The 60,948-nt window shown below is 39.2% G+C and overlaps 1 protein-coding gene across 1 annotated transcript; it reads right to left on the minus strand.

Annotated features, from left to right (window-relative positions):
* LOC108633278 (interferon-induced very large GTPase 1-like) lies at nucleotides 1,601-57,929 on the minus strand. Its single transcript, XM_018059479.1, has 3 exons — nucleotides 57,830-57,929; nucleotides 43,512-43,581; nucleotides 1,601-9,155 (listed from the first exon to the last, which is right to left on the minus strand). The coding sequence occupies exon 3, from the start codon at nucleotides 8,743-8,745 to the stop codon at nucleotides 1,870-1,872; it is 6,876 nt and encodes a 2,291-aa protein (XP_017914968.1). The 5' UTR covers nucleotides 8,746-9,155; nucleotides 43,512-43,581; nucleotides 57,830-57,929; the 3' UTR covers nucleotides 1,601-1,869.

The raw sequence follows: 60,948 nt of genomic DNA on the forward strand, positions 1-60,948 counted from the left end.
GCATGGGCAAGTGCTAAAGTGCCAGGAAGAAGAGAAAATGGTTAAATTAGAAAAAGTTATTTAAGACTGAGCGACTGAACTGAACTGAACTGATGACATAAATACTAAGTACTTTCATCTTCAAGACATCAATAATCCTTTACAGAAACTACTCACTTCTGCATATAAGATGGGTTCCAATAGCTGGATAAGAAGCCAGAAACCCATGATATTTCTCACTACCAACTTCCTTTCAAAGGTGATTTGGTCATTCAATAACTTTACAATGAGCTAAAGACACTAATATACACCACTAACTGTAACTTGACTTTTTTTTTCTTCCACTGCTATTATACTATTTTTTAGGCTGCATTAAAAAGCAGTAAAATATATTAAATATTACATAATTCATATCTTTAAAAAAGAGTTTATATTGCTTTTTTTCTATTGAAGTATATTTGATTTACAATGTTGTGCCAATCCCTGCTGTACAGCAAAGTAAAGCAGTTTTACACATATAGACATTCTTTGTAAAATATTCTTTTCCATTATGGTTTATCCCAGGAGAGTGTATACAGTTCCCTGTGCTATACAGGAGGACCTTGCTGTTCATCCATTCTAAAAGCAATAGTTTGCATATATCAACCTCAAATTCTTAGTCCATTCCTCTCCTTCTGCCCTCTTCCCCCTTGGCAACCACTAGTATAAACTCTGTCTATGAGTCTGTTTCTGTTTGGTAGATAGGTTTGTTTGTGCCATATTTTAGACTGCACATGTATGTTATATCATATTTGTCTTTCTCTTTCTGACTTACTTCACCTAGTATGGTAATCTATAGTTGTATCCAATGTTGCTACAAATGGCATTACTTTATTCTTTGAAATGAAAGTTTAAGTACAAAAAGAATTAACATAATGTGTTGAGTTTTGTGAATTAAGACCTTGTCAATTATATTACAGCACCTTGTAAAATGTCTATATTCTTGGAAAGGTACCTGCATTAAAGGGAACAACAACAAAAAAGACATGTCCCAAGCAAAGTCTTGAGGCTAAGTGTAAATTGCAGACAATGAAAAATAATGGATGGTCAATTAGATAAGACTAAAAAAAGTAACATACAAACAAACAAACCAAAAAAACATGCGCAGGCAAGTGCCAAAGTGCCCAGGAAGAAGAGAAAATGGTTAAATTAGATAAAGTTATTTAAGTTCTATTTTTCATATTTGTTTAATGCCATTTCCCGAATTGATGCAGAATCTATCCTGGCCAAGTTTCTTTCTTTCTTTCTTTTTTATTATTCCTATAATAGAATAGCTCTAAATGGCATTACATTTGAGAATTGGAAATCTTGAATTTCCTATGAATGTTTTTGCATTCAAGCATTAGTAACTCTTCCTCACAATTTCATAGAGTGAAAAAAATGCACTTAGAAATGAAAAGAATTTGTAACTTTCAGTCAATAACTGTATATTGATACAAATATTTGTATAGTTATTCTGAAGATTTTGTAGCCATCTGCAATGGACTTAATTTCCCTCTATGAAAATTACTTTCTTGAAGCTTTATATAATATTATGTATTTAAAAATAAAAACATTCAGAATAATAATATAAAATATGCAATTGGTATATTAAATGCACTTTATTCAATTTTATCATGTACTCATATATATCAGCTGTTTTTTAAAGAAGAAGGAATTGAGAAAAAGAAAAATAAGGTTCTCACTCAAGAAATCTTCAGCTCTTGCTATGATTGATTTAGTTTTAGATGTTTCATTTGGAAAAAATTGATATAAGGAAAGTTTTCATTCTGAGTGGATGGTATTTTAAGCTTGTTCTGGTAATGTGCCTTCTTTGTTTAGATACTGGAACCCTTATCTGGTCATTGAGGATTAATGTTTCTTCAAGTCATCAAGCACCTCCTGCTTTGTGATTTTCTTCCAGGCTTCAGGAATTTCACCTTTATTGATAAATCTTTTGTGATATTTTTCTTCTAGCTTTGATCTGAAGTGACAGACAAACCATTTCCAGTATGGCTGGGTGGATGTGTCTGGGGTGATGCTCCATGTGGCATATTCCCCCCCTGCTTCTCGATAGGTCTTATATGGGATTCTTCTGTCATCATTCAAAATGAAAAAATCATCACTTGCTACTGAACTAGTACAGAAATCAATGGAAAAATGGTCTGTTTGATGCCAGAACGTTCCACTGAGAGCCTCTGGACGGTGGAAGGGAACACTGTGGTCTCCATCATGGGTAGGGATTGTATTTGTACAAATTGCTTTACAGAAGGGACACTGTTTCCAGCAGCCACAGAGATGTTCAGAGAGCATTTTCTGGATTTCAGGAACCATTTCTTCTACAAGTTTAGACAAACAATTCTGTTCTACCTTCTTCATTTCAGGATCCAAAGCTTCACTCATGGCCTCTTTAATAAACTTGATATCTTTTATCTCCTGATGTTCAATGCTTATCAAGTCTTTTCGTGGAAAGACCAAGGTACTCCCCAGGTGATGACAGAACAAATCTAACCACCCAGACGCTGTGCTGCTTTTATCTTTAGCTCTTGCTGTAGATGCATGTATAGCTGAGAGGATGGCATTCTTGATGTCATCTAAACTCATTTGTAGAAAAGTCTTTATTTTTTCACTTCCTGTGTCAGAAAAATATCTTTTAACATGGTTTTCAATGTAATTCTCAAAAAATGACTTTGGATTATGAAGGTATTGCCAGTAGTTATCAATATTTTCCTCTTCTGCCAGAGAGATGAGAATGTGTTTCTCCAGGTTAGCTCTGTTCTCATTGAATGCCCGGCAGGTGGTTCGAATGTCCCCAGCAATTTTGAGGACCATGTTTTTCCTTATGGTGCTGGAGACAGCAGGTGTGAGTTTCTTCCACAGAAAATCAACAAATGTTTTAATTGAAGTTGCTCCTTGACAAGAGATCTTAAAGCTCATGAGGAAATCATCTTTCTTGCTTTGCAGATAGTTAACAGGATCATTTGCCCTCTTGAATGCCTTATGCATCTCCTTAAACTTCACTGATGCTCTTTGGAATAAACACAATGATAAGTCTATTTCATAATTTTTTGTAAATGTGTATCTTTCCTGAGTGGATGCAGACTTCACCCCTTCATGTATTATTTTCAAGATTTCATAGAAGTAAGTTGAATTGTAATCATGCTTTTTCTGACATATTTTGTTAACAGTTTCATTAACTTTTGAAATGATGCAGTCAGTAGTCATATCTATGGAGTATATATCCAGGGGCTCTATTGTCATGGTAGAGAAACTCCAAGGTTTCCTGTTCATCTTAATATGTTTGTCATAGTTGATTTCAAACATTTCTCCAGAATAGTTCTCCAGTATGCTTGCCATGTCTTTTTCCTTCTTGAAATAATAAAAAAGGATGCTTTCAGAATCTGCTTCAATTTCCGGCTCTACTGCTGGGGGGAGACTTGAGGACACATCATAGACCCATTTTTTCCAAAGTGTATTGAATTTCTCATGGAGCTCTTCTTCACTCAATTCGGTGCCATTTAGCGATAAAGCCAACTTCCGGCTTTTATCCAATAATTCCTTTTCATAACTTGACTTTTTGTTATCCAGGTTTTCTTGATTTTTTTTTAAATGAATAAGTTCTTTGGCTTTTCTTTGGACATCTAAAATTAGTGCCTCTTTAAGGATTATGAGTTTATTTTCAAAATTTCCTTTCCACTGAACCAGCACTTCACTATCTGGGTCTTCATTAAAATATTTTTCAAGTTTTTGCTTGATGGCTTCATAGATCTCTGCAACTGGAGCCTCCAGAGTATATGTTTCAAGTGTCTGGATTTTTCCATTCTGAATCTGGTTGATCAGCTGGTCCTGTAATCTCTGCACATGACTCCTCAGCTCCCATGTCCAGGAGTTATACATGGTTTCCAGTTTGCTCATGGCCATGACTTCTTGAGTGTTCCTGAAGCTGAAGATAAAGTTCTCATTCAGTAGGGCTCTCCACAAATCTTGAACTCGGAATTTTACATCTGATATCTTCATGATGCTTCCCCTAGATTCCTGTTGGGCAGTCCCAAGAATTCTGCTTTTCAGTTCCTGAACATTGTGACTGTAGCGAGGATTGGGAGGGGCCATTGGGGGATTGCCATCCCAGAGGTGAGCAAAGTAGTAGACGTGGGTATTGACGTCAAACTTAATGACATCACTAAAGCAGGTTACATCAGAGCACTGCTCTTCTTCAGCTGCTATTGCTGCCATTTTATCCAATTTCTCCTCAAACCGCCTTCTTCCTTCCATATTTTGGTCTTTAGCTGTAACTTCCCCCACATTCTGATGGACAAAGAGGCAACTGGGAGAGATTTTTACTTGTTTCATTCTCAGAAAAGCTTGGACAACTATTTGTAGAATATCTTGCATTTCTGATGGATTTTCGCCAAAAATATTGATCAAAGTCAAGCTTCCAAGTCCGATGACAAAGGTTGCCAACTCATTGTCATGATTCTGGGACTTGTGGCTGAGTTCTGGGGCTCGAAGTCCTTCTGTGTCCACCACAAGCACAAAGTCAATGCCAAGTTCAGCTCTGAATGTCTCCTCCACTTTCAGAAGCTGCATGTAGGCCCCCCGGGTACACCTCCCAGTACTGACAGTGAACTGCAGCCCAAAAAGGGCATTCAGCAGGGTGGACTTCCCTGAACTCTGCAGGCCAAGGACAGAGAGAACAAAGAGCCGCTTGTTTCCAAGTTTCTCGGAAAGCTTGTCAAAAACAGCTGCCACCCACCTCAGGGGCACATATGAAACATCCCCATCCATCAGCTCAATGGGAACACCAGATATCATCAGATCTGCAGCAATGATGGGAAGGGAGAGAAATAGGGTATCTTTCATGGGTGAAGCTTCTTCCAGAGCTTCATAGATCTGGCCAGCTTCTCTGAGAATGTGCTCAATTCCCAAGGTACAGTCATCAATCTTTCTGGAAATAGCTTCTATCTCTTTTTGCCAGTTTTTCAGAGAGCTACTCTTTGTGGCCTCTTGCTTTTTTTTTTGAACCAATGCCTTTTTCTTCTCATTTAGATTTTCCAAGTGTCCTACAGTCAGGTTGTCCAAAGCGACATTCAGCCATTGGAGGAAGTAGAGTTTGGTGTGAGTTTCTGAATGATTGTGGAGAATTTCAAGGACAGAACGCATTAAAGCATTGAGAGGAAAGGCTTTTCTGAACTGTTTCCGTCTTATCATTTGTTTTTCTGTCTCAGTATCACTTTTGTGTTGTTCAATGCTGCGATTCCCCTTCTCTCTGAGATGATAGAGTTCTTTGTCCTTTTTACACCAAAGTTGCCACAGTTTTCCCTGAAGAGGTAGTAAGTTTTCCTTGACCTGAGGTATTTTCATTTCTCTCAATAGGGTCATTAGAGCCTCCGCCTTTTCTTTGGCTTCCTTGCAATCTCTCTGGTCTTCATCAATAAGCATTCCTTGCTTGCGAGCAACTTGGGCACAGTTCTCCAAGCTGAGTGCAGTGTTAGAGAGCTCCAGCAAATGTCTGATTGCAGTTGTTAGCTCCTCTATTAATTCTGCCTCATTTCTGTTCCTGATCCCAATTCTCACTCTTTGGCCAGAATTATCGACTGTGACTTTTCCTTTATCATCAAGCAAAAGGATTAAAGGTTTTGATGACTGACACATGTCATGGACTATTTTTCGGTTTCCTTTATTTTCATCAGAAATTGACATCAGGATCACAATTATGGAAGAAACTTCCTTCAAAAAGGTGAGTTGCTTCTCATATTCCTTTGCATCTCCGTGAAGATTGGTAAAGGTCAAGCAGTTGTCAAATCTGTCCTGCTCTTCCCCCCCAGGACAGAACCAGGTGACTTCCACCACTCCTCCCATCAAGAGACAGTCTCTGCTGCTGCCTTTGCAATGTCGGTGAAAAAAGACATCATGTTTGCGTTCACTGAGAAGACAGTTCATGATCTGCGATTTGGAAGCAGAGAAGCCAGTTCCAACTCTAATAAAGGACACAATGGGGGCAGAAACATGACACATCTGGTAATTCTTGTAATTGTCCTTCTTCTCATTTATTGATTTCCCTACTTGTTGCCAGCTCCTTCGAATTTGTCTGAGAGACCAGAGAGAGAATTCAATTCGAGCATTGCAAGGATTAGGTATGAGAAGGGGGAGGGCAAACTGACAAATAGAAAGTTTGTCCAAAATATATTGTCTGGCAAAATCATCTGCACAGTGAAGAATTGCCATCTGAATATCCATAGGGTGAACAGAGGGTCTGACATTAGTGGCTGCTGAAGGCTTAGTAGGATGAGCACTTTCTTCAGGTAGATCTTCATATGGATCAAAAGCCTCCTTTTCTTGATTTGAGGTGCTTGAATAGACTTGGTTCTCTGTGTATTCTTCATGTTTGATGATCAGGTATCTCAGCCCATAATCCAGCATCAATAGCTTCTGTAGGAAGTAGAAGGGAAGTTCTCTTTCAGAGCAGGGCTGGGTGTTGTACACAGAAGTCTTGTGGATCAGTTGTAAGTTAGCTCTGCTCATTTTTCTTGGGTAGTAATGTTCTAGGCCTAGACGCTGGAGTAAGTCTTGGAAGGCTCCATTTTCTATGACTTCCTCCTTTTTCTTTTCATTATCCTGTGGTTTATGGTGCTCTTTCTTTTCATGGAAGACACTCTGCAATTCTTTTATCACCTCCTCCACTTTCAATGAAGAGACAGTAGCCTCAAAATTCCCATCAATGAGCAGTCTCAAGTCTTTTTCTAGGTTTTCCCAATCATGATCTCCAGCTTTGGTGAGGACATATACAACTTCTTTAGTCAAAGATTGTCCCATGTGATCTTTGATTAATACCAAACGCTGTGTTTTCTCCTCCTGAGAAACAGCTTTGATGTCCACTGTTGCTGTCAGACCTGTGAGCACCAGGAATGCCTGAGCCCTGTAGTTACAAATATTTTTGAGCTCTTGGTATTTATTTTGCGCAGTTTGCATTTTGTCCAATAGGAAGTGTAACTCATCATGCCCCAGGAGATGCTGAAATATATTGTCAACCACATGATATCCTGCACCAGATGCTATCAAAAGTAGCAAGACGTGTGTGTCTGGCTTCCCTGTTTCTTGGAGGTATTTCAAGAAGCAGGCAAGATACAAGCTGACCTTATAAGTCAGCTTTCTTTGAGCTTCCTCCACCAACTCTGTGGATTCAGAGTTGGCCTTTACTTCCCTAAGGTCATTCTGTGCTTTTTTAAATATTTCAATTAATTCAGAAAATTGGGTGATAAGGACATTGTCTTCCTTTGGTTCTGACTGAAATATCCACTGCATAATGGATTGAGCCTGAGGAAAGTTTCTTACTGTATAAATGTGAGGATCCAAGAGACTACTCAACTGAGATTTAATAAATTTAGTTTCATAAATGGACATGTTTTTGCAACAGTTGACAGTGTTTATCAGAAAATTCTGCAGACCCAAGTCTTTGAGGCATATATTAGTCCAAATGGTATAGCTTTCAGTTTTTTGACTCAATCTTTGCATGAAGTTTATCAGGCTTTTAAGCTGTTCTTCAGGATCAAAAACATCCCAGGATTTCACATCCTCTAGGAAAATCCTAGCCTCCTTCTCAATATGCAAGAATTCTTCTCCCTCCTGGATCTGGGCAGTGAGTCCAGTTAGAACAGTATAGTTGTCTTTCAGGCAGTTAGCTACTTTAAGAGGATCCTTAAAATCATCTCTGTGGCCATAGAGGACAATGTCCCAAACAGGTACCAGCTGAAGTCCACGGTCAATGACATACCAGGTTTGATTATTGGCAACTAGACCATCTTTCCAGTCAAAAAAGCCATTTGCTTCTGGTAGGCCACCTGTCTGGGCCACAGATAATTTGACTTCGGTGTGGAGATTTTGGAAGGTCGTTCTCTGAGAGGCTTTTTTTGAATGAGAGTCTGATATATCCCAACCTGTAGCTATGTTCACGCCAAAGCCACTGTGACTGCCCCTTATGTAAATATCCAGGGCCTCTGCTGCTTGCTGTTTCACTTCTGCCAGCTGCTCTTTTTGGAAACCCTCTGAAATGGCTTTCCACCAGTAGATTCCCCCGAGGTGCAGAGGGCCCTGATCAGCATGAGACCCAAACCTCTGGAAGAAGGCTTCAGTCCTATGCCTCAGCAAGAGTAGCTTGTCTGGGTCTTCTGACTGACCCAAAAGGTCTTCAATGTATTTTAAATCCTGGAGAGCAGCCCTGGAAAGTTGGAGCTGGTCAATGGGAAAGATGCAGGAGGCCAGTGGGATATAGATGAACTTGGTTGAGCAGAAATAAGAGTGTGTAGAATGTGATTGTTGTATTTTTTTGGATTCTGAATGCATGCTCTGATCCATACCAGCTTCCAGGCTAATTCCCCAACCTCCACCCTTTGCTAAGGCTGTTACACTGAAGCCCAGCTTCTCTACAGTCTGAGTGAACATGGATTCTTCTTGAGAAGATGTAAATTCCTTCATTTCCCTCCGTATACACTGATTAGGGCCACGGAGTACAAACTCCTTGGGGACATAGAGTAGCTCCTCTTTCTTCTCTAGGAGACACCTTTGGTCCCTGGTTTTGTAAATTCCCTGTAGGGCTAGTCCTCCAGATGCATGTCTCACCAGTTCTCTATCTGGGAGACTTTTCCTGTGAGAAAGTGCCCCCTCCATGACCTTGAGTTGTCTCTGCATATCTTCCGTGACTTCTCCTAGGGGATTTTCAGGAGATGGCCAGAACTCTTTGGGGATCTCCATTGTTTGCCTCAGCTCTGCTTCCTTTTTCCTCACTGCCTCTTCCTGATGTTGCCTTTGTCTGATAGCACTTCTCTTTGTTCCTGCAGTGCCTGTTCTGCCTCCTTCTGCCTTTTCTTTAATGATTCCACTCAAGACTCCTATAACTCTGAAAGAGTATTTGAGTGTGGCAGGTTAAGCTATTTCTCCAGGGCCCTTTTCTCCCAGGAATGTTGCACCTGGCATTTCAGTTTCTGGAGGTTTTTTTTCTAAGTGTTGTAAGGCATGAGCAGAAGTCTCACCCAGGTGTTCCTGCAGCTTTGACAATTAGTACTCAACTGCCAGTGCTACTTCTCTGAGCATCTCTTGGAGATCTTGCCTATTTTTGCCTCTGAGCAGGGGTTCATTGGGCATAGACTCTGCTGTGACCATGGCTGTAGGAAGAAAAGACACTCAGTTAGCCTGTGGCATGTTAATAGGCAGAATTCTGTGATTAATTTGCAGAAATCTGTTGCTTTTGTATACACTAATAATGAACTATCAGAAAAAAATTCAGGGAACAATCCCATTTAAGATCAGACTAAAAAGAGTGAAATACCATGGAATAAACTTAACCAAGAAGGTGCAAGACCTATATTCTCAAAAGTGTAAACACTGAAGAGAATTTGAAAGTGATGAAAAAGAATGGAAAGATATCCTGTGTTCCTTGATTAGAGGGATTAATGTTGTTAAAAATGGCCATATTATCCAAAGCAATCTATAGATTTAATGCAACGACTATCAAAACACCCAGGACACTTTCACAAATGTAAGACAAAATGATTCTAAAAAAATTTTTTGGAACCACTAAAGACTCAATTGCCAAAACTGACCGGAGGAAAAAAATAGCTGTATGTATCACATTCCCTATTCAGACTATACTCTGAAGCTACATTAATCAAAAGAGCATGATATTGGCATAAAAGCAAACACATAGATCAGTGGAAAAGAGTAGAGAGGCCAGAAGTAAATCTGCACACTTTTGGTCAATAATCTATGACTAAAGAGGTGAGAAAACAATGGGAAAAAAGATAACTCCAATAAGTGGTGATGGGAAAATTGGATAACTACATTAAAGGAATATTAGGAAAAAATAGGCAAAGAATAAATAGATGTTTCTCCAAAGAAGACATACAGATGACCAACAGGCACATGAAAAGTCACTCAACATTGTTAATTTTTCAGTTCAGTTCAGTTCAGTTGCTCAGTCGTGTCCAACTCTATGCGACCCCATGAATCGCAGCACGCCAGGCCTCCCCGTCCATCACCAGTTCCCAGAGTTCACACAAACTCATGTCCATCGAGTCGATGATGCCATCCAACCATCTCATCCTCTGTCATCTTTCTCCTCCTGCCCCCAATCCCTCCCAGCATCGGGGTCTTTTCCAATGAGTCAACTCTTTGCATGAGGCGGCCAAAGTATTAGAGTTTCAGCTTTAGCATCAGTTCTTCCAATGAACACCCAGGACTGATCTGCATTAGGATGGACTGGTTGGATCGCCTTGCAGCCCAAGGGACATTCAAGCGTCTTCTCCAACACCACAGTTCAATAGTTAATTGTTAGGGAAATGCAAATCAAAACCATAATGAGGTATCACCTCAATCCAATCATAATGGCCATCATCATATATTCTACAAATAATAAATGCTAGAGAGGGTGTAGAAAAAAGGGAACCCTTGTGTACTGTTGCTGAGAATTTAAGTTGGTTTAACCAAGGAGATCCAACCAGTCCATTCTGAAGGAGATCAGCCCTGGGATTTCTTAGGAAGGAATGATGATAAAGCTTAAACTCCAGTACTTTGGCCATCTCGTGTGAAGAGTTGACTCATTGGAAAAGACTCTGATGCTGGGAGGGATTGGGGGCAGGAGGAGAAGGGGACGGCCGAGGATGAGATGGCTGGATGGCATCACTGACTCAACGGATGTGAGTCTGAGTGAACTCCAGGAGTTGGTGATGGACAGGGAGGCATGGTGTGCTGCGATTCATGGGGTTGCAAAGAGCTGGACACAACTGAGTGACTGAACTGAACTGAACTGAACCACTACGGAAAGGATTGTAGAGTTTCCTCAAAAATGAAAAATAGGATCACAATATTACCCAGCAATTCCACTCCTGTGCATATATGCAAAGGAAGTGAAGACAGGATATTGAAAAGATATATGCACCTTCATATTTACTGCATCATTATTCACAGTAGATAAGATATGGAAACACCCTAAGTGTCAGCCCATGGCTTAATGGATAAAGGATATGTGAAACACCATGCACACGTGTGGACACAGACACACACACACTGGTATAGTATACAGTCACGAGAAAAAGGGGAGTCCTGCCATTTGTGTGTGACAACATAGCTGGACCTTGAGTGCATTATGCTAAGTGAGATAAGTCAGACCAAGAAAGAGAAATTCTGTATAATATCACTTACATGTGGAATCTAAAAAAGCCAAACTTGTAAAACCAGAGCAGTATGGTGGTTACCAGGGTTGGAAGGTGTAGGAATTAGGGAGATACTGTTTAAAGGTACAAATGTGCCATCAGCAGATGAATAAGTCCTAGACATCTAGGCTTCCCTGGTGGCTCAGACAGTATAGAGTCCACCTGCAATGCAGGAGACATGGATTTGATCCCTAGGGATGGGAAGATCCCCTGAAAGAGGGCATGGCAACCCACTCCAGTATTTTTTCCTGGAGAATCCTCATGGATACAGGAGCCTGGAGGGCTACAGTTCTTGGGGTCACAAAGAGTTGGACACACTGAGCGACTAAGCATAGCACATAGCACATATAGTGATTACAAACAATACATGGTATTATAAACCTCAAAGTTGCCAATGGGCTTAATCTTAATTGTCCTCACCGCAATAAAAAAAATGGTACTGTGATGTGATAGAGGTGTTAGCTAACTCTGTCTTGGTCATATGGCAATATAAAAATGTATCATATCAGCACCTTGTATACCTTAGACTTATGCAAGGTTATATGTTAGTTTATCTCAGTAAATAAAATGCACTTCTTAGCTGATTTATACTTGTCACCCACTTCTCACTCTTCCTCTGACACTAGTTAATATCATTATATTATATATATATATATTTTATATTTATAAACTATATATGTATAACCAAATTCTCTTTATCTACTGATGCCATCTTAATGTGTGTATGTAGACCCAAATACTCTTATATTCAGTGTTTTCTCAATGTTATGTTTTTAATCCCACTATCTTTGAGACATATTATATGAGATGAGATTTCACGTTTCAACTTCACACATAATTCAGGTTTCCTCTCTTCTTGTATTTCCTGTCCTACTGAATGTCACTATTATAATCCTATGCATCCTTCCTCCTAATGTGAATGTAGTTTCATGTCCTTTCAAATTATCCATTTCAATTTCTCCCAAATCTCAATTCTTTTTAATCCCCTACCAGCTCTCCCTCAGATTTTCCCTTCATTTTGTCTTTATTGAATCATATAATTGTCATCTCATCTTACAGTCATTTTGATTTTGTGCTTTCCATCTTCACCAGTGTCACTAACATTTGAATCTAAATTTAATGGCAGACTCAGTAATTCAAAAAACAGCTTTTCTGGGCTTCTCTGGTGGACAGTGGTTAGGAATCTGCCTAGCAATACAGGGAACACTGGTTAGATCCCTGGTCCGGGAAGATCCCACATGCCACGGAGCAACTAAGACCGTGCACCACAACATCTGCGCCTGTGCTCAGAGCCCACAAGCCACAGCTACTGAGCCCATGTGCTGCAGCTACTAAAACCCGTGTGCCCTAGGGCTGTGCTCCACCATAAAAGAAGCCGCCACAATGAGAAGCCCTGCGTGCATATGCAAAGGAAGTGAAGACAGGACATGGATGAGATGTATGCAGTGTGCATATGCACACGGCAACTAGAGTAGCCCCCACTTACTGCAGCTAGAGAAAGCCTGCGCACAGCAGTAAGGACCCAGTGTACCCAAAACATAAATTAACTAAAAAAGAGAACAACTTTTCCAACTGATTTGTCCAAAATATCTAGATAAAATTTAAGACAAATTTTTTGCAGTCTCAAGGAATTTAATAGATAGTGAAATAATATCTGATGGAAGAGGTAAACAAATTTGAAGCAAGTGAAACTCTTCCATTACAAATTAAAGGCAACACTTAGGATACCATGGCATACACCTCGGAAGACAAAAGAAATTCACAATCAGACATATCATAGTGAACCTGCAGAAAATACATTAGGAAAAGCAAAGCATTTCGGGAAAAGCAGATTTTTAAAAATTAATGTATTTTAATTGGAGAATAATTACTTTACAATATTGTGATGGTTTGCCATACATCAACATGAATCAGCCACAAGTATATAGGTGTCCCCGACAATTCTGAACCCCTCTTCCCACCTTCCTCCCCACCCTATCCTGGGTTGTCCCAGAGCACCTAGTCTGGATGCTCTGCTTCATGCATCAAACTTGCACTGGTCATCTATTTTACATTTGGGAAGGAGATCAACCCTGGGATTCCTTGGAAGGAATGATGCTGAAGCTGAAACTCCAGTACTTTGGCCACCTCACGAGAAGAGTTGACTCATTGGAAAAAACTCTGATGCTGGGAGGGGTTAGGGGCAGGAGGAGAAGGGGATGACCGAGGATGAGGTGGCTGGATGGCATCATGGACTCGATGGACGTGAGTCTGAGTGAACTCCAGGAGATGGTGATGAACAGGGAGGCCTGGCGTGCTGCGATTCATGGGGTCGCAAAGAGTCAGACACGACTGAGCGACTGAACTGAGCTGAATTGAATGTACATGTTTCAGTGGTATTCTCTCAAACCATCCCACCCTCAACTTCTCCTACTGAGTTCAAAAGTCTGCTTTTCACAGCTATGTCTCCTTTGCTGGCCTGCATGTAGGATTGTCGGTACTGTCTTTCTAAATTCCATATATATGTGTTATTATACAGTATTTGTCTTTCTCTTTCTGACTTATTTCATTCGGTATAATAGGCTCCAGGCTCATCCACCTCATTAGAACTGACCCAAAGGCATTCTTTTTAATAGTTGAGTAGTATTTCATTGTGTATATGCACTACAACCTCCTTATCCATTCATCTGTCAATGGATGTCTAGGTTGCTTCCCTGTCCCAGCTATTGTAAATAGTGCTGCACTGAACACTGGGGTACATGTGTCTCTCTTAATTCTGGTTTCCTTGGAGTGTATGCCCAGCACTGGGATTACTGGGTGGTATGGCAGTTCTATACCCACTCCAGTGTTCTTGCCTGGAGAATCCCAGGGACAGGGGAGCCTGGTGGGCTGCCGTCCATGGGGTCACACAGAGTTGGACACGACTGAAGCGACTTAGCAGCAGCAGCAGCATGGCAGTTCTATTCCCAGTTTTTAAAGGAATCTCCATACTGTTCTCCATAGTGGCTGTACCAGTTTGCATTCCTACCAACAGTGTAAGAGCATTCTCTTTTCTTCACAACCTCTCCAGCATTTATTGGTTTTAGATTTTGATGATGGCCATTCTGACCAATGTGAGATGATACCTCATTGTGGTTTTGACTTGCGCTTATCTAATAATGGTGATGTTGAGCATATTTTCATGTGTTTATTAGCCATATGCATGTCTTCTTTGGAGAAATGTCTTTTTACATCTTTTGCCCACGTTTTGATTGGATTGTTCATTTTTCTGGTATTGAGCTACATGAGCTGCTTATATATTTTGGAGATTAAGTCTTTGTCAGTTTTTTCATTTGCTATTACTTTCTCCCATTCTGAGGACTGTCTTAGAAAAGCAGAGTTTATCTTCAAATAATTCTTGGAGAGAATGATGACCTCAACAGTGCTGAGGGAAGCCAGAAGGAAGTAGGATGGAGGGTTAAACCTACTGAAAGAAAATAGCAGATAAAATAGGATTCTATACAGAGTTAAAAATATCCTTAAAGAATTATGGTGGCAGAAAAACATGGAAAACAGCACAGTAACAGAATTTGTTACCTAGAAATGCACATTGAAGGAACTACTAAGGCATGTTTTTTCAGGTGAAGGAAAATATCACCAATCAATAGTCAGAGATGCAGGAAAAGATGGTGAGCAACAAAGGAATAAATATATGGAAAAATCTAAGTAAATGCACAAAACAGTAGGGTTTAAAATACATGATGGCAATTGCATTTAGGCGGGAGTGTGTAGCCAAATGGATTTAAAGGACCCTCAGTTCTTTGAGGTATTTGAGAGGAAGGTCAAAGATTCTGTTGGTTTTGTAGAATATATTTTGCAATTTCTAGTACAATCTCAAATATAAGAGTCAAGAATATATCATTGTCAAACTAACACAGGAAAATATAATAAGAAACATTTGATTATACAACTTATCAAACTTTGTGGGCTACTGCGCTTAGAGGGAAATTTACATTGAATGCCTACATAACAAAAGAATAATTATATGGAAACAATAATCTAAGTTTCCATCTGAGGAAATGAAGAGAAAATTAAATCCAAAACTGGAGCCAATTATACAGAGTGAAGTAAGCCAGAAAGAAAAACACCAGTACAGTATACTAACACATAGATATGGAATTTAGAAAGATGGCAGTGATGACCCTGTATGCAAGACAGCAAAAAAGACACAGAAGTGTATAATGGACTTTTGGACTCAGAGGGAGAGGGTGGGATGATTTGGGAGAATGGCATTGAAACATGTATACTATCATGTAAGAATCGAATCGCCAGTCTATGTCCGATGCAGGATACAGCATGCTTGGGGCTGGTGCACGGTGATGACCCAGAGAGATGTTATGGGGAGGGAGGTGGGAGGGGGGTTCATGCTTGGGAATGCATGTACACCCGTGGTGGATTCATGTCAATGTATGGCAAAACCAATACAGTATTGTAAAGTAAAATAAAGTAAAAAAATGTAAAAATAAAAATTAAAAAAAAATAAGCAAGAGAAAAGAAATAAGAACTAAAAAAAAAAAAAACAAAAAATTGAAAACAGGGAATCAATAGAAAAAAAAATCAGTAAAAGTATAACATGACTCTTTGCAAATACCAACAAAACTAATAACTCAGACTGTGGAAAGAGGGAAGATACAAATTACTAATATCTTAAATAAAATAGGGGTTATGGATATGAATTCTATTAATATATGATATTGAAAAATGAATATAGATATATTCTATAGAATAAAAGAGTACTATGAGAAACTGCTCTCACAGTTGATAGCCTAGATAAAATGTATCAATTCATTGGAGACAATAAACTATTAAGCTTACATGAGAGGAAATAAATAATCTGAATATGCCTATGTCTGTTAAAAAAATTGAATCAATATTTAACAGCCATCCAAAACAGAAAGCACCAGTCCCAGTGGGATTCACTAGTGAATTCTACCAAACATTTAAGGAAGAAACTGTACCAAATATCTACAGTCTCTTTCAGAGGACAGAAGCAGAAGGAATACTTCCTAATTTAGTTCATGAGGTCAGCGTTACCTTAATACCAAAACCAGTTAAGGACATTATAAGAAAGAAAACTGAAAACCTACATCTCTTATGAAAAAAAATTAACCAATTAAATCTAATAATGTAAAAAGAAGTTATATACCACAACCATGTGGGATTTACCTCAGGTAAGCAAAAGTAGATTCAACGTTCAAAATCAATTCATGTAATATACTACAATGAACTAAGAAGAAAAACCACATGGAGAGAACCCATTTGACAAAGTCCAATACTTACTCATTATTAAAAGTTCCAGCAAGCTAAGAATAGAGGGGGACTTACTGAACTTGATAAAAACATTAACAAAAGCCCTACTATTAACATTACACTTAATGGTAAGAACCTAGAAGCTTTCCTCTTAAAGAAAAATAGATTAAAGATATCCCCTTTCATCACTCCTATCACACATTCTATTGGAAGAGTTAGTTAATAAAATAAGGGAATAAAATATACTGCTTGGGAAGAAATAAATAAAACATGTCTTTATTTGTAGATGACACTATATAAAAAATGCTGAAGAATCAACAAAAAAGTCTCCTGGAACTGAGATGTGAATACAACAGAGTTGTAGAATATAAGGGTTAGAATACATAAAGTACTGGGTTTTTTTAATATGCTAGCAATAAGCAATTGGAATTTGAGATTAAAAACACAATACCATTTAAACTAGCACCCTCGCAAAATAAATACTTAGATATAAACTTAATAAAATATGTGCAAGATTTAAATAAGGAAAACTACAAAACTGATGAAAGAAATCAAGGAATATATACATATATAAATGGAGAGATGTTTATGTTTAATATTGTTAAGGCATCAGTTCTTCCCAACTTAATCTATAGAGACAGTGTCTTCTTCAGCAGCACAATTTGAAAGCATCAGTTCTTCAGCATTCTGCTTTCTTTATGGTCCAACTCTCACATCTGTACATAACTGCTAGAAAACCTATAGCTTTGACTATATGAATCTGTGTTGATAAAGTGATGTCTCTGCTTTTTAATGTGCTGTTTAGGTTATTATTACTGTTTAGCAAAAAAAAAGAAAAAAAAAAGAAGAAGAATTGAGCTATAAAGCTATGAAAGACACAGGAGAATTTTAAATCACAGTGTTGTGTGAAAGAGACCAGTCTGATAATGCTACATACTTTATGATTCCAAGTATATGAAATAGTTGAAGTCAAAACTATAGAGACTGTAAAAAAGATCAGAGGCTGCTAGGGTTTGTGGAGAGAAAAAAAATTGGTGCCAATAGACTTGCTTAGGGAGAAGGCAATGGCACCCCACTCCAGTACTCTTGCCTGGAAAATCCCACGGAAGGAGGCGCCTGGTGGGCTGCAGTCCATGGAGTCGCTCAGAGTCAGACACAACTGAGTGACTTCACTTTCACTTTTCACTTTCATGCATTGGAGAAGGAAATGGCAACCCACTCCAGTGTTCTTGCCTGGAGAATCCCAGGGACGTGGGAGCCTGGTGGGCTGCCATTTCTGGGGTCGCACAGTCGGACACGACTGGAGCAACTTAGCAGCAGCAGCAGCAGCAGCAGACTTGCTTAATGCAGGGTTGCCACAAAATTTCAGTTTGTAAAAAACACAATATGCACAAAGCACAATAAAATGAGATATGGCTGTATACCTATTCAGCTCAGTTCAGTCGCTCAGTTGTGTCCAACTTTGTGATCCCATGGACTGCAGCACACCAGGCCTCCCTGTCCACCACTACCTCCCGGAGTATACCCAAACTCATGTCCATTGAGTCAGTGATGCCATACTCAGCATATAAGTTAAATGAGCAGGGTGACAATATACAGCCTTGACATACTCCTTTTCCTATTTGGAACCATTCTGTTGTTCTATGTCCAGTTCTAACTGTTGTTTCCTGACCTGCATACAGATTCCTCAAGAGGCAGTCAGGTGGTCTGTTATTCCCATCTCTTTTTAGAATTTTCTACAGTTTATTGTGATCCACACAGTCAGAGGCTTTGACATAGTCAATAAAGCAGAAATAGATGTTTTTTTGGAACTCTCTTGCTTTTTCGATGATCCAGCAGATGTTGTCAATTTGATCTCTGGTTCCTCTGCCTTTTCTAAATCCAGCTTGAACATCTGGAATTTCATGGTTCACGTATTGCTGAGGCCTGGCTTGCAGAATTTTGAGCATTACTTTACTAGCGTGTGAGATGAGTGCAATTGTGCAGTAGTTTGAGCATTCTTTGGCATTGGTATACCTATTAGAAAGGCTAAAATTCAGATCACTAGCAACACAGTTGCTGGCAAGGATGTGGTGTGAAAGCAACTTTTATTTATTGCTTCTGGGAATGCAAATGGAATAGATACTTTGAAAGATAGTTTGTTTCATTCTTACAAAGCTTAGATGTTCTTTTTCCATATGACTAGCAATCACGCTCCTTGGTATTTATACCTAAATTATACTCACAAAAACTAACACAAAGATATCTATAGCAACCTTATTTATAATTTTAAAAACCTGGAGACAACCAAGACATCCTTCAGTAGGTGAATGGCTAAATAAACTGATACTTCTAGACAATGGAATATTATTCAGTTCTATCTAAAAAAAAAAAAAATGAAAAGAATTAAATGAAATGAAAGGAGAAGCCATGGAGGAAATGTAAATGTGTATTGCTAAACACATAAAGCCAGATCAAAAAGGCTATCTACTGTGATTCCAATTGTAATATATTCTGGAATAAACAAAATTATAGTGAAAGCACGAAGATGAGTGGTTACAAGGAAAGGATGAGAAGGAGGAGCACAGAGGATTTTTAGGGCAATGAACCTATTCTGTATATTTAAAAATTTGTTACACTTCATTAGACATTTTTCAAAACCCATACAATACGCAAGACATACATAAACTATGTGCTCTGGGTGAGCCTGACATTTCAGTGTGGGTTCATCACTATAACAGATGTGCCACTTTGTTGGGGGATATTGATAATGCAGGAGATCACACATTTGTGGGGCCGAGAGGTAGATGGGAAATCTCTGTAACTTCTGCTCGTTTTTGTGTAAACCTGAAACTGCTCTAAAACATTAATTCAATAAAAATAAAGCAAAGTTTACAGACTTGGTGAAATTGAATCTACAACTACTTTAGGAAAGATTTAGTACTACCGTATATTTTGTACCTGATAAACCAAACCAAGAAAAAATCAGTAAATACAAAGAGCACTCAAACAATATGATTAACAACTCAACCTAATGTTCTCATTTAAAACTGGTCACATGTTTGCATTGTGTCTCTAATGACTTGTGGGAAACCTCTAGGCTCGGCACAAACTGTTCATCTGGGCAGAGGACAGCCATGTATTTGGGTATTGTTTGTGGACAGTGGAAATGAGAGAAGAAAGTTGAATACCTGGGGTAAGGGCATGAAGGTATGTATTTGGAGAGCTAATGCAGAGATCTGCCTAAGACAGAGATGTGGTCTTCAGCAGACAGGACTCCCCATGAAGCTGGATCAAAACAGGATGTCTCAATTTGCACTTATCACCAGATTTCCAGACCTCTTCCTCCTTTTGTTTTCCCATCACATTCATCCCACTCTAATTTTTCCAGTGTCTCAGGTTCCAAATAGTTCTCTCTGACTTCTGTGTCTCTTTAGCTCACTACAATCAGACATCATATTCTCAAATTTTTCCATCCTGTTCAAACCCATGAACAGGTTTGTATACAAACCCATACAGGTTTGTATACAAACCCATACAGGTTTGTATGATGTCATACATACCATAGACTATGTATCAGGTGTTCTGATTGAAAATGGGGTTATAGGTATGAATAAGCCATGGTCAGAGAAGGTTCTCCATCAGTCTAAGAGGAAAGAAAATCATGAGTAGTCTAGAAGAAGGGAGAAACAGAGCTTTAACGGGAGCTCCTCTAATCCTCACTAGACTAATTTTAGTTCTTGATTCTCTAGAGAATGCATAAGGTTCATCCACCTTCTTAGAGACCTGTTCTCTCAGTTCAGTTCAGTTCAGTCACTCAGTCGTCTCCAACTCTTTGCGACCCCATGGACTGCAGCATGCCAGGCTTCCCTGTCCATCACCGTCTCCTGGAGCTTGCTCAAACTCATGTTAATTGAGTTGGTGATGCCAACCAACCATCACATCCTCTGTTGTCCCCTTCTCTTTCTGCCTTCAATCTTTCCCAGTATCAGGGTCTTTTCCAATGAGTCAGTTCTTCACATCAGGTGGACAAAGTATTGGAGTTTCAGCTTCAGCATCAGTCCTTCCAATGAATATTCAGGACTGATTTCATTTAAGGTTGACTAGTTGGATCTCCTTGCAGTCCAAAGGATTCTTAACAGTCTTCTCCAACACCACAGTTCAAAAGCATAAATACTTTGGCTTTCAGCTTTGTTTATAGTCCAACTCTCATATCCATACATGACTACTGGAAAAATCATAGCTCTGACTAGATGGACCTTTGTTGACAAAGTAATGTCTCTGCTTTTTAATATGCTGTCCAGGTTGGTCATAACTTTTCTTCCAAGAAGTAAATATCTTTCAATTTCATGGATGCAGTCACCATGTGCAGTGATTTTAGACCCCAAGAAAATAGTCTCTCACTGTTTCCATTGTTTCCCAATCTACTTGCCATGAAATGATGGGACCGGATGCGATGATCTTCGTTTGTTGAATGTTGAGTTTTAACCAGCTTTTTCACTCTCCTATTTCACTTTCATCAAGGGGCTCTTCAGTTCCTCTTCACTTTCTGCCATAAAAGTGGTGTCATCTGTGTGTCTGAGATTATTGATATTTCTCCCAGCAGTCTTGATTCCAGCTTGTGCTTCATCCAGCCTGGCATTATGCATGATGTACTCTGCATATAAGTTAAATAAGCAGGGTGACAATATGCAGTCTTGATGTACTCCTTTCCCAACTTGGAACCAGTGTGTTGTTCCATGCCCAGTTCTAACTGTTGCTTCTTGACCTGTATACAGATTTCTCAGGAGGCAGGGAAGGTGGTCTGGTATTCCCATCTCTTGAAGAATTTTCCAAAGTTTGTTTCAATTCACACAAAGGCTTTACTGTAGTCAATGAAGCAGAAGTAGCTATTTTTTCTGGAATTCTGCTTTTTCTATGATCCAATGGATGTTGGCAATTTGATCTCTGGTTCCTCTGTCTTTTCTGAATCTAACTTGAACATCTGAAAGTTCATGGTTCTTGTACTGTAGAAGCCTGGCTTGGAGAGTTTTGAGCATTACTTTACTAGCATGTGAGATGAGTGCAATTGTGCGGTAGATTGAACATTCTTTGCCATTGCCCTTCTTTGGGATTGGAATGAAAACTGACCTTTTCCAGTCCTGTGGCCACTGCTGTGTTTTCCAAATTTGCTGGCATATTGAGTGCAATACTTTAACAGCATCATCTTGTAGGATTTGAAATAGCTCAACTGGAATTCCATCACCTCCTCTAGCTTTGTTCATAGTGATCCTTCCTAAGGCCCACTTGACTTTGTATTGCAAGATGTCTGGCTCTAGGTTAGTGATCACACCATCATGGTTATCTGGGTCATGAAGATCTTTTTTGTATAATTCTTCTGTGTATTCTTACCACCTCTTCTTAATATCTTCTGTTTCTGTTAGGTCCATACCATTTCTGTCCTTTATTTTGCCCATCTTTACATGAAATGTTCCCTTGGTATCTTTAATTTTCTTGAAGAGATCTAGTCTTTCCCATTCTATTGTTGTCCTCTATTTTTTGTATTGATCACTGAGGAAGGCTTTCTTATCTCTCCTTGCTATTTGGAACTCTACATTCAAATGGGTTTATCTTTCCTTTTCTCCTTTGCCTTTAGCTTCTTTTCTTTCCTCAGCTATTTGTAAGGCCTCCTCAGAAAGCCATATTGCCTTTTTGCGTTTCTTTTTCTTGTGGATGGTCTTGATCACTGTCTCCTGTACAGTGTCATGAACCTCTGTCCATAGTTCTTCAGATACTGTCTATCAGTTCTAATGCCTTGAATCTATTTGTCACTTTCACTGTATAATCATAAGGGATTGGATTGAGGTCACACCTGGTTAGTGGTTTTCCCTACTTTCTTTAATTTAAGTCTGAATTTGGCAATAAAGAGTTCATGATCTGAGCCACAGTCAGCTCCCGGTCTTCTTTTTGCTGACTGTATACAGCATCTCCATCTTTGGTTGCAATGAATATAACCAACCTGATTTTGGTATTGACCATCTGGTGACGTCCACATGCAGAGTCTTCTCTTGTATTGTTGGAAGAGGGTGTTTACTCTGACTGGGGCTTATTCTTGGAAAAACTCTGTTAGCCTTTGGCCTGCTTTATTTTGTACTCCAAGGCCAAGTTTGCCTGTTACTCCAGGTATCTCTTGACTTCCTACTTTTGCATTCCAGTCCCCTAAGATGAAAAGAACATCGGTTTTGGGGTGTTAGTTCTAGCAGGTCTTGTAGGTCTTCAAGAACTGTTCAATTTCAGCTTCTTTAGTACTACTGGTTGGGGCATAGACTTGGATTACTGTGATATTGAATGGTTTGCCTAGGAATCGAACAGAGATCATTCTGTCATTTTTGAGATTTCCGCTAAGTATTGCATTTTGGACTCTTCTTGACTATGAGGGCTACTCCATTTCTTCTAAGGGATTCTTGCCCACAGTTGTGGATAGAATGGTCATCTGAATTAAATTCGTGCATTCCAGCCCATTTTAGTTCTCTGATACCTAAAATGTTGATGTTCACTCTTGCCATCTCCTGCTTGACCACTTCTAATTTACCTTGATTCATGGGCCTAACATTCCAGGTTCCTATGTAATTTTGCTCTTTACAGCATCGGAGTTTACTTCCATCACCTGTCACATCCACGACTAGGAGTTATTTTTGCTTTGGCTCTGTCTCTTCATTCTTTCTGTACTTATTTCACCATTCTTCTCCAGTAGCCTATGGGGAACCTACCGGCCTGGGGAGTTCATCTTTTCGTGTCGTATCTTTTGTCTTTTCATATTGCTCATGGGGTTCTCAAAGCAAGAATACTGAAGTGGTTTGCCATTCCCTTCTCCAGAGAATCCATAAGGTTCATCCAACTTCTTTGAGCTTTGCTCTCTCACTTATTCTTTATTTCATACTTTGCATCTGTCTTGTTCCCCTGATTGTTTCATATTAGCCCCCAGACATGCTCAGGCATTCCTATTCGAAATAAATACAGGTTGGAGTTTGTCTCCTCTTTAAGCTCTCAGTCTCTTTATTCCTTTCACTATAATATTTCCAAAAACTTGAAACATTATCTTAGTAAGTGTGACTATGTGTGCTGTGCTGTACTTAGTTGCTCAGTCATGTCTGAGCACTTTTTGTCGTGTCTGGTCACTCTTTTTGACCCCATGGACTATAGTCCTTCAGGGTTCTCTGTCCATGGAATTCTCCAGGCAGTTCTCCAGTGGGTAGTCATTTCCTTCTCCATGGGATCTTCACAATCCAGGGATGAAATCTGGGTTTCCTACACTGCAGGTGGATTCTTTACTCTCTGAGTCATCAAATATGAGTGGATTTAGTTACTCCCAACTCTTTGTGATCCCACGGCCTGTAGCCCACCAGGCTCCTTTGTCCATGGGGATTCTCTAGGCAAGAATAATGGAGGAGGGTTGCCATGCCCTCCTCCAGAGGATCTTCCCAACCCAGGGACTGAACCCAAGTCTCCCACACTGCAGGCAGATTCTTTACCATCTGAGCCACCAGGGAACCCCTCAAATATGCATATATGATGGCTAAAGAAACCAATGAACATTCAGTTTACTATTTTTTCATAAGTTTAGGTTGTTCCATATGACATTTAAAAACACAATCCTGTCCTTCAATCTCTGGTTTCTAAGTTAAATAACATTTTTGTTCTCTACCTTCATCTTACTGACTGTTAAGATTAATGAAACCCTTTTCTTCTTTCTTGTGTTTATCTAAGCTAGTTTAATCCAGAAAATATTATAGATCCGAGTGAGCAAAAATAAACCAAGGTTGTGCTGTGCTGTGCAGTCGTGTCCAACTCTTTGTGACCCCATGGACTATAGACTATAGCCTGTCAGGTTCCTCTGTCCATGGGGATTCTCCAGACAAAGAATACTGGAATGGGTTGCCATGCCCTCCTCCAGGAGATCCGCCCAACTCAAGGACTGAACTCAGGTCTCCCACATTGCAGGCAAATTACCATCTGAGCCACCAGGGAAGCCCAACCAAAGATGCCCCACATTTATTTCAGTGTTTACCAATACTGGTCTTTTGCCAGTAATGTCCTAGGTTCTATGGATTGCTTGCTGAAGAAGACAGAGATGTCCTTGCTCACCCAGGGTGAGGAGTCAGATAATTCATACATAAATTGATATAATATAATAAATAATGACAATATGATATTAAGTATAATACTATTACAATGTTATAATAAATGTAATATAAGAAGAGGACTACTGATTATAAGGTGGGTTATCTTGTGTGTGTATGTGTGTGAGTGCCCCTGGATGGAACATCACACATATAAGCCTTATTCATCACCCAGCTGTCAAGGTGAGCCCTTCCTTTGCTTCTACCCACTGCTGTGGAAATGCTTTCAGTTTTATTTCTCTTTCTCTCATTTTCCAGTAACAATCATTTTTCTTTTTTTTTAATTTAGCAGTGCTTTGGCAAGGATAGAAAACTTTTCCACATAAGGAAATATTGTCATGTACTATAGATTCTGTCTCAACTTCATTCTTCAACAGAAGTTTAGTTTACAAATAAACATTTCAGTACTGTTTTTATATCCTGTGACCCTAGTTATAAATATAATGTTTAAAATAATAACACAGCCTATGAAAGTTTGGTTCATACATTTTCTTCTGCAAAGTCTTGAGGTAGAATACTGTCTGATATTTATCTTATGATACTGCAATATTTTATTACGTTGCCTGCTGAAAGGAGCCTAAACTCTTCAGCAGTTCTGATACTTCAGAGCTAGAGCAGGTAAGGGTCTATGTTGTGAGAAACTCTCATTGAGATTAGAAGTGGGGTATGTGTAGAGGACAAGAATAAGTGATAAAATGGTTAGAAAAGCATACAAGAGCATTTTCAGGGAGGAATAAAATCTCAGTCATAGGCCTTCAATTCTTGACTGATTTGGGAAACTTTTCTTATAGATTCCCTCTTAGTGCCTCCTCAGAAACCTCTGTAAACATCTGTTATGCCTTCAGTGACCATATTGCATGGTATCCTGGAACCAGCCTATAGTGTCTCATGAGAAAATTGTTAAATGTTCAGGATTTTGTAAGACAGTTATTAAGCACAACCATTATGAAAAGTAAATTACATGGGAGCACATCTGCAAATATGAAAGGATAAGTAACTCCAGGGGTCCATCCTTCTACTGAGACAATAAATGAGGAAAAAACCCATCAGAATCTACTTTGTTGAAAATCTGGAAAACAAATAAAGGTTTATGTGTGCTGATCAACAAACGGCAACTTACAAATGGCAGGGGAGTGTTGTGACACTTTTACTTGCCTTTGAGCCACCTTCCTCTCCTGATTGAGAGAGTCATGATGATATAGGCCACATTCCCATTGTGAGACCTTTGTCCCTGCTTTCAAAGGAAAGGAGCAGACCCTGATCTCACCGATTCTGTTTGTCTATTTGAAGCCCTTAGGGGGTTAACTTTTCCATGGGGATTGTCTTGATCCCTGTCTCCTGTACAATGTCACGAACCTTATTCCATAGTTCATCAGGCACTCTATCTATCAGATCTAGGCCCTTAAATCTATTTCTCACTTCCACTGTATAATCATAAGGGATTTTATTTAGGTCACACCTGAATGGCCTAGAGGTTTTCCCTACTTTCTTCAATTTAAGTCTGAATTTGGTAATAAGGAGTTCATGATCTGAGCCACAGTCAGCTCCTGGTCTTGTTTCTGTTAACTGTATAGAGCTTCTCCATCTTTGGCTGCAAAGAATATAATCAATCTGATTTCGGTGTTGACCATCTGGGGATGTCCATGTGTAGAGTCTTCTCTTGTGTTGTTGGAAGAGGGTGTTTGCTATGACCAGTGCATTTTCTTGGCAAAACTCTATTAGCCTTTGCCCTGCTTCATTCCGCATTTCAAGGCCAAATTTGCCTGTTATTCCAGGTATTTCTTGACTTCTTACTTTTGCATTCCAGTCCCCTATAATGAAAAGGACATCTTTTTTGGGTGTTAGTTCTAAAAGGTCTTGTCGGTCTTCATAGAATCATTCAACTTCAGCTTCTTCAGTGTTTCTGGTTGGGGCATAGACTTGAATTACTGTGATATTAAATGGTTTGCCTTGGAAATGAACAGAGATCATTCTGTCGTTTTTGAGATTGCATCCAAGTACTGCATTTCGGACTCTTTTGTTGACCATGATGGCCACTCCATTTCTTCTGAGGGATTCCTGCTTGCAGTAGTAGATACAATGATCGTCTGAGTTAAATTCACCCATTCCAGTCCATTTTAGCGCGCTGATTCCTACAATGTCGACGTTCACTCTTGCCATCTCTTGTTTGACCACTTCCAATTTGCCTTGATTCATGGGCCCGACATTCCAGGTTCCTATGCAATATTGCTGTTTACAGCATCGGACCTTGCTTCTATCACCAGTCACATCCACAGCTCGGTATTGTTTTTGCTTTGGCTCCATGGAAAAGAAATGCAAAACAGCAAAATGGCTGTCTGGGGAGGCCTTACAAATAGCTATGAAAAGAAGAGAAGCGAAAAGCAAAGGAGAAAAGGAAAGATATAAGCATCTGAATGCAGAGTTCCAAAGAATACCAAGAAGAGATAAGAAAGCCTTCCTCAGTGATCAATGCAAAGAAATAGAGGAAAAGAACAGAATGGGAAAGACTAGAGATCTCTTCAAGAAAACTAGAGATGCCAAGGGAAAATTTCATGCAAAGATGGGCTCAATAAAGAACAGAACTGGTATGGACCTAACAGAAGCAGAAGATATTAAGAAGAGGTGGCAAGAATACACAGAAGAACTGTACAAAAAAGATCTTCACGACCCGGATAATCACGATGCTGTGATCACTCATCTAGACACAGACATCTTGGAATGTGAAGTCAAGTGGGCCTTAGAAAGCATCACTATGAACAAAGCTAGTGGAGGTGATGGAATTCCAGTTGAGCTATTTCAAATCCTACAAGATGATGCTGTTAAAGTACTGCACTCAATATGCCAGCAAATTTGGAAAACTCAGCAGTGGCCACAGGACTGGAAAAGGTCAGTTTTCATTCCAATCCCAAAGAAAGGTAATGTCAACGAATGGATGTGAGAGTTGGACCACAAAGGAGGATGAACTCCAAAGAATTAATGCTTTTGAACTGTGGTGTTGGAGAAGACTCTTGAGAGTCCTTCGGAATGCCAGGAGATCAAACCAGCCAATCCTAAAGAAAATCAGTCCTGAATATTCATTAGAAGGACTGATGCTGAAGCTGAAGCTCCAATACTTGGGCCACCTGATGTGAAGAGCTGACTCATTAGAAAAGACCCTGATTCTAGGAAGGATTGAAGGTAGGATAGGAAGGGCATGACAGAGGAAAAGATCGTTGGATGGCATCACCAACTCAATGGACTTGAGTTTGAGCAAGCTCTGAGAGATGGTGATGGGCAGGAAAACCTGGTGTCCTGAAGTCCATGAGGTCCTTAAGAGTTGGACAGGACTGAGTGACTGAACAACAAAGTATTCAAGGCATGCTAAACACTGTGCCAGTAGGCAAAGAGAGTTGTTTGTTTTCTTGCTTTTGTTTGTTTGGGTATGTTTTTGTTTTGTCTCCAGGCAAAAAAAACTCAAACAATGCATAAACTTACCATAAGATAAAGGACACATTCCTGAGAGCACATACCACTAATATTTTTACATAAAAAGGTAGAAAAATGCTAGACATATAACCAAAACCCACAGGAACCAACCAAAACAAGCCCTGAGCATGAGAAAGGTTATGATTTCAAGAGTTATCCTATTATAAAGTTCAAAATGTCCAGTTTTCCACAAAAAAATGAAAAAAACTTTCAAAGAAACAAGAAAATATGACCCATTCACAGAAAAATTAATAGAAACTATCAATGAGGTATCAAGTCACAGAAGTTAGTCAGCAAGGCCTTTAATTCAACTGGCTTAAATATGCTCAAAATACTAAAGGAAATCATGGACAAAAATTCTATAACTCCAGGGGAATGATATTCCTCAAACAGTGTACACCTCTAAAGAGATGCAGGTTATAAAAAGGGACCAAACTACTTCTAGGTTAAAAATTACAATACCAGAAATGAATTCACTAAGAATTTCAACATCAGATTTGAGCAGTCAGCGTTGAAAATCAGAGAAGTTGAAAACATGTCATTTAAAATTATCCAGTCTGAGGAACAAAAGACAAGGAAATGAACCAAAATGAAGGGAGCCTATGAGATCTGTGAGACACCAGCAATAATAGAACATCAAATAATGGAAGTTTCATAAGGAGAGAATAGAGAGAAAGGAATGTAAAAGAATTTTGAAGAAACTATGAGCAATAAGTCATGTTTTGATTAAATATATGAATCTACACATTCAGGAAGCTCAATGAACTTTACAAAGGAAAAACACAAGAGATCCACACTAAGACATGTTCTAATAAAACTTTTAAAAGTCAGAGACAAAGGAAGAACCTTGAAAGCAGCAAAAGACAAATGACTGTCCTATATAAGGGAGACTCATTAAGAAAAAGACTGGACATCTTAGCAGATACCATGGAGGTCAGAAGGTAGTGTGATGACATATTTAAAGTACCTAAAGAAAGAGAAAGCTCATAACTCTATACCTGGCAAAACTATCATTCAAAAATAAAGAAGTTAAGACATTCCCAGATTAACAAATGCTGAGGGAATTCATCACTACTAGATGTGTCCTATTTGTTCAGTCGCTGAGTTTCGTCTGACTCTTTGTGACCCTGTGGACTGTGGCATGTCAGGCTTCCTTGTCCTTCAGTATTTCCTGGAGTTTGCTCAAATGCATGTTCATTGAGTTGGTGACGCTAGATGTGTCCTATAGGAAATGCTAAAGAGTCCTTCAGGTTGAAATGAAAGGATACTAGACAGTAAACTTGAAGCCATGTGAAGAAATAACACAGGTAAAGAAATATGTAAGCCAGTATTAGTGTATTTTTCATTGTGACTCCTTTTTCTTTCCCAGTTTGATCAAAAAGACAAATCATAAAATGATAATGATAAGCCTATGTTAAATGGGCACACAAAGTAGAAAGATGTAATTTGTGATGCAATAACATAACGGGGGGGGGGGGGGATGGAGCAATGAAGGATCAGAATTTTTACAATTGTTACATGTTTGTGAGGTTAATTGCTAGGTCCAGCACAACCAAAGCTAAAATAACTTTTAAATATACAGAAAAATAGATTAGAAAGGAATAAAAATCATACACTACAAAAATACCAGACACAAAAGAAAGCAGTTAATGGTGACATTGAGGAACAAACAAGATATGAAACATATGAAAGACAATTCAAAATTGCAGAAATAAATGTCTCATTATCAGTAATTATAAATGTATTAAACTCTTCTGCTAGAAGGTAAATATTCTCAAAATAGATTAAAAAACAAAATGCTACTATATGGTGTCTAGAAAAGACTCATTTTATATCCAAGACAAATAGGTCAAAAGTAAAAGAATGGAAAAGGACATTCCTGGAAAATAGTTACTAAAAGAGAACTGACATATCAGTGCTAAGATCAGATAAAATAGACTCAGTCAAAAATTGGGGGTGGTCCTAAGATGGCGGAGGAATAGGACAGGGAGACCAATTTCTCTCCCACAGATTCATCAAAAGAACATTTGAACGCTGAGTAAATTCCACAAAACAGCTTCTGAATGCTGGCAGAGGACATCAGGCACCCAGAAAAGCAGCCCATTGTCTTGGAAAGGAGATAGGAAAAAATAGAAAAGATAAAAAGAGAGACAAAAGAGGTAGGGACCGAGCTCCATCCCAGGAAAGTAGTGTTAAGAAAGAGAGAAGTTTCCAAACACCAGGAAACACTCTCACTGGCGAGTCTGTTGTGAGCCTTGGAAACTCAGAGGGCGACATAACTAGGAGGAAAAATAAATAAATAATTAACACCCACAGAGTACGTGCCCAAAGGTAAATCCCATCAGAGAAGCAGCTCAGAAGCCTGCATCTGCCACTAACAAGCAGGGGCTGTAAGGGAGGTGGGGGCTGCATTGTTTAGAGTAAGGACCGGGCCTGAGGGAGGCAATCTGAGAGGGCAATCTGAGAGAACTAACTTGAGATAGCAAACCAGACTGTGGGATAGCTACCATGCGAAAAGGCCTAATCTAAGACACCGCCAGGCCTGCTCACAGAACAAAGGACTGACTAGAGCTACGCAAAAAGCCCTAACCTAAGACACCTCCAGGCCTGCTCACAGAACAAAGGACTGAGCAGAGCTAGCCGGCTGCGGAACAGCCCATCCCCCGCTGGAGACAGGCAGGCGAGGGCAGCCAGAGCTGGAAGGGGGCAATTGCAGCCCCAGAGAGGCATTATCTACCTAACTGCAAGCAGGCTTCATTGCTAACCAAGATTTCTTGGGATTCTAGACGGTCAACATCCACCTGAGAAGGTGTGCCGGTTGTATACCCAGAAAACCGAGCAGCAGGGATTGGGGAGGCGATAAGTCGCAGCGACTGTGCTCACCAAACGCCTTGTCACCTGAGCTGCTCGGACCTGGGAAGGGCACAAAACGTAGGCCCAACCGAGTCTGCTCCTCTGAGGACTACCCAAGTACCTGAACCTGAGCGGCTTAGACCTGGGAGGTGCATACAACCCAGGGTTGGCCTCAGACAGTTCCAGGCAGAGCAACCTAGAGCCTAAGCAGTGTAGACAGGGAAAGCACACACACCGTCAGCAGGGGCAAACCCAGTGTGGCTGAGACACTGAGAGCACACACCAGTGTTATCTGTTTGCAGATAACAAACAGATATCCTCCCTCCCCACAGCAGGACTGAACAAGTGAGCCTTAGAAAGTGTCCACCACCGCCCCCTTGTGTCAGGGTGGAAATTAGACACTGAAGAGGCCAGCACACAGAAGAAGCTAAAACAGAGGGAACAGCTTTGGAAGTGACAGGAGTTCCAGCTCCACCCACCAGAACACCAACACAAGCTTCCCTAACCAGGAAACCTTGACAAGCCACCTGTCCAACCCCACTCATAGCAAGGAAACTCCACAATAAAGAGAACTCCACAAACTGCCAGAATACGGAAAGGCCACCCCAAACACAGCAATATAAACAAGATGAAGAGGCAGAGGAATACCCAGCAGGTAAAGGAACAGGATAAATGCCCACCAAACCAAACAAAAGAGGAAGAGATAGGGAATCTACCTGATAAAAAATTCTGAATAATGATAGTGAAAATGATCCAAAATCTTGAAAACAAAATGGAGTTACAGATAAATAGCCTGGAGACAAGGATTGAGAAGATGCAAGAAAGGTTTAACAAGGACCTAGAAGAAATAAAAAACAGTCAATATGTAATGAATAATGCAATAAATGAGATCAAAAACACTCTGGAAGAAACAAACATTAGAATAATGGAGGCAGAAGATAGGAAAAGTGAGGTAGAAGTTAGAATGATAGAAATAAGTGAAACAGAGAGGAAAAAAGAAAAACAAATTAAAAGAAATGAAGACAATCTCAGAGACCTCTGGGACAATGTCAAATGCCCCAACATTCGAATCATAGGATTCCCAGAAGAAGAAGACAAAAGAAAGACCATGAGAAAATACTTGAGGAGATAATAGTTGAAAACTTCCCTAAAATGGGGAAGGAAATAATCACTCAAGTCCAAGAAACCCAGAGAGTCCCAAACAGGATAAACCCAAGGCAAAACACCCCAAGACACATACTAATCAAATTAACAAAGATCAAACACAAAGAACAAATATTAAAAGCAGCAAGGGAAAAACAACAAGTAACACACACGGGGATTCCCATAAGGATAACAGCTGATCTTTCAATAGAAACTCTTCAGGCCAGGAGGGAATGGCAGGGCATACTTAAAGTGATGAAAGAAAATAACCTACAGCCCAGATTACTGTACCCAGCAAGGATCTCATTCAAATACGAAGGAGAAATCAAAAGCTTTACAGATAGGCAAAAGCTGAGAGAATTCAGCACCACCAAACCAGCTCTCCAACAAATGCTAAAGGATCTTCTCTAGACAGGAAACACAGAAAGGGTATATAAACTCGAACCCAAAACAATAAAGTAAATGGCAATGGGATCATACTTATCAATAGTTACCTTAAAGGTAAATGGGTTGAATGCCCCAACCAAAAGACAAATACTGGCTGCATGGATACAAAAACAAGACCCCTATATATGTTGTCTACAAGAGACCCACCTCGAAACAAGGGGCACATACAGACTGAAAGTGAAGGGCTGGAAAAAGATATTCCACGCAAATAGAGACCAAAAGAAAGCAGGAGTAGCAATACTCGTATCAGATAAAATAGACTTTAAAACAAAGGCTGTGAAAAGAGACAAAGAAAGACACTACAGAATGATCAAAGGATCAATCCAAGAAGATATAAAAATTATAAATATATATGCACCCAACATAGGAGCACCGCAATATGTAAAACAAATGCTAACAAGTATGAAAGGGGAAATTAACAATAACACAATAATAGTGGGAGACTTTAATACCCCACTGACACCTATGGATAGATCAAATAAACAGAAAATTAACAAGGAAACACAAACTTTGAATGATACAATAGACCAGTTAGATCTAATTGATATCTGTAGGACATTTCACCCATAAACAATGAATTTCACCTTTTTCTCAAGCACACATGGAACCTTCTCTAGGATAGATCACATCCTGGGCCATAAATGTAGCCTTTGTAAATTCCAAAAAATTGAAATCATTCTAAGCATCTTTTCTGACCACAATGCAGTAAGATTAGATCTCAATTACAGGAGAAAAACTATTAAATATTCCAACATATGGAGGCTGAACAACACACTGCTGAATAATCAACAAATCACAGAAGAACTCAAAAAAGAAATCAAAATATGCATAGAAATGAATGAAAATGAGAACACAACAACCCAAAACCTGTGGGACACTGTAAAAGCAGTGCTAAGGGAAAGGTTCAGAGCAATACAGGCATATCTCAAGAAACAAGAAAAAGTCAAATAAATAACCTAACTCTACACCTAAAGCAACTAGAAAAAGAAGAAATGAAGAATCCCAGGGTTAGTAGAAGGAAAGAAATCTTAAAAATTAGGGCAGAAATAAATGCAAAAGAAACAAAAGAGACCATAGCAAAAATCAACAAAGCCAAAGCTGGTCCATTGAGAGGATAAATAAAATTGACAAACCAACAAAGGGAGAAAAATCAAATCGATAAAATTAGAAATGAACATGGAGAGATCACCACAGACAACATAGAAATACAAAGAATCATAAGAGACTACTATCAGCAATTATATGCCAATAAAATGGGCAAGCTGGAAGAAATGGACAAATTCTTAGAAAAGTACAACTTTTAAGAAATAGAAAATCTTAACAGACCCATCATAAGCACGGAAATTGAAACTGTAATCAGAAATCTTCCAGAAAACAAAGCCCAGGTCCAGACGGCTTCACAGCTGAATTCTACCAAAAATTTAAGGAATAACTAATACCTAGCCTACTCAAACTCTTCCAGAAAATTTCAGAGCAAGGTAAACTTCCAAACTCATTCTATGAGGCCACCATCACCCTAATGCCAAAATCTGACAAAGATGCCACACAAAAAGAAAACTACAGGCCAATATCATTGATGAACATAGATGGAAAAATCCTTAACAAAATTCCAGCAATCAGAATCCAACAACACATTAAAAAGACCATACATCATGACCAAGTGGGCTTTATCCCAGGGATGCAAGGATTCTGCAATATACACAAATCAATCAATGTAATACACCACATTAACAAATTGAAAAATAAAAACCATATGATTATCTCAATAGATTCAGAGAAAGCCTCTGACAAAATTCAACATCCATTTATGATAAGAAGCCCTCCAGAAAGCAGGAATAGAAGAACACACCTCAACATAATAAAAGCTATATATGACAAACCCACAGCAAACATCATCCTCAATGGTGAAAAATTGAAAGCATTTCCCCTAAAATCAGGAACAAGACAAGGGTGCCCACTCTCACCACCACTATTCAACATAGTTTTGGAAGTTTTGGCCACAGCAATCAGAGCAGAAAAAGAAATAAAAGGAATCCAAATTGGAAAAGAAGAAGTAAAACTCTCACTGTTTGCAGATAACATGATCCTCTACATAGAAAACCCTTAAGACTCCACCAGAAAATGACTAGAGCTAATCAATGAAAATAGTAAAGAGGCAGGATATAAAATCAACACACAGAAATCCCTTGCATTCCTACACACTAATAATGAGAAAATAGAAAGAGAAATTAAGGAAACAGTTCCATTCACCATTGCAATGAAAAGAACAATATATAGGAATATATCTACCTAAAGAAACAAAAGACCTGTATATAGAAAACTATAAAACACTGGTGAAAGAAATCAAAGAGGACACTAATAGATGGAGAAATATACCGTGTTCATGGATTGGAAAAATCAATATAGTGAAAATGAATATACTACCCAAAGCAATCTATGCTGCTGCTGCTGCTAAGTCACTTCAGTCGTGCCCGACTCTGTGCGACCCCATAGACGGCAGCCCACCAGGCTCCCCCATCCCTGGGATTCTCCAGGCAAGAACACTGGAGCGGGTTGCCATTTCCTTCTCCAATGCATGAAAGTGAAAAGTGAAACTGAAGTCGCTCAGTCGTGTCCGACTCTTAGCAACCCCATGGACTGCAGCCCACCAGGCACCTCCATCCATGGGATTTTCCAGGCAAGAGTACTGGAGTGGGGTGCCATTGCCTTCTCCCAAGCAATCTATACATTCAATGAAATTCCTATCAAGCTACCAATGGTACTTTTCACAGAGTTAGAACAAGTAATTTCACAATTTGTATGGAAATACAAAAAACCTCGAATAGCCAAAGCAATCTTGAGAAAGAAGAATGGAACTGGAGGAATCAACCTGCCTGACTTCAGGCTCTACTACAAAGTCAGAGTCATCAAGACAGTATGGTACTGGCACAAAGACAGAAATATAGATCTATGCAACAAAATAGAAAGCCAAGAGATAAATCCACGTGCCTATGGACACCTTATATTTGACAAAGGAAATAAAAATGTACAATGGAGAAAAGACAATCTCTTTAACAAGCAGTGCTGGGAAAACTGGTCAACCACTTGTAAAAGAATGAAACTAGAACACTTTCTAACACCATACACAAAAATAAACTCAAAATGGATTAAAGATCTAAACGAAAGACCAGAAACTATAAAACTCCTAGAGGTGAACATAGGCAAAACACTCTCCAACATAAATCACAGCAGGATCCTCTATGACCTACCTCCCAGAATATTGGATATAAAAGCAAAAATAAACAAATGGGACCCAATTAAAATTAAAACCTCTGCACAACAAAGGAAACTATAAGCAAGGTGAAAAGACAGCCTTCAGAATGGGAGAAAATAATAGCAAATGAAGCAACTGACAAAGAATTAATCTCTAAAATATACAAGCAACTCCTGCAGCTCAATTCCAGAAAAATCAAAAAATGGGCCAAAGAACTAAACAGACATTTCTCCAAAGAAGACGTACAGATAGCTAACAAACACATGAAAAGGTGCTCAACATCACTCATTATTCAGTTCAGTTCAGCTCTGTCACTCAGTCGTGTCAGACTCCTTGTGACCCCATGAATTGCAGCACGCCAGGCCTCCCTGTCCATCATCACCAGCTCTCGGAGTTCACTCAGGCTCACGTCCATCAAGTCAGTGATACCATGCAGCCATCTCATCCTCTGTCGTCCCCTTCTCCTCCTGCCCTCAATCCCTCCCAGCATCAAAGTCTTTTCCAGTGAGTCAACTCTTCGCATGAGGTGGCCAAAGTACTTAGAGAAATGCAAATCAAAACCACAATGAGGTACCATTTCATGCCAGTCAGAATGGCTGCTATGCAAAAGTCTACAACAATAAATTCTGGAAAGGGTGTGGAGAAAAGGGAACCCTCTTACACTGGGAATGCAAACTAGTACAGCCACTATGGAGAACAGTGTGGAGATTCCTGTAAAACCTGGAAATAGAACTGCCATACGACCCAGCAATCCCACTGCTGGGAATACACACTGAGGAAACCAGAGTTGAAAGAGACACGTGTACTCTAATGTTCATCGCAGCACTGTTTATAAAAGCCAGGACATGGAATCAACATAGACGTCCATCAGAACACGAATGGATAAGAAAGCTGTGGTACATATACACAATGGAATATTACTCAGCCATTAAAAAAATTCATTTGAATCAGTTCTAGTGAGGTGGATGAAACTGGAGCCTATTATACAGAGTGAAGTAAGCCAGAAAGAAAAACACCAACACAGTATCAGTTCAGTTCAGTTTAGTCGCTCAGTCTTGTCTGACTCTTTGCGACCCCATGAATTGCCTCACGCCAGGCCTCCCCATCCATCACCAACTTCCAGTGTTCACTCTGACTCATGTCCATCGAGTCGGTGATGCCATCCAGCCATCTCATCCTCAGTCGTCCCCTTCTCCTCCGGCCCTCAATCCCTCCCAGCATCAGAGTCTTTTCCAGTGAGTCAACTCTTCGCATGAAGTGTCCAAAGTATTGGAGTTTCAGCTTTAGCATCATTCCTTCCAAAGAATACCCAGGACTGATCTTCTTTTACTAATGTATATATATGGAATTTAGAAAGATGGTAACAATAACCTTGTATGCAAGACAGCAAAAGAGACACAGATGTAAAGAATAGTTTTTGCACTCTGTGGGAGAGGGTGAAGGTGGGATGATTTGGGAGAATGGCATTGAAACGTGTATATTATTATATGTGAAACTAAGCGCCAGTCCACGTTCGATGTATGATACAGGATGCTCGGGGCTGGTGCACTGGGATGACCCAGAGGGGTGGTATGGGGAGGGAGTCGTGAGGGGGGTTCAGGATGGAGCACATGTGTACACTCGTGGTGGATTCATGTCGATGTACGGCAAAACCAACACAATATTGTAAAGTAATTAGCTTCCAATTAAAATAAATTTATATAAAAAATTGTTACATGAGGCAAGGAGGAACACTAAATATTGATTAAAATGTGGACCCATTAGGAAGATGCAAACCTAGGGATCCAATACATATGAAGCAAAAATTGAAAAGTGAAAGCAGAAATATACAGTTCTAAAATAATAGTTGGAGATTTCAATGCTGTACTTTCCATATGGATAAACAATTAGAAGATCAGTAGCAAATAGGGGAGTTGAACAATACTCTAAACCAGCTATATCTGACAGACATAAACAGACAACCTCTCCAACATCAGCTTAGTAATGTTTCTGCTGAACAGATTTTCTCAAGAACTTTGTAGATCTTCTGTAAATGTCAGTGGGATTCACTCTTCTAGACAAAAGCCACATTTATAGATCTTTTCCAGACAAACCCTTCTAAGCTTTGCCCTCCTGCTGAAATAGTAGGAAACAGTACCCTTAAGTTTCCTAGAGGACTTCTAATTTGATTGATATCTGTGAGGGAAACCCTTATTCTCTTTTTTGGGGAGGGTGTGGTTAAAATGATTTTTATTTATTTATTATTATCTTTAATTGAAGGATAATTGCTTTACAGTATTGTGTTGGTTTCTGCCATACATGAACATGAATCAGGCAACTATATATATGTCTCCTCCCTCTTGAACCTCCCTCCAACCTACCATCCCACCCCTCTAGGTTGTCACAGAGCAGTGGGTTGAGCTCCCTGCATCATATAGCAAATTCCCACTGGCTATCTATTTTACATATGGTAATATGTGTTTCCATGTTACTCTCTGAATTCATCTCAACCTCTCCTACCCTTGTTGTGTCCACAAATCTGTTGTACAGTTGCTCAGACGTGTTCGACTCTGCAACCCCATGGACTGCAGAATGCCAGGCCTCCCTGTCCATCACCAACTCCTGGAGTCCACTCAAACTCATGTCCATCAAGTCGGTGATGCCATCCAACCATCTCATCCTCTGTGTCCCCTTCTCCTCCTGCCTTCAATCTTTCCCAGCATCAGGGTCTTTTCCAGTGAGTCAGCTCTTCACATCAAGTGGCCAAAGTATTGGAGTTTCAGCTTCAGCATCAGTCCTTCTAATGAATATTCAGGACTGATCTCCTTTACAATGAACTGGTTGGATCCCCTTGCAGTCCAAGGGACTCTCAAGAGTCTTCTCTAACACCGCAGCTCAAAACATCAATTCTTCAGTGCTCAGCTTTCTTGATAACCCAACTCTCACATCCATACATGACTACTGGAAAAACCATAGCTCTGACTAGGTGGACCTTTGTTGGCAAAGTAATGTCTCTTCTTTTTAATATGCTGTCTAGTTTGGTCATAACTTTTCTTCCGAGGAATAAGCGTCTTTTTATTTCATGGCTGCAATCACCATCTGCAGTGATTTTGGAGCCTGAAAAACTAAAGTCAGCCACTGTTTGTTTCCACTGTTTCCCCATATATTTGCCATGAAATAATAGGACCAGATGGCATAATGTTAGCTTTCTGAATGCTGAGTTTTAAGCCAACTTTTTCACTCTCCTTAACTTTTTCACTTTCATCAAGAGGCTCTTCATTTCTTCTTCACTTTCTGCCATAAGGGTGGTGTCATATGCATATCTGAGGTTATGATATTTCTCCCGGCAATCTTGATTCCAGCTTGTGCTTCATCCAGCCTGGCATTTCGCATAATGTACTCTGTATATAAGTTAAATAAGCAGGGTGGCAATATACAGCCCTGATGTACTCCTTTGCCAATTTTGAACCAGTCCATTATCAATGTCCAGTTCTAACTGTTGCTTCTTGACCTGCATGCAGGTTTCTCAGGAGGCAGAGCAGATGGTCTGGTAGTCCCATCTCTTTCCGAATTTTCCACAGTTGTTGTCATCCACACAGTCAAAGGCATTGGCATAGTCAATGAAGCAGAAGTAGATGTTTTTCTGGAACTCTCTTGCTGTTATTGATGATCCAATGGATGTTGGCAATTTGATCTCTGGTCCCTCTGCCTTTTCTAAAACCAGTTTGAACATCTGGAAGTTGATGGTTCATGTACTGTTGAAGCCTAGCTTGGAGAATTTTGAGCATTACTTTACTAGCATGTGAGATGAGTGCAACTGTGTGGTAGTTTTAGCATTCTTTGGCACTACCTTTCTTTGGGACTGGAATGAAAACTAACCTTTTCCAGTCCTGTGGCCACTGCTGAGTTTTCTGAGTTTGCTGGCATATTGAGTGCAGCCCTTTTCCAGCATCATCTTTTAGGATTGTTTCCATTGCTGCCCTATAACTAGCTTCATCAATACTGTCTTTCTAGATTCCATATATATGTGTTAGTATACCATATTTGTTTTTATCTTTCTGATTTACTTAACTCTGTATAATAGGCTCTAAGTTCATCCACCTCTTTAGAACTGGCTCAAATGCATTCCTTTATATGGCTGGGTAATATTCCATTGTATATTTACACCACAGCTTCTCTATCCATTCATCTGTCAATAGACATCTAGTTTGCTTCCATGTCCCAGCCATTATAAATAGTGGTGCAGTGAATATTGGGGTATGGGTGTCTCTTTCAATTATGGTTTTCTCAGGGTATATATAGCCCAGTAGTAGTGTTGTTGGCTCATATGGTAGTTTTATTTCTAGTTTTATAAGGAACCTTTCTCCTTAAAATGATAGGAAGGCCTATTTTGTGCCTGATTATTTTACCTTTTAATCTTTCTGAAGTTTTCGGGAAAAGTTGCACAATCATACTATACAGAGATTGACTGTGAATCTCTTAATTCTTACAGATGGTGAGAAATTTCAAAATTCTAAGGTCTTGATTTCATTTTGTTTAACAGTTCTTTCCTCAATTTATTATTCTCTTCTCACATATTATCATAAATAGAAAAAAAAATTCAAGAGTCACTTTTAACCCTTTACTTGGAAGTCTCCCTAAGTATAAACCACCTTTTAAGTATTTTCTTGAACATAACTCCAGGATATAATTTTGCTAAGTTTTTTTTTTTTTTATCACTTCGTAACAAGAATCTTCCTCCTTCTGTTTCTAATAACATGTTCCTCAATTTCTTCTGAACTCTCACTGCAGCATACTTAAAGATTAGAAAATGGATTACCACAACTCAAAACACAGATATCCCAGTTACTGTCAGGAGTCTGGCAAGACTTAGCTGCGTGCTGTATTCGAGGTTTATAAGGCAGCACTCCAGGTGTTGACTGAGTTGTATTTTCATCTAGAGTTTCAACTATAATAGCTGCTCTTAGCTTATACATATTGACAGAATTAATTTTCTTGTGATTTTAGGACTGTTCACAGTTCCTGGCTACATTATCTTTTCCATAGGCCTTCCTTCAACATGATATCTTACTTCTGTAAGACAGCAAGAGGGAAAATTATTTCTAAAGAAGGGCTGAGTCTCTCTTAAGGCCTTTTGTTTGATTAAGTTGAGCCTATCCAGGATAATTTTCCTTTTGGTTAAAGCAAAATCAATTGATTTGGGTCCTTAATTTTATTTGAAAATTTCTTCATCTCTGCTACATTCTATTGTTTAGCAGCAAAGGGAGGTCATTAGGTAGGCCTTGAATCATGGAGCTACACTCATTTGCGTGCCAAGTGGTAAGTATATGAGAAGTCCTCAGTCCAGTATTTGACATAAATAGATGGGGAAACAGTGGAAACAGTGTCAGATTTAATTTTGGGGGGCTCCAAAATCACTGCAGATGATGATTGCAGCCATGAAATTAAAAGACACTTACTCCTTGGAAGAAAAGTTATGACCAACCTAGATGGTATATTCAAAAGCAGAGACATTACTTTGCCGACTAAGGTCTGTCTAGTCAAGGCTATGGTTTTTCCTGTGGTCATGTATGGATGTGAGAGTTGAACTGAGAAGAAGCCTGAGTGCCGAAGAATTGATGCTTTTGAAGTGTGGTGTTGAAGAAGACTCTTGAGAGTCCCTTGGACTTCAAGGAGATCCAACCAGTCCATTCTGAAGGAGATCAATCCTGAGATTTCTTTGGAAGGAATGATGCTAAAGCTGAAACTCCAGTACTTTGGCCACCTCATGTGAAGAGTTGACTCATTGGAAAAGACTCTGATGCTGGGAGGGATTGGGGGCACGAGGAGAAGGGGACGACGGAGTATAAGATGGCTGGATGTCATCACTGACTCGATGGACGTAAGTCTGAGTGAACTCCAGGAGTTGGTGATGGACAGGGAGGCCTGGTGTGCTGCGATTCATGGGGTTGCAAAGAGTTGGACATGACTGAGTGACTGAACTGAACTGAACTGAAGAGCACAAGCTGGAATCAAGATTGCCGGGAGAAATATCAATAACCTAGATATGCAAATGACACCACCCTTATGGCAGAAAGTGACGAGGAACTAAAAAGCCTCTTGATGAAAGTGAAAGAGGAGAGTGGAAAAGTTGGCTTAAAGCTCAGCATTCAGAAAACGAAGATCATGGCATCTGGTCTCATCACTTTGTGGGAAGTACATGGGGAAACAGTGGAAACAGTGTCAGACTTCATTTTTGAGGCTCCAAAATCACTGCAGATGGTGACTGCAGCCATGAAAGTAAAAGACGCTTCCTCCTTGGAAGAAAAGTTATGACCAACCTAGAGAGCATATTGAAAAGCAGAGACATTACTTTTCCAACAAAGATCCTTCTAGTCAAGGCTATGGTATTTCTAGTGGTCATGTATGGATGTGAGAGTTGGACTGTGAAGAAAGCTGAGTCCTGAAGAATTGATACTTTTGAACTGTGGTGTTGGAGAAGACTCTTGAGAGTCCCTTGGACTGTAAGAAGATCCAACCAGTCCATTCTAGAAGAGATCAGCCCTGGGTGTTCTTTAGAAGGAATGATGCTAAAGCTGAAACTCCAGTACTCTGGCCACCTCGTGCAAAGAGTTGACTCATTGGAAAAGACTCTGACGCTGGGAGGGATTGGGGGAAGGAGGAAAAGGGGACAACAGAGGTTGAGATGGCTGGATTCCATCACTGACTCGATAGACATGAGTTTGTGTGAACTCCAGGAGTTGGTGATGGACAGGGAGGCCTGTTGTGCTGCGATTCATGGGGTCGCAAAGAGTCGGACACAACTGAGTGACTGAACTGAACTGAAGACCTCAATAAATGTTAACACCTTCTGTCTTTTGATTTTTCTAAAGTCTCTGTTGGAACCACAGTCTTGGTGCCCAGAGGGATGTGGGACTCAATGAGGTAAATCCCACTGAAGGGGAAGCGGATCTGAAGGAGTTTGCCACCACCTAGCCAAAGGAGAATCAGATTCTCTTACTTATAAGAGCATGCTTCACAGTTTAGGAAAATCTGGAGAGGGGAACTATTAATGGAGACTTGAAGACCTAAACCAGGGAACTTGGAAGGAATACATATACAGATCAGGTTCCAGGGAATTTTTCAATGCATCAGGCTAGAGCAGAGAAAGGATTTAAGAGAGAAGCATAGCCCAGGGAGTATATGCCATCCAAACAAGTAAGATGGCTGTTATATGGAGATACATATAACCTTGAAGATATCCTTTTAGTTGACCAAAGGGACTTGTAGTTTAGGTCATTTAGGATTATAACTGAGCTATTCTGTACATGAAATTCATTTGGTGCCTAAAGCTATTCCAGGCAGTAGAGGCAAATTTTAAGAGACGATATTCAGTTAAGATTGCCCTATGAACTAAAATAACCTGAAAAGTGGCAAGGGAAAACATCATGAAAAGAGAAAAGGCTGTTTGAGTGGGATGAATAAATTCCAAGGACTAGAGCATCCTTATGGGCCCAAGAATGGAAATGTAGGAAAAAGAGAAGCTCCGCAAGGTAGAAGCAGGTTCCAATCTCCAGGAGACCATGAAGACTGAAAGTAGAATGTCAGACCCACACCACTCCAGGGAGAATAAATATAGGGTTTAATGATAATATGTCAAGTCCAATAAAGATTGGAAAGCTTACATACATTGGAGAATGAAAGGAAAGATCAAGACTTAAGGGTCTAAATTAAGGCCAAGGTTTTTTGTTCATTTGATTTTTACTTTAACTAGAAACTACTTACCACAACTGCAGTCAGGAACACTGATCCTGTAGGTTTTCTTTCAGAAGTGACTTCCCATCTCCTGAAGCTTCTGCCATGAGATAATAGGCAATATTAGGAAATAGCATTGGAAATTTCCAATTAGGAAAGAATAGGAAACAGCAATATGAAAATTGTTGCCACATGGAATATAACTTTCAAAATTTTCGTATAGACTGAAAGTTAATGGAGATGCTGTTTGTCTTTTCTGCTAATGTTTTAGCAATTCTGTTATTTTCTTGTTGTCTCAAAAGGGGGAGATGCTTTCCCTTAGGAGATGTGGGAAACTGTAACCCAAAGAAGGCCTCTTCAGCATTTGAAATCCCATAGTCATTGACCTCCATATAGGTTAGGAAGGAACAAAAAGTGCAGAACAGTAGCTGTAGCTACTTTTTCCTTCCAAGACTTTAAGACTAAGACTACTGGCCTAGAATTCTCAGAGCTGCCAGTTCGAGGGCACAGACAAAGACACATATAGAGAAGGATAGACTTCTCAAAGATTGTCTCCACTGGATAGTCTGGTTCAGATTTGGACAGATATTGTTGTGACACTGGAAAGCTGGGGAGTCTGTCTGTCCTGTTACACTGTCAGGCTCCTGTCATTCTTCATTCTGCATGAGTAACTGTGCTGAGTGATGGGTAGAAGTTGAATGTGTCAGAAGATATTTTTCAAGATTACCTTCCCTGAAGGGAACTGGCACACTATGGATATATCCCCACATTAGGAGATGATCTGCCTATGATTTGAAAGCATTGGTTTATACCCCAATGGACACAACCTTTGATCATCAAGCAGCATGGTAAAAATAAGATTTTGTATTGACTATAGAAAGTGTAATGTGGAAATCAATCCATATATTTAATTCTTGCTAAAGACTGAATCTTTGGTATCTACTGTAACCTAACAAAATGATCTCTGCTGAAGATGAATGCAGAGGCCTGTACTAGGTGTATGTAGTTCCAGAAGACACTAGTATTTTCCTCAAGAGTAAATCAATTTTACAGTTAAATTGTATACCAGGATCCCTCCCTTCCACCTCCAACTAGAGTGTCTGGGAAGAAATCCTCTGAAGTCACATAAAAATCACGTTTGTCAGTTCCAGCAGGGATCTAGTAATAATAATAGTCATAGAACTATATCATTGTTAAAGATCCTCTTTGTCTTTTATCGACTTATTCTGAAAGAAAAATGCATACAAAATAGTGTGTATATTTGAGCACGTGTGTATAAGGCACTTGTTCTAATAGTTTCCAATGTCAATGAGTCATTCTTTGTAGCTTTGTGTGCCTCAGAGCTGATACTGGCGTTGTTCAATGAAAGAGAAGTATAGGTATGTGTAGCAGGAAGAAGGATGAGGAGAAGAAAAGATTCTTTTAATTCTTGTCTGCTTTGCTTTTGCCTACCATGAAGGACTTTTGGACTAGAGGTAGATTATTTAGCCATTTTTCGTGGTGATGGAATGATTTTATCAATGGTTTCTCTACCTTGCTTATAATATGAATATGAAGTGAAATGTTAGTCTCTTAGTTTTCTCCAACTCTTAGTGACGCTATTGGCTGTATATAGCCTGCTAGGCTCCTCTGTCCATGGAGTTCTCCAGGCAGGAATACTGGAGTGGGTTGCTGTTCCCTTCTCCAGGGAGTCTTCCAAACCCAGGGATCAAACCCATGTCTCCTGCATTTCAGACAGTTTCTTTACCGTTTGAGTCACCAGGGAAGTGTATAATTTTGGTCGATTTGTGTCCAAATTATAGAGATGGATTTAAAGAAGTCAAGAATCTATTCAAAATAGGCAGAAATTACAGCAAATTAATGCAGGTGTTAAGGATTGTAATGTCTTCACTCTTCTGACTGACTGAATTTGACTTGGTTTTAAACCAATTTAAAGTTAAAAACATGAGTTAATCTTTGAAAGTAGTTGTCCTCAGACTTTATATTGCATGATGATTACCTGAGGACATCTTAAAAATGTGGATTCCCAGCTCCACTCACAGTGAATCTGACATGGAGGGTCTAGCTTATTGCTCAGGAACTATGGTTTTTATAAACACCTCAACTTTCATTTTACAAATGCTGCCAAGTGGTGAATCACATTAAAAAGGAAAAAAAAAAACTCTCTTCTAGGAAAACATTTTTTAGTGGAGAAAAGTTAGGAGTGTAAAAAATAAATTTGCCTTTTCTGTTGACCTGAACATGATGATGTATCATTTGACTCTCTTTACTTCTTAGTTTCCAGTGGAGGTACTCTTTCTGTCTCAGTATTTGAATGAATACACATGAAAATTCAACTACTGTGCTAGAATGTTCAGCTGAGTTAAATTTTTTAAGAGTTTAACTTCAAAGGATAAAGAAATGGAAAGGCCTGTGCAGAGGTATAAAGCTTTTTAAGGAGACAGGTAGGCTAGATCCAGAAATGCTGCTGACATGTGACTGAGTCTAATATGGTCAGAAAAATTACCTGAAATTTCTGATAATTTCAGCAATTACCAAATTAAAAAAATAGACTATTTCCCAGAGCTGTAGTAGGCCTGATTGGCCATAATGAAAATTTAAATCAAATGTTATATGAAGTTAACAACAGAAACAACTCTGTTTACTATATCCTGGAAATACTCTCCTATTCATAGAATACATAGTAAGGAGTTTGAATATTAAGCAAATGAACAATCTTGGTTATTTATAGATATGTTACTAATAAAAGCAGATAGATGTCAGAGTTCCCAGTACAAGCATGGTATTGCTACATGATATTATAGCACTATTTTCAATATTCTTAAGGAATATGATTTGGATCCTAAGATTATCTGTCAACCAAATTAGTAAAGGAAAAAGTAAAGCTACTAGTGTACATGATTTTTATTGTATAAGGTAAAAATTGAAAACAGTTATAATGAAAATTCTAGCTAGTTCATACAAGCAATGAATGCTTGAGAGGGTATGGAGAAAGGGAAACCCACGCACTGTTGGTGGGATGTAAATTGACATAGCCATTAAGGAGAACAGTATAAATATTCCTTCAGTTCAGTTGCTCAGTCGTGTCCGACTCTTTGCGACCCCATGAATCGCAGCACGCCAGGCCTCCCTGTCCATCACCAAGTCCTAGAGTTCACTCAGACTCACGTCCATCGAGTCGGTGATGCCATCCAGCCATCTCATCCTCTGTCGTCCCCTTCTCCTCCTGCCCCCAATCCCTCCCAGCGTCAGAGTCTTTTCCGATGAGTCAACTCTTCGCATGAGGTGGCCAAAGTACTGGAGTTTCAGCTTTAGCATCATTCCTTCCAAAGAAATCCCAGGGCTGATCTCCTTTAGGATGGACTGGTTGGATCTCCTTGCAGTCCAACGGACTCTCAATAGTCTTCTCCAACACCACAGTTCAAAAGCATCAATTCTTCAGCGCTCAGCCTTCTTCTCAGTCCAACTCTCACATCCATACATGACCACTGGAAAAACCATAGCCTTGACTAGATGGACCTTAGTCGGCAAAGTAATGTCTCTGCTTTTGAACATGCTATCTAGGTTGGTCATAACTTTTCTTCCAAGGAGTAAGTGTCTTTTAATTTCATGGCTGCAGTCACCATCTGCAGTGATTTTGGAGCCTCAAAAATGAAGTCTGACACTGTTTCCACTGTTTCCCCATCTACTTCCCATGAAGTGATGTGACTGAATTCCATGATCTTCGTTTTCTGAATGTTGAAGTTTAAGCCAAATTTTCCACTCTCCTCTTTTACTTTCATCAAGAGGCTTTTTAGTTCCTCTTCACTTTCTGCCATAAGGGTGGTGTCATCTGCATATCTGAGGTGACTGATATTTCTCCCGGCAATCTTGATTCCAGCTTGTGCTTCTTCCAGTCCAGCGTTTCTCATGACGTATTCTGCATATAAGCTAAATAAGCAGGGTGACAATATACAGCCTTGACGCACTCCTTTTCCTATTTGGAACTAGTCTGTTGTTCCATGTCCAGTTCTAACTGTTGCTTCCTGACCTGCATACAGATTTCTCAAGAGGCAGGTTAGGTGGTCTGGTATTCCCGTCTCTCTCAGAATTTTCCACAGTTTATTGTGATCCACACAGTCAAAGGCTTTGGCATAGTCAATAAAGCAGAAATAGATATTTTTCTGGAACTCTCTTGCTTTTTCCATGATCCTTAAAAAACTAAAAATAGAACTAAAATGTGACCCAGCAATCCCACTACTGGGAAGTTACCCAAAGAAAACCATTTTTCAAAAAGACACATGTTCATTGCAGCACCATTTACAATAACCAGGATATGGAAACAACCTAAATATCCATCAACAGATAAATGGATAAAGAACAAGTGGTACATATATACAATGGAACATTACTCAGTCATAAAAAGGAACGAGTTGTGGATGGACCTAGAGACTTTTATACAGAGTGAATTAAGTCAAAAAAAGAAAACCAAATATCATATATTAATGCATATATTGGAATTAGAAAGAATTGCCATAGATGATCTTATTTATAAAGCAGAAATAGTGACACAGATGTAGAGAACAAATACATTACATACATAGGTCTCAAGGGGGAAAGGAGGACGGGATGAATTGGGAGGTTGGGACAGACATATACATACGATGTATAAAATAGATAACAAATGAGAGCCTACTGTATAGCACAGGAAACTGTACGCAGTGCTCTGTGGTAACCTAAATGGGAAGGAAATCCAAAAAAGAGAGGATATATGTATTTGTATAGCTGATTCACTTTGCTGTACAGTAGTAACTAAAACAGTATTATGAAACAAATATACTTAATAAAAACTTAAAAAATTCCAGTTTAGCTCAATACACCACAAGGTGGTATAGGTGAGGATACTCTGTGTGTGTTTATGTTTCATGGTAATGAGAATAAAAATGTACCAAGCTGGTAAAAATTTATTTTTGAATGTGACATATAAAAATGAGAGTTAGTTATGACATTAAAGGGTGATTCCTTTCTTTCTCTGTGTGCATGCTCAGTCATGTCCAACTTTTTGTGACCACATGGAATGTAGTCCCCCAGGCTTCTCTGTCCATCATCCTAACTAATGATATCATAAAATGAAATAAAGAAATCTCAATTGGTATCACAAAAGTAGACAAAAAAAACTTCAAAAGAAGAAGTTATGGGTACATATAAATAAGTGACAGGAATAAGTCAAAATTTTCACCCTTATGTATATGCTGGTAGAATTGTGTGTAAACACACATCAAGACTTATCCACCAGAATGTTCACAGCACCACTATTCATAAAAGTAAAAAACTGGAAACCATCCTGATGTCCTTTCACAGTCACATGGTAAATAAAAAGTGACACATTCATACAATAATAAAAACAATATCATGGTGATACACAACAATATGGGTAAATCTCACAGTTTTAAGTTTTGAAACAAGCCAAATACAAAAGAATATGTATAATATGATTCCATATACAGAAAGATAAATACCTGCCAAATGAATTTGTAATATCACAAGTCTGAGTAATGACTAGTGTAAACTGTTAGGAAGTAGAGAGATTAATGATAAGAAGTAGCTAAGAGTATGAGAGATTGTTCTGGAATATGGACAGTGTTCTAATACTCCATCTGGGCATGCTTATGTGGTCAATTTGGGATACTTCATTAAACTATAAATACTGGTAGACTCTAATCTCATGATCTTCCGTATGGTTTGAGACGTCATTGGTCAGTGGAAGAAGGAACAAAGAGACCAGGAGAGAAGACCAAAGCAGTCTTTGTTCCATGCCAGGAGGACTGTCAAGTTAATCTGTGTTGTTCCTAATTAGGGTAAAGTCACAGGCACATGTTTTATGGTTATTGGGCTCAAATCTTTCATAGTCACATAAACAGAAAGCAGAGAATCTCAGACCTTCTATGGAAAACCCCCTGAGAACCTGTTTGTTTTCCTGAGCTAAAAAGCCTGAACATGGTCGGTCTGAGACAGATTTGAGGGTACAGTTGGACAGGATTAGAGGCAGAATTGTAGTTCTTTAGGATAAAAGAGTCAGGCCACTGGCAAATGGAGATTTTCAGAGACTAGAAGGTAAATTTAGGCTTATTATTAAATGACTTGCCCCTGTAAAAAAGGAGAGCATAATTCTTTGTTTAATTTCCTGGAGAATGGCATTGAAACATGTATACTATCATGTAAGAATCGAATCGCCACTCTATGTCTGATGCAGGATACAGTATGCTTGGGGCTGGTGCACGGGGATGATCCAGAGGGATGTTATAGGGAGGGAGGTGGGAGGGGGGTTCATGCTTGGGATTGCATGTACACCCATGGTGGATTCATGTCAATGTATGGCAAAACCAATACAGTATTGTAAAGTAAAATAAAGTAAAAATAAAAATTTAATTAAAAAAAATTTCCTGTTGTCTAAGAAAAACACAGATAAAGTTGTGTGGACATCTATGTGATAGGAAAATAACTTGTATTCAGATAACGTGTATTTAGAGATCTGTGACACCCCTTAACTCAAAGTTCCTTTCTATTACACCTCAGGTTCTAAAGAGGAAGACTGTGGAAAATAGGCCTCTCAGCCATATTTAGCAGAAATTCAGTAGAAGGGAGAGAGTTGATGACACAGATGTTATAAAAGTTCAGATATTTGTTCATTTTTCTAATCTATATTGATCTCTAGCTTGTTAAATTTCATGAATACTATTAATTCCAACTTGCTGAGATTGTCAGGAAGCTTTGAGCTATTCAAACTCAAGATGTCTTCTCTCAGAAATAGGAATTTTTTGGACTCTTTTGTCCTGAGGAAATTGCACATGTATATGTGGTTTGGGTGTGTATATAAAAAAGAAAGAGGTCAATACATTGTCCCATTTTAAGACTTGCATACAGCTACCAAGAACAAGATGGTATTAATGAAGACAGATATTAAGTCCATGGAAATGGAAGAGTACAGAGGATCTAGAAATACACTCATATGTATATGCTACAGCGATTTGCAAAGAAGAGTGGAAAATCTATGCAACAAATGGTGCTGGGACAATTAGATATCCATGTTGAAAAAATCTGATCATTGACCCTGCTTTATACCACACCCAAAATAGCTCATCACACCACACCCAAAATAACTCAAAATAGACCAAAACTTAAATGTGAAAATTAACCTATTAAACTTCTGAGTGAAAGAAGAGTGAAAAATATTAATATTCATGGCCTTGCAGTAGGCAAAACTTTCTTAGGACACTAAAATCATGAGCCATAAAAAAACTGATCAACTAGAGAATCAAAATGAAAAATTTGGCTCTCTCTGAAAATTACATTAAGTCAATTAAAGGTCTAACTAAAGAAAGGAAGAAGATATTTTCAATGAATATATCGGACAAAAAACTGGTATACAAATTATATAAAGACTCTTACAGTTCAATAATATGTAAGAGAATGTAGTAAGAATAGGGCGAAGTGTTTGAGTAGCTGATTTCATTAAAGAAGATGTTGAGTGGTGAGTAAGTGCATGAAAAGATGGTCAACGTCATTAGTCATTAGGGAAATTCCAAAAGGGAACCCTCCTACACTGTTGGTGGGAATGCAAACTAGTACAGCCACTATGGAGAACAGTGTGGAGATTCCTTAAAAAATTGCAAATAGAACTACCTTATGACCCAGCAATCCCACTTCTGGGCATACACACGGAGGAAACCAGAATTGAAAGAGACACATGTACTCCAATGTTCATCGCAGCACTGTTTATAATAGCCAGGACATGGAAACAACCTAGATGTCCCTCAGCAGATGAATGGATAAGAAAGCTGTGGTACATATACACAATGGAGTATTACTCAGCTGTTAAAAAGAATTCATTTGAATCAGTTCTGATGAGATGGGTGAAACTGGAGCCAATTATACAGAGTGAAGTAAGCCAGAAAGAAAAACACCAATACAGTATACTAACACATATATATGGAATTTAGGAAGATGGCAATGACGACCCTGTATGCAAGACAGGAAAAAAGACACAGATGTGTATAACGGACTTTTGGACTCAGAGGGAGAGGGAGAGGGTGGGATGATTTGGGAGAATGGGAATTCTAACATGTATACTGTCATGTAAGAATTGAATCGCCAGTCCATGTCTGACGTAGGGTGCAGCTTGCTTGGGGCAGGTGCATGGGGATGACCCAGAGAGATGTTGTGGGGAGGGAGGTGGGAGGGGGGTTCATGTTTGGGAACGCATGTAAGAATTAAAGATTTTAAAGTTTAAAAAAAAAAAATAAATAAAAAAAAAAAAAATAAAACTGCAATGACAAAACAGAACAAACTCATTAGAAAGGCTACAATTAAGAAGACTGACAATATCAAGTGTCAGAGAGGATATAGAGCAGCTAGAACAGCCTCACTATTGGTAGTAACCATTTCAGAAACTTGTTAGGCACTTGTGAAACATGCACACACCATGTGACTCAGACATTTCACTTCTAGATATCTATCCAAGAGAATTAAAATTTTTGTCCACACAATGATTCGTGTATAGATGTCCTAGTAGATTTTTGCATAATAGTTAAAAACTGAAAATACTCAAAATTGTCCATAAATAGATAGATATTGGGTTGGCCAAAAAAGATCCTTTGGGTTTTTGTGTAACATGCCCTGAATGAACTTCCTGGCCAATCTAATAGCTAAGCGAAATATGCTATACAATAAAATACTGCTTAATAATAGAAATGGATAACTACTCATACAAGCAACAACGTGGTTGAATTTAAAATTTATTATGCTGCCTGAAAGAAAGCAACAATGAAAGAATGCTTATTGTATTATTCCATTTGTATAAAATGCAAACTAATTTATAGTAAGCCAAAGCATATCTGGTTGCCCAGGACTGGAGCAGAGGGAGGAATAGACTGCAAAGGGGCCCTGTAAATTTTGGGGGATCATGAAAACATTTTCTGTCTTGATCATGGGAATGGTTTCAAGGGTTTAGTGGTCTCAACTTGGCAAAATTCATCAAAATATTTACCTTAAATGGATGCGTTTGTTTGTGCATAGGTCATTTCTCAATAAAATTGACATAAAATAAGAATATAATTTTAAACTAGGATAGAGGAAGCCACATGTTTCCATCTTCTGTGAGACCTTTCAAGTGCAAGAACACAGGCTCATTTATGTGGGAGTACATGCTTACACTTAGACATGACTTCCATAAGACGATTTTATGCCTATAGTCTAATTTGCTTTTAGACTAGTGAGGCTTCTGGGAGCATTGTAAAACCACAAAACAAGAGAAGATCTTTTCCTTTTCCTTGGTTTTTATATTTTTGTCTTCATGTACCTAACGATTAGTAGCAAATGCCCTAGCTACAGTTGAAACCTGAAGCATTGTCTTGAGGACAGAAAGAAACTGAACTAGGACTTGAACCAGGAGCAGCTAAGTGTGTAGAGGATGTTTTTGGATAACTGAGGAGACGGAAGAAAAAAGTTGAATCCCTGGGGGCCCAAGGGAATGTGAAACCAGCTTGGGAACAGCCTAGGGCAGAGTTGTACTTCTTACCAGCAAGTGAGACCCTTGAGGTGGAACATAAGTGCATCCCAGCTTGCACCCAGTAACTTGTTTAAACCTCTCTCTGCCTTTTGTTTTCTCAGCGCATCCATTCTATTGCCATCTCCCCAGTGTCTCAGGCCCCAAGAGTCTAGTTTCATTCTTCTTCATTCTCTTCTTCACTTCCCACAATCAAATGACTCATCTTCATAAGTTTACATATAATTTACACTTACTGGTCTACTCCTAAGTGCCAGGCACTTTTTGAGACAATGGGGCTAAAGAGATAAATATGAAAAAGGCTGAGTAGGTCCTTTGAACCAACAGTCCAGAAGCATTGAGAGGGGTCTATGAATGCAGGAAATATTACATCAAAGAGAGCATTAGTTGAGGCTCTTTTCACATTTGGTGACGTCCCTTTCCATTTCTACACAGTGTAGAAGCTATGTGGTCAGATCTTCCTCATCTTCAAATATTGTCACCTTCAAATTAAGACTCTATTATCCATTCTTGTGTTCTTCCCTCTGGTCCCTAAGGAAGAGGCATCCCTAACCTCTTTGCAATACTAACTCTGTCCTCTAAATCCTGCTGCTACTCACCTCCCTTGGGCTTTTTCTTTCTATCTTTTTCTTATTCTTGGGTGTCAAATATCTTGAATATTTTACTTTTGTGGTTGCTTCACTTTGGATAAGAAAACACACATCTTCCCATTTTGTTTAAATATAGAGTGGATCTTGCCTCCTGCATAAGCTTTTCTTTATATTTCCTTTATTGCCAGATTTCTCTAAAAGGAATTTCAAACTTAGCACTTCTGGCTCAGTAAATGTTTGTTGATGAAACAAATAGCTGAATGCATCCTATCCACTTATTATTATTTAGTTTCACTTCTGCCCTCACCTTTTTCTAGAAAAAGTTCTCTAGAAGCCTGATATTCACATTCTAATTATCCAGTCCAGGGAGCCTTTCCGGCTTTCTATCCTGTTAAACCTGGGAGCTCCTCTTTGTTGACCATCTCTCCTCCCTTGTACCCATCATGATAATGTACCTTTGAGTGAATGAGATCATACAAGTACTGCTGATTGGAAGTTTGGTAAAGATTTTTTAAATGTCAGCATTTATCTCACACATATTTATTGAGGGCTTTCAGCATGCTGGGAAATGTTTTAGGTACTAGTGTTGACTAATGAATAAGGCAGGTTAGATCCCTGCCTCTGCAGTGTTTACCTCTACCTGAGGGAAGCAGACCATAAACTTCAAAATATTTGAAGAAGGAAAATAATTTCAGGTTAAGTGTTAGCAAAGAAACAATCAGATAATTGGATGGAGAGTAACCTGAGACTGCTTTTGATCATGTAGTTAGAATATGTGTTCAGAGTCTGCTGCTAATCGTGAGCTGCTTTAGGCTCTTTATGCAGTGTCTAGCCTTTTCCAGTTTCTAGCAAATATCTTGATCCACCAATGACACCACTGGGTATTTATCTAAAGGAAAAGAAAACACTAATTTGAAAAGATCCTCCCCATCCCTGACCAGGTTCATTCCAGCATTATTTACAACAACCAAAGTGGAAAGCAACATAAATGTTCATTGATTGATGGATGGATAAAGAAAGTTGGTCCATTTCTAATGGAATATTATTCAGCAAAAAAAAAAAAAAAAAAAAGAGAGAGAGAAAGAGAAATAAATCCTGCCATCTGTGACAACATGGTTTGCCTTGAGGGCTTTATGTTAAGTAAAATGTCAGACAAAGATAAATACCATATGATCTCACTTACATATGGAAGCTAAGATAAAACATAACATAACCAAACACGAGCTAAATGATACAGAGAACAGATGGGTGGTTGCCAGAGGGTGGGGGAGAAGGACGGAAAATGGGTTTAGGAGGAAAAAAGGCTGACATTTCCAATTATAAAGGAGTGAGTGCTGGGGATGTTATGTGCAGCATGATGACTGTAGTTGATAGTACACTATTGTGACTTGATAGTTTCTAAGAAGACTTTAACATTTTTTCATCATAAGGAAAAGTAAAGTATAACTGTGTGGTGATGGATTTTACTAGGCTTGCTGTGGGTTATCATTTTGCAATATATACACATATGCAGTCATGTTGCACAGCTTAACTGATATTATATATGAATTATATCTCAATAAAAGAGAAAAAAGTAACAAAATGTTAGCTTGCTTCTTAAACTCTACCTCCTACTGTAGATTTTACTCTTTCTGTAGCTCCTCCATGGACTTGGATTCATGGTGTTGAATGGCTTATCCAGTTAGAAACTTATTTTGAATTCCTAACTCTGGCCTTTTGGGGGCATATTCCATTTTGATGGGCAAATGGTGATGTGGGCACCTTTTATTTCTTGCAAGCCATTTTTTCCTACTTCTTCACCTAAACTATGTCCCTGTTAGTTACCTACTAAATGCCGGGCATTAGTTTGTGCTATTTGACTGTTCTGTATAAGAAGCTCTCAAATCTGTATATCTTTCCTTGTATGGTCCACCTTTCACAGTGCATCCTGAAACTCATAGCTAAGTCATTAACTTGTTTACAAAACTCAAAAATCCTCATTGGTTTATGATATGATCAAATTACTTGTCCCTAGCATTCAATCCCCCTCACAATCTGGCAACAATCAACCCAGTCACCCCTTTTCTTCTTTGAAATGTGAAATGAAGTTGCTCAATTGTGTCCGACTCTTTGTGACTCCAGGGGCTGTAGCCTTCCAGGCTCCTCTGTCCATGGGATTATCCAGGCAAGAGTACTGGAGTGGGTTGCCATTTCCTTCTCCAAAGGATCTTCCCGACCTAAGCATTGAACCCCGGTCTCCAGCATTGTAGGCAGATGCTTTACCGTCTGAGCCTTCTGTTATAATATTACTTCTCTCTTATGATTTGGTTATCTGGCTGCAAAGCAGTTGGCATCTTAGCTCCCCCACTGGGGATCAAACCTCAAAAAGTGAAGTCTTAACCACTGGAGTGCCAGGGAAGTCCCAACCTAATTCTTTTTACAACCACTCTTTTTCCTTTTCTGAACTTTTAGTTCACTTTCTTCCCTTAAAAGCTGTACTCTGTCATCTTGCCTCAATCTCATAGTTTTGTTTACCCTGTATGTTGAGGTGCAGCAGAATATGCCACCTCCAAATCTGCCACTTTGACATGTGGATTGTTCTGAACAGAAGGCATTTAAGACCCAGCAGACTCAGGAAAAGATTTTTTACCTCTCCTTGAACTGCCTGAAAGAATTATATAGAGGGCTTGTACCAGAAAGTCTTAGAGAAGGAAATGGCAACCCACTTCAGTATTCTTGCCTGGAGAACTCCATGGACAGAGGAGCCTGGTGGGGTAGCAAAGAGTGGAGTGACTGAGAGACTAACACTGTACCAGAAAGAGCTATTACCAGAGACAGCTTTTTTATCAGAAAGACATATTTGCACGGCATCGTAAACATTTGCTTAACAATCATTTGCTCTTCCCATCTAACTGTCCCCCTCCTCTTTGAAGCCCCAGACCCCTACTGCCTCCTCCTTACCTTGAGATAGTATATATGCCTCAATTGCCAGACCATCTTTGAGTCTTGGTGGGGATTCTGTAAGTATGTAATTAAAGTTAACGTTGAGGGGGGTTCATGTTTGGGAATGCATGTAAGAATTAAAGATTTTAAAATTTAAAAAATTTAAAAAAAATTAAAAAAATAAAAAAAAAATAAAGTTAACGTTGTCCTGTTAATCTGTTTTATATCAATTCAAATATTAGATCAGCAAAATATTATAGTAGATGAGCATTTCCCAGGATCCTATACTGCTAACCCAATTTGCCTTATTTGTGAAACCTTCCTTTATTCTTCCAGGTCCAGTTAGTTCCCTTCTTCCCTGTATTTACCATAGCACCTCTTACTTACATGAGTCACAATAAAGTAAACTTTTCATGAGTCCTTTGCTCTTGGAAAGCAGTGATGGTTAAAAGAAATCCATGCAACCTTTTGTGTTCTGAGAATTAACTTACTGCAAAGAGCCCCCGTTTTGCATATGACTTTGGTAGGACTCATTTATGTGTTCCCCTATTACTTATAAGGAGGCCAGACACAGACCCAAGTTTTAAAAATTAACTGCTTTTCTTTCTTTCTTTATTGTTATACAGCAGTTCTTTCTTGGCTACTTGTTTTAAATATGAAATTAGACAAAGACCCTTTAAATTCCATTCTTTGCCTCATGAAACTTTCACTGAGCTGTTTGTCCCCCTGATCAATTGGTGTTTGAAACTAAACATTAATTAAACTTCTCTTCCTTTTAGCCCCCTTAAGGTTGACCCATCCTCGTTCTGATCCAGCATACAATGATCCCTCCTAAGAATCAAAATATTTCCTTTTGTACACACCCTCTATTCTGTGTTCATTCTAGCCTGTTGACCCTTCCCTACAAAAGATAATTGCTGTCTACCTTTCCTTTGAGATGCTTGCAGTTCTGTTTAAATTGTTTTCTCAATTACAATAGTCTCTTTCCCTTGATTGCAATAATCCTTTCAAATGAAGTCTCTTTTTATGTCAGTGTAGATTTATTTTTATTTGACAATAGAAGTTACCAAATTGTTTGTCTCTTTTATTAATGTACTCCCTTTCTCTCAGATTTGGAGCTGTTTATTGGAACAATGAGAATGTTAGATTCATATTTGTGTTCTCGTCGTGCCTTAATCTGCCTTGATCTCTGACTGTCCCTATTCCCGTTTTTTTTTTTTTTTTTTTTTTAGTTTCTGAGTATATTGTTGTATCTCTCTGTCTACCCAATTCTCTCCTTTTCCTTCACTTACCTGCCTCCTTGAGGCCAAGCTCCTGTCTTCAGTTTGCTCCAGAGAGATGAGTGAGAAAGCAGAGCAGGTTCCTTCCCTGAGTCTGGCAGTTATATCTCCAGCCTAGACCTCAGCTCCTTCTGTGGTAAAACGGCAAGCAGGAAGTGAAAAATTGGTTTTACTTTGGGTTTTTTTTTTTAAATCTCTTTTAAAAAATCAGCTGATTTAAAGGAATCCTACTCATTTATTTATTTATTCATTCACTCATTCATTTATAATTGTGATTTATATTTATTTATATAATTATGATTAGATAATTGTGATTTATAATTGTGTTTGCATGGTGATTCCTGGGTGTTAAGGTTATTGCAAATGGAAGACTAATGTGGACGGGAGCGGTGTGTGTGCACATTTATTTATGGTGGCCTGGGATGAGCACCAGATAAAGAACATGGGAGAAGCAGGATAGGGAAAGAATTTCAGAAAAGAGACAAGGGCACCTTAGAATGTCTTCCTCAGGGAACTTGCTTTAACTGCTTTACTGTTCTAGCTGTGTGATTGATTTGAAAATTACCAAAGTTTCAAAATTGTATTAGCTGATGTGGATGCTTCAACACTAACATGAGCTAAATTCTTAAAAGCATATTGTGTGTTTATAGTGAGAAAGAGAATTTTACTGTTTTCTAACGACTGAGTGACTGAACTGAACTGAACTGAATTTTATATTAGAGCTTTTGTAGTAGTTTAGTTACTAAGTTGTGTCTGACTTTTGCAACACCATGGACTGTAGCCTGCCAGGCTCCTCTGTCGGTGGGATTCTCCAGGCAAGAATACTGTAGTGGGTTGCCATTTCCTTCGCCAGGGGATCTTCCCACCTGGAATTGAACCCAGGTCTCCTGCATTGCAGATGGATTCTTTGACTGAGCTACAAGGGAAGCAGAGCTTTTCAGTAATGTTAAAAATCTGTCTTCCCTTACACATCTCATGTAAAGCATTTTGTTTCATAGATTATTATCTTACCCCATGATTTAATTGATTATAATTTTGCTTGTAGACAGTACCGCCTGCTCCATTGTTCCTCTGTTTCAAGCTGTGTATGTCTGCACATGTCTTCTTGGAGGAGAACCTCATGCTCACTTTCCCCAGGACCTCTAGAGATGCTACCCACGTCATCTCTTATTCCCCTTTCCACTCCCGGTGCCCCTGTCCGTCTCCCCTACACGGGCCTGGACTGAGCTGTCTGTGCTGCTCTCAGAGCCCTGACTCCACCTGCGATGCCTCGTCACCGTGTGTGCACTGTAGCTGCTGCCTGTCTGCCTCATTTCTCCCATCCCCCAGCCTCAAACACCCCACCTCCCTTTGTTCCTCCCGGTTGTGGGGGATCTGTCTTATTCATCTTTGTATTCCAAAGGTAGTGCATGAACCGTATGAACAGAATATCATGATTGAATAAGAAAATGGTTGGTCTGTTTGAGCCTGTGTCTTCAGTAATTCGTGAGACTATTAACAGGTATTTCAGTGAGTGACATGAAACACACAGAAGGTATAAGAAGGGCTGGAGTGGTACCCTTCCAATCTCACTTCCCTTTTCCTACTTTTAGAATAGGAATGGAAGTGTTTTCTAGTAGGCCAGAGTGTAAATGTCAGCCATGAGTTTGAGTCCAGGATCCAGCAGTTCCTAGCTATACTTGCTTATGAGTGTGGAGAGGGGGACCTAAGTAATGACGAGCAGTCGAGGACTGGAATGAATTTGTGTCAGTAGCACCATCCACTCGCAGAATATTAATGAGGATAAAATGAGGTAGGTTAATCTCACCCAGTGCTTGGCCTGAAGTAGACGTTCACGTATGAATTCTTTTCCCCAGCACACAATTTGTTTGATGATCAAATCTGTCAGAGCAGGAAATATCAATGGAGGCGTCTTTAGCAGCAGAGTCCCCTCCGCTGCTCAGCCTGCACCTCTGAGTGTTTCTGTGTATGTGCGTGTTTTTGCGTTCTTGGCTGGGCTTTGTGTCAGTGCCCGTGGCTTCTCTATTGCTATGCTTTGGGTCTAGAGATCAGAGTCTGAGGCACCTCAGATTCTCTCACAGAGTGAGTAAACTTTCTGTGTATGGTAAGATTTCAGTAAATGTATAAATTAATGAAAGAGTAAAAGCATTCCTTTAGAATAATATCAGATTTGAAATAAGTTTTTTTCACCACATATTCACTCCCAATACTTCATGTCAATGCCCAATACAGGAAACAGACTTTTGCTTTCTTTTTCAGTTTTCTCTCAGTTACAGGAAATGTTTGTTTTTAACAGGAACTTCGGTTAAATGACTAGTGAATGTTTTTTGAAAGATGTTTTCTCTGGGCTTTTTTGTTTTTTATTGCCAGTTTTCTCTTTGAAAAATAATAGTGTTATTCTGAATAAACTGAGGAAAAAGGAAGTCAACCAGTCCTCCACAGTGATACTAGAGAGAGCCAAGCATCCAGGGCTGGAACTAGGGTGAGGCAAGAGAAGAGTTTAGGGTACAAGGGAACTTGAGAGTGAGAGAGATTTAAATTTTGTAGTCTGGGTGCCTCACTTGCTACACCCTAATTTCAGCCCTTCTTTCAGCTTCAGCTAAAAATCCTGGCATGAACCAATCCATCTCTGACCCATTGATTACAGAGAAAGGGGCAGCTGAGATCACTGGGTCTCTCTTGTGTGACATTTCCCCCTGATTCTTTCCTTCTAATTGGATCTTCTTTGACTAAGAGAATATGTCCATTAAAGGACTCTGTTGGTCTCTTCTGAAATCAGGTGGGTGATACTTGTCAACAAAAATGGGGTGGTGGTATTTTTCTTTTTCCCCTTTTATTTCTTTTGGCTAGTCAAATAATTAAAATGATATAAGACATTCACAGTAGAAAATCAAGTTTAATACATATGTCTGGAGAATTAACATAGGCATGAGAAATTTGAAAGATAGTAAGGCAAGGTGAGGTACATTTATAAATCATACTGGACTAAGGAGAAAGAGGTAGGAGTCTGGGACTTCAAAGGGAAGTAAAGTAATTCACGGAAAACATAGAGATTTAATGTTTGTTAAACAAATGTTCACTGGTCAGTCTAGAGAGAATAGGACACAGAGAGGACTTCGATCAAACTGGCC

Source organism: Capra hircus, chromosome 15 (assembly GCF_001704415.2).
Source record: "Capra hircus breed San Clemente chromosome 15, ASM170441v1, whole genome shotgun sequence".
NCBI classification, from domain to species: Eukaryota; Metazoa; Chordata; class Mammalia; order Artiodactyla; family Bovidae; genus Capra; species Capra hircus.

What these genes read in the sequence shown, in the direction of transcription:
- LOC108633278 (XM_018059479.1), bottom strand. Translation starts at nt 8,745, where the DNA reads ATGGAGATCCCCAAAGAGTTCTGGCCATCTCCTGAAAATCCCCTAGGA.